General features: G+C 44.1%; 1 protein-coding gene and 1 long non-coding RNA gene across 4 annotated transcripts; one reads left to right on the forward strand and one right to left on the reverse strand.

Annotated features, from left to right (window-relative positions):
• Positions 1 to 23,062: 23,062 nt before the first annotated feature.
• On the reverse strand, positions 23,063 to 48,563 carry SP3 (Sp3 transcription factor; the record flags this gene model as incomplete). 2 transcript variants are annotated; one of them, XM_083408267.1, is made up of 7 exons in its annotated part: positions 23,063 to 24,786; positions 25,653 to 25,849; positions 26,177 to 26,369; positions 35,564 to 36,917; positions 47,110 to 47,214; positions 47,454 to 47,620; positions 48,117 to 48,563. In XM_083408267.1, 7 exons carry the CDS (start codon positions 48,121 to 48,123, stop codon positions 24,470 to 24,472), a joined length of 2,340 nt encoding a protein of 779 aa, XP_083264393.1. In that variant the 3' UTR covers positions 23,063 to 24,469. The 2 variants fall into 2 exon arrangements, with proteins under 2 accessions (XP_083264393.1, XP_083264392.1); XM_083408266.1 differs by lacking the exon at positions 48,117 to 48,563 and having other exon boundaries at positions 47,454 to 47,630.
• On the forward strand, positions 47,070 to 55,055 carry LOC310664929. Of its 2 annotated transcripts, none has more exons than XR_014505115.1 (2): positions 47,070 to 47,176; positions 53,754 to 55,055. It is a non-coding gene; the product is annotated as an uncharacterized lncRNA (long non-coding RNA). The 2 variants fall into 2 exon arrangements; XR_014505116.1 differs by lacking the exon at positions 47,070 to 47,176 and adding an exon at positions 47,641 to 48,108.
• The last annotated feature ends 17,034 nt before the right edge of the window (positions 55,056 to 72,089 follow it).

The raw sequence follows: 72,089 nt of genomic DNA on the forward strand, positions 1-72,089 counted from the left end.
ATTTACATTATTTACTGTGGATCACATAATGAAGTCAATGAAGGCACTAGGCATAAATCAATATATTGGATAACCATCTCTTTAAACCTCTCTGGTTATTGTGGTTCCATATACTTGAATCTGTGCATTTCTTACAAGAGCTTGATGCAGCCAGGTGCATGGCAAGATATGCTCATATTATCCGCAACTGTACAATTATTTATGGGACGCGGGTGGCGCTGTGGGTTAAACCACAGAGCCTAGGACTTGCCAATCAGAAGGTCAGCAGTTCAAATCCCCGCAACGGGGTGAGTTCCCGTTGCTCGGTCCCTGCTCCTGCCAACCTAGCCGTTCGAAAGCATGTCAGAGTGCAAGTAGATAAATAGGTACTGCTCTGGCGGGAAGGTAAATAGCATTTCCGTGCACTGCTCTGGTTCGCCAGAAGCGGCTTAGTCATGCTGGCCACATGACCCGGAAGCTGTACACCGGCTCCCTCAGCCAATAAAGCGAGATGAGCGCTGCAACTGGACCTAATGGTCAGGGGTCCCTTTACCTTTACCTTACAATTATTTATAACTTCAGAAATTTGTTTTCTTTGCTCTATGCTACATTCTTCTGGGATTCTTGACTTTTTAGACGATAGCTAGAGATACAAACACTCAGAGATATAAATATATATCAGGGTAGTCATAGATCAGGTGAGGGAAACCTTTGGCTCTCCAGATGTTGCCTTACTCTACAATTCTATGGTTCCATAACTACAACTCCCAGCTGCCCCAGAAAGCATGAGCAGCTGTGAGGGATGGTGGGAGATGCAGTCCAACAGCATCTTTAGGGCATCATTTGGTCAATCTCTGGTCTCCACATACTCACTACCAACTTCAGTTGGTTTGCCAAGCATGACTGCTCCCGAACAAAAATAGCCTTGCCAAAGCGGTCCATACACTGGTAACTTCACAGCGATAGCACCCATCCTCTGGAATGCATCCATCCCACAGGTAATTTGTGAGGCGGAGACAGTAATGGCCTTTCCAGAACCCTTAATTTTTATTTCGCTGTTTTGATCACTGCTGAGTTTTATTTGAAATATATCATTTTTGCTTTGTTCTCCCCACCCCTTATATTTGATTTGTCCCCTATCTTATTTTATGTAAGGGACATAGGTGGTGTTGTGGTCTAAACCACTGAGCCTCTTGGGCTTGCTGATCGAAAGGTAAGCAGTTTGAATCTGCATGACAAGGTGAGCTCCCGTTGCTCTTTTCCAGCTCCTGCCAACCTAGAAGTTCGAAAGCACATCAGTGCAAGTAGGTAAATAGGTACCGCTGAGGTGGGAAGGTAAACGGCGTTTCCGTGCGCTCTGGCACTTGTCACGGTGTCCCATTGCGCCAGAAGCAGTTTAGTCATTCTGGCCACATGACCCGGAAAGCTGTCTGTGGACAAACATTGGCTGCCTCAGCCTGAAAGCGAGGTGAGTGCCACACCCCATAGTCGCCACAACTGTCCAGGGGTCCTTTACTTTTACATTTTTTAACCCCCCCCCCCCATTTTATGTCATTTTTAGGAAATTTTACTCAATGTTATTATTGCGTTCTTAATGTTATTATGTAAGCCTAGAGATTTGTTTCTATTAAGTGGTATAAACCCAGTCAGTTGGGCAGCATATAAATTAATAAATTGATAATAAAATTGTGAGCAGGTATATATACACAGAAGGGACGCAGGTGGCGCTGTGGGTAAAACCTCAGTGCCTAGGACTTGCCGATCGCATAGTCGGCGGTTTGAATCCCCGCGCCGGGGTGCGCTCCCGTTGTTCAGTCCCAGGGCCTGCCAACCTAGCAGTTTGAAAGCACCCCCGGGTGCAAGTAGATAAATAGGGACCGCTTACCAGCGGGAAGGTAAACGGCGTTCCGTGTGCTGTGCTGGCTCACCAGAGATGCAGCTTGTCACGCTGGCCACGTGACCCGGAAGTGTCTGCGGACAGCACTGGCTCCCGGCCTATAGAGTGAGATGAGCGCACAACCCTAGAGTCTGGCAAGACTGGCCCGTACGGGCAGGGGTACCTTTACCTTTTTTATATATATATACACAGAGGGAGTGAGAAAAGGATGTCATACGAGATGCACCTTTGTCTTGATCCCTTCTTATTTTTCAGTAAAAAATATACGATACACACAGATACACACACCCCAAACTGTGTATATGGATGCATACTCTGCGGTCTCTCTGCATTAAGCAAAGTGAAAAGATCTACCATATTTTTTGCTCTATAAGACTCACTTTTTCCCTCCTAATAAGTTTGGGGAAATGTGTGTGCGTCTTATGGAGCGAATGCAGGCTGCGCAGCTATCACAGAAGCCAGAACAGCAAGAGGGATTGCTGCTTTCACCGTACAGCGATCCCTCTTGCTGTTCTGGCTTCTGAGATTCAGAATATTTTTTTGTTTTTGTTTTCCTCCTCCAAAAACTAGGTGCGTCTTGTGGTCTGGTGCGTCTTATAGAGCGAAAAATACAGTATTTGTTGGTGAAGGCTGTGTGTACTCTCACAGACTATAGGGAGGGCAGTGGGTGCAGACCTCCATTCCCATCAGAATATGCATGCAAACAGTTCAATAGCTTGGCTGTCCAGTTCAATGACTAACACTGTCCACATTGGCTGCATGTATGGGAGCCACACACATATTTTCCCCCCTAAAGCACAGCAGGAGAAGAGATCTAATAATAGAAAACCCAAAAGACTACTTATAACCTAGAGTGAGAGAATGGCACTCAACTTTCAAACTCCAATTTTGTAATGTAAAATTGGTATTCCAAAAAGAGCAGAGGTTAAATATATTGGCTTTTGCTCATTGCAGGCAGTTGGCTAGTTGACTTGCTAGGACCCTATTGGATTTTATCCATCAAAGTTACCCAAAATCATTTGTCACACTTGAAAATCTTGATCGTAAATCTCTCTATGGAGTTTAACATTTTTACACCTGTGCATTTATCTTGTTATTTATCTTTTATTATCATGAACTTCTTTTTTTAAAAAAAAAGCAAGTCAGATTACTAGATTCCCAACCACCTGTGCCGCAAGAATAGACAAGCTACTTTAATGAAAGCATTCCAATACTAAACGCTCAAAAGTGATATATTGGCAGGCGATACAAGCATTCTTTTAAAAAAGCAATGTTGGCTTTTCAGCGAGGCAAAGCACAACTTGGACCAGCAAAGAGAATATGATTAAATAGTTTGTGCACACTAACTGGGACCCATAAAGTGCAACTTAATATGGCAGATGTCAGTATTTAAATCCTTTATCAAAGAAACATATAACTTGCTAACTGAAACGTGTAAAGTACATTTTCCTTACCCTGTCAATTAGAAGATTGCAAAACTCCTGTAGCAGGACAACAATTCTGTTGGCGAAGCAGTAGTATTTGGAATGGGTCCAGATCAGACAGATGGTATGGAAAAGGGGAGCAATGAGACGTTCAATATTGGAAAAGCTGGATTCTTCCAAGTAGGCAATATAGCATTTCAAAGGGCCCAGATACAGGCAAATATCTTCAGCTTCAGAAACCGCTGAAAATAGTTTAAAATACTTTCAACATCATCGTCGTCATTTTATAGCCACTTATCATCAACAGTTTACATTTCAAGACATCATCCAGGTACATAAATATAGAATAAACACAATTTTAACCATTTTTAAAGAGAAAAGAAAACTCAAGAACATAGATACACAATACTACACAGTATCAACAGATGTAACAATAATAATCACAATATACAATTCTAAGGCAGGCATAGGCAAACTCGGCCCTCCAGATGTTTTGGAATTACAACTCCCATCATCCCTAGCTAACAGGACCAGTGGTCAGGGATGATGGGAATTGTAGTCTCAAAAGATCTGGAGGGCCAAGTTTGCCTATGCCTATTCTAAAGTATAGAGCATGGGTAGGCAAACTAAGGCCTGGGGGCAGGATTCGGCCCAATCGACTTCTAAATCCGGCCCGCAGACGGTTACAAGAGTAGAATGTGCCATTTTATTTAAAATGCATCTCCGCGTTATTTGTGGGGCATAGGAATTCGTTCATTTTTTTCCTTCAAAATATAGTCCGGCCCCCCACAAGGTCTGAGGGACAGTGGACCGGCCCCCTACTGAAAAAGTTTGCTGACCCCTGGATTAGAGAGATTGGGATGGGGGAGATACAGAAACCCTGAGGTACACACACCTTAATAGACATAAATCAAGTTCCTAAAAAACTTACACCCTCCAGGCAACTATTTTAACAGTCTTTCACTTTCATCCACCACCCACACAACCGTTACAGCTTCAGCAGGGTTTACTTGTGCTCCTTACACACAACAGCCAGTGATCATCAAACACACCAATTGCAAGAACAGCAGTCAACAACCAATAATAATCAAACTCACCGCACTCCAATACACCCAGTCCACCCCTCCTGAACAGGTCTCTCCTACCACTTCTCCCCTGCTCTCTTCTCTCCCCTCAGGATCACAGGTGAAGCAAGTTCCTATCATCTACTTCCAGCAGTAAGTTTGTCCAGGGAATGGGGAGAATCACTTCCACCTGTGTGAACCTTCACTAGATCTTAAGCTCTTCTACAAAGCGAAGCTTGCCAGATCCAACCCAAGTCTGTGTGCACTATGCTTGTCATCAGCCTGTTACTGTTTGAGGCAGTGTGTTAAACTAAACACATTTATTGCCTGATTAATCAAAGCAAAATTAATAGTAATATTCCCATCAGATGTCAAGGAGATAAGTAACTTAAGAAGACATCTGAAGGCAGTTTCTACTGTTTTATTATGTTTTTCTAAATGCTGGAAGCCACCCAGAGTGGCTGGGGCAACCCATTCAATGTGCAGGGTAGAAATGATGGTGATGTAGTAACCTCGGTGGCTCAGAGTACTTTTGACCAGCTTTGACTGGTAAGATGGCTATGGCCATTTCTGGACTGGGATAACCGGACAACTGTTGTCCACGAGCCAGCAGCAGTGGAGTACAGTGGTACCTCGGGTTACATATGCTTCAGGTTACATACGCTTCAGGTTACAGACTCCGCTAACCCAGAAATAGTGCTTCAGGTTGAGAACTTTGCTTCAGGATGAGAACAGAAATTGTGCTCCGGGGGTGCAGCAGCAGCAGGAAGCCCCATTAGCTAAAGTGGTGCTTCAGGTTAAGAACAGTTTCAGGTTAAGAATGGACCTCCGGAACGAATTATGGTAAGTACTTAACCTGAGGTACCACTGTAAGCTGATCGGGCGCCTGGGGCAGTGCACGTGCCCAGCACCAGCCACCCGTGGGGCAGGGCCAGCTAGGGCAGGCCGCTCCGTGGGCCTCCGAGAAGTCAGCCTGCCTCCTCCCTCTCAGCCGCCCTACAGCTGAGGGGGAGGCAGTGGGCAGGCTGTTTGGGCAACGCGGAGCCTGCGCGCACCCAAGCCACTGTGTCTCTCCCAGGAGAGACATGTGGCTCGGGCATGCTGCAGGCCCCACGGTGAGTGCTGCCCGCCATTTTGTCACCCCCCTCAGAGGTGACACCCGGGGCTGCCCGCACCACTGCACCCCCCTTCCTCTGTCCCTGCAAGCTAGTAAACCTCCAGATGGGATAACTGCACTGCATTCTTTGTCCTTGAGAGGCTGTCCTTGAGAAGATGCAGCTGGTATAAATGTAGAGGCTCAACTGCTCTCTAGAGCAGCGTACCACCAATATGTTAGTCCACTCACTGTTAAAAGAATTGCACTTGCTGCCAATTTGCTAACAAGCTAAGTTCAAAGTGCCGGTTTTCATGTTCAGTTGTTGCTGTTGTTGTTGTTGTTGTTGTTGTTGTTGTTATATCCCAACAACGTTTGACTAGGTTACCTGGAAGATTGCCTCATGCCTTAGGTAAGGTAAGGGTAAAGGACCCCTGGACTGTTAAGTCCAGTCAAAGGCGACTCATCTTGCTTTCAGGCCGAGGGAGCCGGCGTTTGTCCACAGACAGCTTTCCAGTTCATGTGGCCAGCAGGACTAAACCACTTCTCGCACAACAGAACAGCATGGCGGAAGCCAGAGCGCATGGAAACACCATTTACCTTTCTGCCACAGCGGTACCTATTTATCTGCTTGCACTGGCGTGCTTTCAAACTGCTAGGTTCGCAGGAGCTGGGACAGAGCAACGGGAGCTCATCCCATCACAGGGATTTGAACCGCCAACCTCCTGATCAGCAAGCCCAAGAGGCTCAGTGGTTTGGACTACAGCACCACCTGCATCCCAGGTGGTCTGCAGGCAGATACCATCTTATTAGGGATCCAGTACTTATGCACATTCAGCTGCCTAACAGCGCCCAGATCACCAAGGACATCACAGCTGCAGAGATAGGAAAAGAAGAGTCTCCAGCTGATACTCCTATAGTGTGTGGGATAGGTGCCCTAATAAGATGGTATCTGCATTCTTTGTCCTTGAGAGGCTGTCCTTGAGAAGATGCAGCTGCTATAAATGTGGCGGCTCAATATTTGTTGTAACTACAGTTTATTTGTTCTTATTCTTCTCAAGGACAGCCTCTCAAGGACAAAGAATGCAGATACCATCTTATTAGGGCACCCATCCCACACACTATAGGAGTTGGGCCTTAAGTGTTGTGGCTCCCACCCTTTGGAATTCCCTCCCCTTTAATTTTTAAGGTTCCCTCCGAGTACCGTAGGTTAGAAATATTTAAGAGATTTACATGCATATAAAGCCTCATACCTTCTTCAACTTTTAAGGTGAGCTGCTTAAAGCCAGGATAATAGCTGCTTCTTTTCCTGTTTAGAATCTCCGTTACTTTGTGAACCTTTGGGTTTTGCAGCTGCAAAGAGACAGCAGATAACACTCAATATAGATCCTGACTCCTCTGCTTAATTCTTTTCATAAGGAACATCTGGATATTTCAGAACCATAGAATGCAGCTGCTTCAAGTTCCTCTCTGAAGATTCCCTGGCTCAACACTGTGTTGAAGTTACTTTAATTCTCAGAGCAAGTACTGGCTGAAGTGATGGCTGTCCAGTTTCAGATCACTTTTTTTATGAAGGGTTGCTGAGAAGCTGGACCCATAGCAGCTGGGATCTTCCTTTTTATAAGAGGAAGGTCCAAGCAGGGTGAGATCCAGTTTTGATGTAATGAACCACTTGGGATGGGTGAAATTAAAGAGTCCTCCTGATAACCATTTGTCTCTTTATACCAGGGTTTCCCAAACTTGGGTCTCCTGCTGCTTTTGGACTACAGCTCCCATCATCCCTGACCATTGGTCCTGCTAGCTAGGGATGATGGGAGTTGTAGTCCAAAAACAGCTGGAGACTCTTCTTTTCCTATCTCTGCGGCTGTGATGTCCTTGGTGATCTGGGCGCTGTTAGGCAGCTGAATGTGCATAAGTACTGGATCCATTTCCCTCTCTTGCACCAACCCCCTCCATGTGGCCCCGGGCACTGGCAACCTACACTATGTCACTGAGAGGAGACAACACCTGAGCAGTCTGACTTGGTCAACGGCAGCTTCCTACTTACCATACCATGCACATGCCTGAAGTTACCGATTGGTTTCAGTGTTTTAACATCTCCTGCTACATCTGTCTTACCTGCTCATAAATTCCCAGCAGATTTTCCTTTTGCTGCTGCCAAAATTGAATTTCTGCAGAAGGCCCGGGGTTTTCTCCCTGTAAAATCAGCTGAGCTGAATCCAACCTTAGCACATCAGATATGAGATGGGTCCACTGAACTACCATGGTTTCAACTGTATACAGCAAAGCTGTTTCTGTGTAATGTGTCCTACGGTTTAAAAAAGAAAGAAAGAAAGGGAAAGAAGAAATAGAAATTCAACACTGATCTTGGAAACGTGTAGCCGTTTAATTTTATCTTCTATTATTTATACTTGGTGACAGTTCAGATTTCATTCCTCCGGTTACACGGGCATGAAAGTGAGACTTTGTATTAACCATTAACAGGGTAAATGCACACAATAGCAAATAATAAATTAGATAGATAGAGCCTCAATCTTATATCCACTAACCAATTAAACTTAATAGGACTTATGAGTGGGCATGTATAGCCAGCAAGCAAGACATGTATAGGATTGCTCTATAAACTGCACTTCTCACTTATTGCATCTTGAAAGTGTGCTATTATAGTTTGAATTGCTCAAAGCAAGCCAAAGCCTAGGGCTGGGTGTAGCATTGGAATGCAACTGTCATCCACCCACGCTGCAATAATTTCAAAGGCTTGAGCATAAAGGCATGCATGCATTTGAATGCAGTTGTTCATTTACATTTGGCCCAACCACTCGTGCCTAAGTACAAACATGAATTGGGACCAATGTTGTGCCATTCTGAGGCTCCTTTTTTTAATGGCTCACTGCTGAAGGACACAAATTGGACTAATAAAACCCAATAACAGCCCATCAATAGAAGCTGGAATAATATGAGTAAGTAATCTGTCCTTGGCTGCAAGACAGAGTTGATAGCTATGTACAGAAATAGTACAGGGTTCACATGAAAGCAACAACAGTGCATTGAAAGCATGTGTGGGGAGATTGTGGGGCTATACCTCAGCCCAGTATACCTGAAGGAGTGTCTCCACCCCCCTTGTTCAGCCCGGACACTGAGGCCCGCTCTGAGGGCCTTCTGGCGGCTCCCTCACTGTGAGAAGTGAGGTTACAGGAAACCAGGCAGAGGGCCTTCTCAGTATTGGCACCTGCCCTGTGGCACGCCCTCCCATCAGGTGTCAAGGAAATAAACAACCATCTGGCTTTTAGAAGACATCTGAAGGCAGCCCTGTTTAGGAAAGTTTTTTAATGTTTTAATGTTTTATCACTTTATTGTGGCTTTTTCGGCCGTGGCTCTGATCTGGTGGAACACTCTGTCACAAGAGACCAGGGCCCTGCGGGACTTGACATCTTTCCGCAGGGCCTGCAAGACAGAGTTGTTCCACCAGGCCTTTGGCCAGGGCACAGCCTGACTCCCTCCCTCAGCAATCTTCGCGGAGCTCTGGCCCAATGGTTGCCAGTGGCTTGAATTAATTAATTTTATAATGAATGATTTTAGAGTGTTGTTTGTGCTGTACTTTTGTACTGTTTTATTGTTGTTAGCCGCCCTGAGCCCGGCTTCAGCTGGGGAGGGTGGGATATAAATAAAAATTATTATTTATTTTTATTATTATTATTATTATTGATGATATGTTGGGAGCCACCCAGAGCGGTTGGGGTATAAATAATAAGTTGTTGTCCTTGTTGCTGTTGTTGTTGTTGCTGTTGTTGTTATATCCCAGCAACAACCCAGATGCTGACCATTCTCACAGGTAGCAACCATGTAAAGATTCTCCCTCACTAGGGGAACATAGGTACATAGGTACCTCTATAGATCACTTCACACAGCTGCCCAAGGTCCAGCTGTTGGGGAGACATGACTAAAATGTGTATTACTGATATGGTTGCAGAGCTAGCCACCATGACCCCACAACCCCCTCAACATGTGCTTTCAATATATGAAGACTATGGCAGTGTACATGAGTTTGACCAAACTGCGGGAGGCAGTGGAAGACAAGAGTGCCTGGCGTGCTCTGGTCCATGGGGTCACGAAGAGTCGGACACGACTAAACAACAACAACATGGCAGTGGACACACTATACCTTTTAAAGCACATTCTTTCCCTCAAAGAATTCTGGGCACTTGTAGTTTATCCCTCACAGAGTTACAATGCCCAGCGACCCTTAACACAACTACAGCACCCAGAATTCTTTGAGGGATGCGCTTTGAAAGTATGTTAAGGATACATACGCTTCCTAAATGTGAACCCAACGCAAATACTTACATTGCCACGTCATCAAAATTTTCTGTCAGTGTGGGGAGGGGTAGGTATGTCCTCCTTGCCACGTGCCCTTGCAGAACGTACACCGTGTTTTTGAGCATCTCAACATGCTTCCTTGCATCCTCCAGCACTACTCTGGGCCAGCCGCAGAAATTTTCCGGGTTGGAAAGAATGACCAACAGAACCTGTCATCAAGCATAGAAGTAAATATGTCTGAGGTGTGGTCAGGGCCGGATTTAGGTTTGATGAGGCCCTAAGCTATGGAAGGTAATGGGGCCCTTTATATGTCCAGCTGTCCTTTGTCAACAACAAATTGTCACTGTTTTTTTGCATTGAATATATGCTATATGATAATTTATGGACCTAATAGGTATCCAAAGCCATTTGCACATGACAAAATATGTAGGCTAGCAGGCCTCCATTACTTACATCAGGGGTAGGCAACCTAAGGCCCAGGGATCGGATGCAGCCCAATCGCTTTCTCAATCTGGCCCGTGGACGGTCCGGGAATCAGCGTGTTTTTACATGAGTAGAATGTGTGCTTTTATTTAAAATGCATCTCTGGGTTATTTGTGGGGCATAGGGATTCGTTCAATCCCCCCCCCCAAAAAAATATAGTCCATTCCACTACATGGTCTGAGGGACGGTGGACCGGCCCACGGCTGAAAAAGGTTGCTGACCCCTGACTTACATCATAGGAGCCTACACAACACAAAACACTGTTGCTGTATATAGGCTTTATTTTATTTGTTTTTTATATTTTATTTTGGAAATGTACATCCTGGGAGTTTTTTCCCCTTTTATTTTTTTTTGGGGGGGGGGGCCAAGAGAGTGGGGCCCTAAGCTATAGCTTGTTTAGCTTATAAATCTGGCACTGGGTGTGGTCAGAAACCTGAAACCTGAGAGAGATGTTTTCATTGATGCGAAGTCCTACCAAATAATGTGCTGCTGCGGTTTTTGTTTTTCCGTAAGAGAAAGATAACTGCAAACCATTTCCCCCTTCAGCTTTCTTTCTTTTTGCAAATAAGCATTAAATTTGCTGAGCCACTTAATCAAACAAATCTCATTTTAACTATTCAGCAAAATATTTGCTAGCTGATGACCTATATTTGCAGGTATAGCTAATTTTGGCAAGGTAGCCAGAAAGATAAGATGGCCCTCTCAGCATTCTTTATAATGAGCTCCTCTTAGTTCACCAAAGACACCTCGAAAGAATTTAAGGAGCATTAAGTAGATAATGTAAGTTTCAGTGGACCCAATAGTTAGCCACTCACCTTCCAAGCCTGCTACCCAATTAAATGCAGGTATGTGGAATATGGAAACACAGGGAAACAAAAGCCATGTTGAAATTTTTGAATATAATCAGTGGCATGCAGTCACATCTTTTAGATTACCTGGCTGATGAGAATGGGAACTTGGTCAAGAAGTCGAGAGGAGACCTCTCCCAATTCTATCTCCTGCTTGTAGCCAAACTGGGATACTTTGGTTACTGTCCTTTTCCGCAAAACATAGAGAAGCTTTGTTTTCCAAGAAATCGGTGTCTGGGGGACAAATAAAACAAGAAATACCAGCCCTTAAAACAATTTAAAACATTCTGTACACATTTAAGAAAGCTGCACTGTTAAGTCTGCCCTTGTTGTCATAATCATGAGAAAGTGGAGCAATCTATACAAAGCTGGGAAAACCCAGATTATTATTGTTGTTGTTGTTGTTGTTTTAGATTTCCCAGAGTTGTGCAGAGTATCAGATGAATTATGGGGATCTTACTGCAGCAGGATAATAACAGAAACACAAACACTAACTTGACTTAATAACCCTCCAACAAACAGCAGAAATAATGTGTATGCATTGTTCATGCACAACAATTTGGTATAAGAAAGTAGGAATACACAAATGGACATTTCCCAGTCCCCAGTTTTGCTGTATTTAGTTGGTGGATTAATACATACATTTGTCAAAAGCTGCTGTATATATCAGTCTCATCAGCTTTTTTATGTCAGCGTATTTTCTTGACACCCAACTCATATAGGACCTATATGACCACCATAGTCTTTCAGATCAATGGAACAGGAATGTGTTTGCTTGCTCAGACATGTGCATAGGCAGAGGGCCTTCTTGGTAGTGGCGCCCACCCTGTGGAACACCCTCCCACCAGGTGTCAAGGAGATAACTAACTATACAACTTTCAGAAGATATCTGAAAAGGGAAGTTTTTAATGTTTGCTGTCTTACTATGCCTATATATTTGTTGGAAGCTGCCCTGAGTGGCTGGGGTAACCAAGTAAGATGGTCGGGGGGTATTATTATTATTATTATTATTATTATTATTATTATTATTATTAGATACACACCCTTTATGTATAGCAGCATAGTGAAGGAAACTATTTACCTTCCTGCTGAGATATGAAAAATGTTATAAAATAGCAGAACAATCCTAACCATGTCTACTCAGAAGTAATTCAATGGGAGTTACTCCTCAGTAAATGGAGTTAGGACTTTATAGGGCCCAAATTCATTTTTTCAGTATTTGCCACCATGCCATTCACCTTTTTGTAGTTCAGTTAGGGCATCAGAATCACACACACACAAATAAAGGTTTGGAAAGGAATCTTCATAATATTTCTCCTCTATATCCTGGTCAACATTTCAGCAAAAAGCTCACTTTATTCTTGAGAGCTGCCTCCTCATAACCACCACATACCACAAAGTGGTATAAATTATTCCTATCCTCCTCTCTGAGCTTCGCACATCTGGAAACAACAGCACCACCAAGTCCTTTAATAATTGACTCCTAAAGTGAATGACCTGTCCTTAGCTCCCCAAACCCACAGCTCTTTCCACTTCTGAACACGCCAACACTTTATGTATTTTGCTCCTACCTGCCCATCACCTGCATACAGATTGCCCCCAGGGCCGGTGAAAAGGACCAGCGAAGGATGTTGACCTTCATCCAAGAAATCCAATAAAAGTCTTTGGTTCTCCTCTGTCGAGACGAAGCGATTCCACTTTTCAGCCTTCAGCTTAAAGGACTTGAAAGCCTGCTCCTTGATGAGATCGATGCGCTCATCTTTGGTCAAAGTAGAATTCAAGTTGAGGGGAAGGTTTAGGGCAGTGTTGGGGAAGGAATCAGAGCTGCTGTGGGCTGCCGATCCCAACATGCTGGATCTTTCTAGCCGACGGCTGTGGCTCAGGGGAGAAGGAAACATTGTACAATGGCGGCGCAGCGAGGAGCTGTTCTCTCTCTGCAGGACAAATCCCAAAAGCCGGCACGTCAGTAGCTTCCATGACAAGGTCTACTGGTAGGGGTTATAAATGCCATGCTGTTCTCAGAGGCTTCCAGACAGCAAAAGCAAGCAAATGGGTAGAATAGCTTTCAAACTCCTAAAAAACCAAGTACGATCCTCCTTTGCCCACCTATGCAGTGTCACCTACTCCAAGAAAGGCACAGCAGTAAATGGATCTTCCTTGTGCGTGAGAGAGTGACAGCTGAAATGCGAAAGGCCTTTTGGTAACTGCAACCTGAGCAAAACAGCCGCCTTGGGTTGCACTGTTTCTTTTATAAGTATGGGGTCATTTGTTCATGAACACAATGGAGAGGCCTTCTGCTCGACGGTGGGTAATTATTGCAGGATCCTCCTGCAAACAGAAAGCCAGGACCACGCTGAACCCATTGCTCAGAGAGCTCAATAAAAGTTTGAAAAACCGTCCTGTAATTAGGTGAATCGGATGCACAATGCGGCAGCTAGACTGGTGACTGGGAGCGGCTGCCGAGACCACATAACAGCGGTCCTGAAAGACCTACATTGGCTCCCAGTACATTTCCGAGCACATTTGAAAGTGTTGGTGCTGACCTTTAAAGACCTAAATGGCCTCAGCCCAGTATACCTGAAGGAGCGTCTCCACCCCCATTGTTCAGCCCAGACACTGAGGTCCAGTAGCAAGGGCCTTCTGGCAGTTCCCTCACTGAGAGAAGTGAGGTTACAGTGAACTAGGCAGAGGGCCTTCTTGGTAGTGGCGCCCGTCCTGTGGGACACCCTCTCTTGAGATGTCAAAGAGATAAACAACTATCTGATTTTTAGAAGACATCTGAAGACAGCCCTGTTTCGGGATGTTTTTTATGTTTGATGTTATATCGCACTTTCAATATTCTGTTGGGAGCTGCCCAGAGTGGCTAGGGAAACCCAGCCAGATGGGCAGGGTATAAGTAATAAATTATTATTATTATTATTATTATTATTATTATTATTACACATTTAAAATGGGGTGGAGAAAGGTTTGGGGGGCAAACAGGGCTCTGCTAATGAGGGATGCATGCAGCTCAGGTCAAAATGTACGCTCTTAATCTTGGCTATTAAGCCATCAAGCATAACTGCTGGAAACCAACACAGACATGAATATTTGCACAGGGGGCAGAAATTTCAGGACCCATTTCAAAACCATTATTTGTCACATGCGTATCAGTCTTTGCATTTTCATGAGCAAAAATGCCTTTCATCAGCAAGAACTCACACATGTCCAACAGAAAAATATGCATCCCCATTCAATAGTCAAGTTACAGATCCCAGAACAAATTTAGGCTGCGATCCTATATCACTTCCCTGAGAGTAAGCCCCACTAAACTCAACAATACTTCCTTTTGAACTGACTTGCACCATAAACCAGGCATTGTTCTCTTTTCAGTATATTGTTCTCTTCTTCTCAGCCCTGGCCTGAATGCTTTTCCTGAACCTACAACCCGAGTGCTTTCTCTTTTGAAATTTCACACAAAATTCCAGAATTAGGTGTTTTGTGTCAAATTATAGGTTCCTCAGCAAACACCTTACCTCTTTTTTTAAAAAAAAGCCAATTAATTTTTATTAGTTTTCCAAATTTTAAACAAATTAACAATTTGAGTTGAACACCAGTTTAAAAATTGACTTCCCGCCCTGCCTCAAAAAATGCTTTTTTCCCCCTCCCTCCTTTGCTGCTCACAGTAAAATACCTTTTCTTAATTTCGAATACTTTTCCATCCATTCCTGTTTCCATCGACTGTGCATGTTCAATTCCTGTTGAAACGTTTACCTGACCATTTCCTCAATTAATCAAATAGAATTAATCTTCCTTCATTGATCCATCTAAATCATTATTCATAATTTTAAATCATATATCCTCTAGTACAGCTTAAGTAACTTGATTAAGCAAGTGTCTTATCTCAATGGTTGCAATCATGTGAATACAATTGTCACAGAACAGGTGTACATGATTGTATAAAGGTAAAAGTGCTCCCTGCACTTAAACGCTTATTCCTACTTAGTAAGGCACAGACCTTTGGGAAAGATACTTACATTGGGTAACATCTTGGGGATCCTTCAAACTAGTATTTTGTGTGAGGGGGTATATTCTGTAACATGTCCTTAAAAAAAGAAATTAATTGATTTTTCAAATATTATCATATATTAAATGTATGCCACATTTATGCCACAGCAACTCAAAACTTAACAATATTTTAAGCAAAAACCAACCATTTAACAATAACAAATAACCTTTGTTGGTTTTCAGATTTTAGAAAAGAAAATGAAAAAACTTGTAAAATACAAAACATAATGTAATGAAACAAGAGGAGGTCATAAGCATATTGTACACCTTTCATATTTTTCAAGGGCACCAGTAAACACCAAATAAATAATATTGTTCCCAAATGTTATTTGTTTGTTGTTGTTTTTTACATCAGAACCATATATTCCAAATGTCCAACAAAGATTGTTGTAATTGTTCCAAAGTGGTCTATGAAATAAAGTCTCACCATGTTGCTTGAAATTAAACTGCTTTTGCTGTATCACATAAGAGTTTGAAGAAGAAGAAGAGTTTGGATTTGATATCCCGCTTTATCACTACCCGAAGGAGCCTCAAAGCGGCTAACATTCTCCTTTCCCTTCCCACCCCACAACAAACACTCTGTGAGGTGAGTGGGGCTGAGAGACTTCAAAGAAGTGTGACTAGCCCAAGGTCACCCAGCAGCTGCATGTGGAGGAGCGGAGACGCGAACCCGGTTCCCCAGATTACGAGTCTACCGATCTTAACCACTACACCACACTGGCTCCACATAAGGCTCTCGCATGCGGTGTTACTTTTTCTAGTGTCCTGAACTGCTGGCCTACATGGCAAATAGTCAGTATGTCAGTCCAGTATGCCAGTTCAGTCAGTCCAGGGTCAATCCATGTTTCCAAAGCCCAAGCAGAACCACAGTCCCACAGAGATGCTGGAAAATCCAAGCTGAGGCCTATCAACATGGGCAGTTGAGGAGACACAGCCCTCAGCTCTGCTTCCCTGTTGGACTTTGCAGGCTGATTGCAGCACCTGGGCCTGATGAGGCAGGTGACCCTCACCTGCTCCAAGGGAGGAAACACACCCCTCCTGCCAGAGCTAGTGAGCCCCAACTGGCCAGCTAGGGAGATGGGCTGTGAGCCCTTGCCTGCCTCAGCCTCTTGGAGCACCCCTCCCACTGCTCCCCCACTGTTCTCATCCTGATGCAAAGTTCTTAACCTGGAGCACTATTTCTGGGTTACCGGAGTCTGTAACCTGAAGCGTATGTAACCTGAAGCGTATGTAACTTGAGGTACCACTGTATTTTGGAACTGTACTTCCAGTTTTTCTCCCCTTTAATTTTTTTGGGGGCCCCCAAGGGAGTGGGGTCTTAAGCTATAGCTTGTTTAGCTTATATGTAAATCCGGCACTGTACTGTTTAACTGAAATGGATCCCGAATTGGTTTTGTTGCATGGGATAGAATCCAGTCATCCCCTAACCCTGCACAAAGCCCTGTTGCGCTGTTTATTTCTGAGAGCTTGGCAAGCAGCTGGAAGCAACAGGAAACTCTGAGTCACAAAGAAAGGATGTCTGAAGTATGAGATGCTATGATCATGCACAAAGTGACCTGCCATGTCTGTGACGCTAAAATTCAGAGAGGAACTACTCTTTTCTAGAATCCTTGTACTGATTATTGGGGATGATTCCCTAAGGTTGTTTGATTGCAAATCCATGTAATATTTTGCCTTTTCTTTCTCCATATTTCTGTCAATTATAATTTTTTTTTTGCCTTCTGGGATCTTTATTAAGCTGAATATTTTGTGAGTTGATCTAATTACCAGCCTGATTACCAAACTGCTGAATTTCAGTGTGTATATTTATTGTCCCTATTTATCTGAGTCACTAACTTGCTGCAGAAAATTGGAACAACGATAATTTTAACAGTTTGCCTTATAACAATACAGTATCTGTCCAACAAGTTTTTCCACTTCAGCTCAGCATTTTGAACTTATGTACGTTTCTGGGTCAGTCTGCATGTTCCCCACTCAAAAACAAACCTAATAGAAAAAGAGTTAAATTTGCTGCAAAACAATGCTCAGAACTGGAAAACTTAGTTGGAAGAAAATGTCTAACATATTCCATTCTGAAGCCATCTTCGGGGCAAGGAGATCTTACTTATTGTGGTGGCTTTCAATCAAAGCATGTTGTTTGTTTGGTTTTAAAAAAACCAGAATGGGGGACTGGCATTGCAAAAGGTTCAAAACAGATACGGGGCTTTACATTATTATACATAGTTCAATCCAACAACAATAACAAAAACTAAAGAGAGGAAAAGAAAAATTATGCATGTTAATCTTCAGAGTTCTTTTTCAGCTGTTTCATCTTTTTCACAAGGTTCAGAAACTGTTTCAAGGGGAGATGGACCAATATATAGTGACTGTAAGCCTGTGTTCTCTGGAAATCACTCGTTCACAGGCCTAGCAGTCTGCCAGAGCATTCATTTTGCACAACCGATCAACTTCCTGTCCAAAGTGTTGCATAATAATATGAAAAAGCAGCGCATGTTGATCTGTTCCCTTTGCACAGCTGCCACTAGGTCTTCACCCTGCTGATGACACAATATGTTTGGTGAATTCCCCAGAGACACAGGCAATTTTATCCTAGCTTTTAAAAAAACAAAACAATCAGGGGCGCTTTTTTCTTCTTCTGTTTTCCATTATTCTGTGTCCCAAAAGCATTTTCTGAAAATGGCCGTATAATAAGTAATACTATATGTAATATGTTGTATGAGATCTCCTGCAAATATCACATTCCCACAGTAATACAGAAGCAGCACTCCAGTGTGCAAATCCGTCTTAAATCGCCATATTGATGTTTGCAAGTGTAAACATCAGCTATTCTGCCACTTAGGAAACTCACGACTTGCAGAGTGCATAGCTATTTGGCTGGGTATTGCAGACTCCATGAATAGCCAATGTTTACACAGTACTTAACAGTGCATAAAAAACAGCCATGCACCAAGACCCGTGACCTACCCTCTTCAAATAATTTCTCCTTTTATAAACATATGGCTCAGCCCAATGCCACATCAGAATGTGTATTGCAAGCTACCTCTGTGACTTCTACATTACATTTGCTCGGCATCTTCTAAACTTGGCTCAGAACTTATTTCAAAAGGTTAGCTTAATTCTCAAGGGTGATGTTGCAAAATGGCAGCCCAACCTCCTTTCAAAGCTTCTCACAGTTATCAGCAACTCTTTACAAGGAATTAGCACGGTATGGTGTTGTAGACTAAAAACTAGCCCAAATAAACCAAACTCAGAGCTGCATAGGGAATTAGCCTTCCGATCAGTAGATCTGATAGGCTGTCGAAATCGCACTATGTTTGTTTTTAAATCAGCGAACGTTACAATCAAAAGAGGCCTTGAAGGGCATCTCGTCAAACCCTCTTGTCAATGCAGGATCTCCAACGGATGATGAAAATACAGCATCCCTCATGGGTGGCCTCCCAGTTCCTGCTGAATTGCTCCCAGCGAAAGAGAGCGCACTGCTGAACAGCTCTTATCATTTGGATGTTTCTCCTAAGGCGGAGATGAGGAAACTGTGGTCCTTCGGGTGCTATGGGACTTTCTATCAGCCTCAGGCAGCATCAGTGATGGCCGGGGTAATAGAAACTCTGGAGGGCCACAGATTCTCCACCGCTGCATCAGGTTTTGCGTCTGCATCCGGGTGTCCGCTGCTAACCATTCTTACTGTACCATTTCCAGGAGTTCAAAACTGAGTGCAAAATAAAATAATAAAAAAAGGAAAAGCCAGCTCCCCTAGTGCAAGTTATTGATTGAATGGCTCTGAGATTTTAACATTTTAAATTAAACCTATATAATAATGTCATGGACTCAGTCTGAGTAAGTACATAATAACGTGGCTAATTAAAAAATTAGAATTAATTAACCTTTTCAAAAAAAAGTAGCCCATTTCAGTGCCCCAGGTAAATATTCAACTAATTAAAGTAAAAATAGGGCCAGAAACAAAGCTATTATTTGCAAATGCATGTTTTGTGCAACGGGGGCTCCTTCAGCGCCATTCCAAGCTGTTAAATAATTATATATTTAGGACACACTGCCTACATCAAAATTGGTATGAAAACATATGGAAAATCTGACAACGTACCACAGTGCAGTTAATTATTAATCACAGCACCTCAGCTATTTCACTCCTTTACCTTTTTTCAAAAAAGGAGGAAGGGAAAGAACAATCGTATTAAGGACTAATCATCAGCCCTGTTTTTCTTCGTTTTTTGTGGAAACCAGGATCACATTAACACATTTTAAAATTGTTAGCACCATTCAGCGACGCAAATTCCACACCCCTGGGGCTGTCACAAGTCCCCAGTTCCTCTCTCGAGATCACAGGCTGCTCAGCAGTCTAAGTACTATAGAATCCTAATGCACAACATGACAGAGAGGGATTGTACACCAAAGGGACAAAATGTACCTTCCCTTTGCACTGTGTGTTTTGTGCTTCCGCCTGACTCACAAAGTTCTGCTTGCCACCAGCGCCGCCATTTTGTCTTCCTGTAGAGCACTCTTATTTATTTCCCCATTGATAGCAACTCACGCACTTTGGTGGCCTTCTGATTTTGGGAGGTGAGAGTCCATTTTGCCTCCTCTCCCCTTGCTGCCTAAAGCTCATTTAAAAAGGTAAAGAGACCTCTGACCATTAGGTCCAGTCGTGGCCGAATCTGGGGTTGCGGTGCTCATCTCGCTTTATTGGCCAAGGGAGCCGTACAGCTTCTAGGTCACGTGGCCAGCATGACTAAGCCGCTTCTGGTGAACCAGAGCAGCGCACAGAAACGCAGTTTACCTTCCCACCAGAGCGGTACCTATTTATCTACTTGCACTTTGACATGCTTTCGAACTGCTAGGTTGGCAGGAGAAGGGGCCGAGCAACGGGAGCTCACCCCGTCACGGGGATTCGAACCGCTGACTTTCTGATCAGCAAGTCCTAGGCTCTGTGGTTTAACCCACAGCGCCACCCGAATCCAAAGCTCATTTACTTCATCTTATAAAACTTGATGGGAGATTTTAACAACTGTATCTGCTCCCAATTGCACAGTCGGCTTTGATTTCTTTATCCCATTAGACTACGAGGCAGGAGTGTGACCTACGTGGAGCTAAAGAACAAATCTTATTATGGCGGATGGTTGGGTGCATGGAAGTAGGACAGACATTATCTGCTCACATGCATACTTCCCAACCTTCTGGGATGCCTGTTGGCCGACACTATTCCATCTATGGTTGGGAGTGTTGTCTGTTGCCCCTGTAAGCACTTTTAACAGCAATACACTGGTTCATGTTCTTACACAGAGCCTAATTTTTTTACTGTATGCACCTCAGGACTGGTAGTGATTTGTGCTTCAATATAACAACCTCCTGAGCATTTCAGCTTCCAATCAGGCATAGAACCTGGACAAACGATGCAGATACCTTGATGAAATTGAGGGTTCAGATCTGGCCAGTGCATCAATATGAGGCCACCTGAGAGAAGGTGGCATAATAATAATAAGCAGAGACATCACCTTGCCAACAAAGGTCCATAAAGCTACAGTTTTCCCAGTAGTGATGTATAGAAATGAGAGCTGGACCATAAAGAAGGCTGATCACCTAAGAATTGATGCTTTTGAATTATGGTGCTGGAGGAGACTCTTGAGAGTCCCATAGACTGCAAGAAGATCAAACCTATCCATTCTGAAGGAAATCAGCCCAGAGTGCTCTCTGGAAGGACAGATCCTGAAGCTGAGGCTCCAATACTTTGGCCACCTCATGAGAAGAGAAGACTCCCTGGAAAAGACCCTGATGTTGGGAAAGATGGAGGGCACAAGGAGAAGGGGACGACAGAGGACGAGATGGTTGGACAGTGTTCTCGAAGCTACCAGCATGAGTTTGACTAAACTGCGGGAGGCAGTGGATGACAGGAGTGCCTGGCATGCTCTGGTCCATGGGGTCACGAAGAGTTGGACACGACTAAACAACTAAAAAACAACAATAATAATCTCAAATTATTTTAACTTCCTAGAGATTTATTGCTCAACAACCAACTTGGCTTGGGAAATTGTGGAGTCATCCTGTGATTGCACAGGCCGAAGTGAAAAAGGTCCTAGATCAGAATGTAGACACAATCAATGGAGATAATGTGCAACACCCTGGAGAAAGCAGCCAACTAGAAAACCTACCTTAAGTGTATCTCAAAAGGTTTTCAACCTATTTGTGTCCACGGCTCCCTTGACCAACTACATTCTTTCTGTGGCACCCATGGGGCTCTGGAGCCCAGTTATGCCACCCCTTGCCTGCAGAGCTGGCAACTTCTCACCCTTTTCCAAACACCCACCCTTGTGATGTGTTCCCTCAGCCTCCTCTCCTCTCTCATTGGGAGTCCTCAGGGCAGCCGCAGCTGTCACCTCTGGTCTCTGAGCTGTCCCACAGGGTCTTGGGAAGCACCCCATCGTCAGCCCACGGGTACCATTCGCCTCGGGGAGTTTGAAGCCAGGGCTGTTGCAACAGACAGCTGTGCAACCCTTGGGGAGGCAGAAGGCATCAGAGAAGCGAGGGAAAGAGGGAAAGAGGCCAGTGTTGCCCACGGCAACCCTGACCATCATTCAAGGCACCCCAGGGTGCCACACGGCACACTGGTTGAAAACCACTGGTGTATCTCATTAGTGTTTTTGGCTTGCGTAAAAAGGTAAAGGGAACCCTGACCACTAGGTTCAGTCATGGCCGACTCTGGGGTTGCGGCGCTCATCTCGCTTTATTGGCCGAGGGAGCCGGCATACAGCTTCCGGGTCCTGTGGCCAGCATGACTAAGTCGCTTCTGGCGAACCACAGCAGTGCACGGAAACGCCGTTTACCTTCCCGCCGGAGCGGTACCTATTTATCTACTTGCACTTTGACGTGCTTTTGAACTGCTAGGTTGGCAGGAGCAGAGATTGAACAAAGGGAGCTCACCCCGTCGCGGGGATTCGAACCGCCGACTTTCTCATCAGCAAGTTCTAGGCTCTGTGGTTTAACCCACAGCGCCACCCGCGTCCCTTGAAATACCTTTTCAATTAAGATACGCTGCTTTAAAAACATTCAACACACCTATCAGGAGTGAACATAGACCAATGACACCAAAAGGTATGGGAAACTGCCCTACTAGAAAAGTTAAACAAACTTAAATGAGCATGGGGACAAGCAAAGGAGGATACAGTGGTACCTCGGGTTACAGGCGCTTCAGATTACAGACTCTGCTAACCCAAAAATAGCACCTCGGGTTAAGAACTTTGCTTCAGGATGAGAACAGAAATCATGCTCCGGTGGCGCAGCGGCAGCAGGAGGCCCCATTAGCTAAAGTGGTACCTCAGGTTAAGAACAGTTTCAGGTTAAGAACGGACCTCCAGAACGAATTAAGTTCTTAACCCGAGATACCACTGTATAAGCAAAGGTTATATCCAGACCTACTGCCTCCCTTTGCAGATAGGTCACAGATTCTGGTAAATATCATTACTGGCTCAAAGTCAAGCTATTTCACCAAGCATTTTTATTTTTATTTTGCCCAGAATGTATGTATCATGGCATGTCAGAGACCGTGTGGCGGTGCCAGTTGTATGTACTGGTGCCCCCAGAGTGATCCCTAAAGAGAGGCTAAAGAGGTGATCACCTTAGGGCCACCAAATTTCTGAAAAGGTTTCAATATTTTGTGGTGAAAGGCCCATTGAAAACATGAGTAAAGAGTTCATTCCAAAGCAAAGTATATAACAAGAGTCTGTATGGCTACATTTGGCAACACTGCTTAATTCTCCAAGTGAATAAGGTGTGAGGGAAGAATTGTGTGGGTCTGTTGTCATTTCAGGGATTAGTTCCGTTGGAAAACTGCAAACACACATACCGCAACAGGTCATTTTTCATTCTTACGGAAAAGGCCAAGAAAAACCAGAAATCCCAAGTCAAAAGGAAAAAAAAATAGTGTTTTATTAACTACCACACTGTTATAATACATTTTAAACGTACAATAAGGTAGCCTTTAAATTTGAGGTGGTTTGAACAAATAAACAGATTCCCAAATGTTTGTAAATAGTGAATAGGTGTTAATTATTGTTCTTTTCCTTGTAAAATGGGCAGCGCACTTACAGACTGGCTATGCAAATTATGTGTGTACATTTTTTTTCTATTATTGAAAATATAAACAGTAATTAAAAAATAAAAAAGAATTCAGCGTAATAAAAAACATATATGTTTATCACTTAAATGTACTGGATACATACAATTTAAGGAAGAAGCATAAAGGAAAGATGTGGACATTTAAATGTAGAGCTAACCAAAAGCTTGGCAGAAGAAAGCGTTGTAAAAACCCTTATTTCACTATTGACTAATATTAATATAGTTTGGAGTACTGTCCCTGTAGGATTGATTTCTATTATTTGCATATGTTTGTTCTTTAACTGGAAATTTACATGATGGCTTTTAAGGCCCTGGCAGACAGATTTTTTTAGAGACAAGATTAGATAAAAACCAATGTTGAAACGGACACCCCTTAGTTTTTGGTCCTCCAATATTCAAGAAAAGGGCACCTTTAATTTTTGCTTCACCACCCAAAATGCTGCAACCTATTTTCTTTTAAGCCTTTGAATAATTTTAAATATTGGTTATATTGTCCAAATTAGTTACTGAAAGAATATTAACAATACATTATTTTGGCAAAATTAAACCTTTAAACATGGCTTTTCAACAGGATTTAAAAGGTAACTATCCCTAGAGTTCCATGTTAAAATGTACTTCTCAAAATCTTACGAGAGTTATGCTTAAAATATTGTACATAGTTAACCTAATTAAAATAATTAGCTTCAAAATGACAACTTGATGAGCTAAGTAAAGCCTATACAATGAAACATTTGCTTGGAAACTTGATTTGTCAGTTATGCATAATAAAAATTCCAGTCATCAAGAAAATTACAAAATTTCTTTCTTTATCATAACATGATTTCTTTCACCAATCAACTTTTATCTTACAATAGATAAATACCAACATGTTCTCATTTTTACACTAAACCACAAAGGATTGATGCATTTGATTAGACTACCATTTCCATCGTTAAATTTTTTTTTTATACAAGTTGGTAAAATTTAATCTCTTCTAGATTCCAAAAGTACCTACAAAACCCATGCAATTTTACCATTTTAATATACTATGGAATATCATACAAAGTAAGGCATTTCAGTGTCATGTATAACCAAGTTACTGTCAATCCAAAAATTTTTGCACATCAATAAAAAGATATCTAAGAACTTAGGAACAATATTCTTCTCACTACTGTATAAAAATAACCACAATTAATAGGTATCTTGTGTAATATTTATTCCATTGTCTCGTTTCCAGAAACAGTAACAAGCTGTAAAGGTATTTCAGCGTTGGTAAGAATATCTTGATTGCTGGTGCCAGAAGTGTTAACAGTCCCTATCCCTGAAACAGAACCTTGTTGAATATTAGCAAGGATAAGCGTTGTTCCGCCCGCAGTAATCAAAGTATCCTCCGGCGTTGCTTCTACCGAGGCCAGCACTGTACTGCTAGCGTGAATAGCCTTTTTATTTTGATGCGTTTTAATATGTTTGGCAAGATGGTCACTTCTCATGAAGCGCTTTGAACATTCTGGGCAGACGAACTTCTTTTCACCTGTTGAAAACATAAAAGTCAGAAGCATTCACACAAAATACCGTCGGGCACATTGTAGCCAAAAGCTTCAGCTTATCTCAGATTTGCTTCTTGGGTTGAAAACTGTGCACTGATTTAAATGCACCGTTGCGAAAAGGAAGCGACAGTAGGCTAAATTTTGACAGGCAGTCAGATGTTAGCAGCAGTGCTTACAAGCCATATTTTAATCTGGATTGGTGTTTTGCTCTCCCTCCCCATCCCTGCTGACAGGTGCGAGTCACACAGAGTAAGTGAAGCAAACTCTTTATTAGAAAAACAGGATCTGCACAGGGCTGCCAGGTCTTGCCCCATGAGGCAGTTGCGTAGACTGGAGGTCCCTGCCTTCTCACAGCTGCCTAAATTCCCTCTTCTCCAGGGTTTTCCCTAAGCAATCTGAGATGGTGCTTGCATGACGCTAATTTATCCTCCGCCCTCTTCATGCCTCTCCTGGTTCTGGGCCACTAGCAGGGACAGGAGCTTGTCACAGCCGCAGGAGGAAGCACCTGTGCCTCTTCACCAGCCAGACTCATGTCTCTTGGCCTTCCTCATCCCACTTTCCTGTTTCAGCTTCTGCCTCTGATTCCGGACTGCTCTCTGCCACAGACTCCCCCTGCTCACTAAGCCCTGTTACCACTCCAGCTTCTGATACCTCCTCCTCCCAGACTTCTCCATCTGACCACTCATGGGCATCCCACCACCAATTCCCTGGGGCTCTGAGCTGTCTTGCCATGGGGGTTCCCCAAAGGGTTCCTCCACACCATTCCTCTGCATCCAACCAGTCCACGATATCCGCGCCCTCAAAAGGAGCGCGCAAACAAACAATTGTAAAGACGCCAAACGTTGGTAACCTGTATGTGTCCTCCTGTGCCGCTGTAGCTCATCACTGCGGGTGAACCTTTTGCCACAGAACATCCAAGTACAAATGAACGGACGCTCTCCAGAATGCCAGCGGAGGTGAGCTCTCAGGTGCGATGTCTTCCCGTACACTTTCCCGCAACCAGGTATGTGACAGATGTGCTGTTTCTTCTTCCCCAGATTGGTGCCTCTGTTAAAATACGAACCGACACAAAGGTTCCTCAGCACAGGCAGACACATAGGGACAGTTTGCTGAACTGTAAAGAGGAGCATTCCAAACATCTTGGTACACACATTTACAGGGATCAATGGCTCAGAAGCCGCAGGGGCTGTCGCCGCTGAAACTGAGAATCGTAACACAAGCCACACCCCTCAGTCAGTCATTTGTCTGCTCGCACCGACAAGTACCAGAAGCAACATTCCCCACAGCTACAGGTGCTGAAATTAATGAGCTCCCTCACTTTTGCCTCATTTATTTTAAAGACATTTACCACGCGGGAAGTCAAGAAGTGCGTACCTTCCACCCCCTTCTTTACAATTAGGACAGGTGCAAGCGACTCTTCGCAATCTTTTCCCTTCTTGATGTGGCTGGTCCCCTTCCTCGTCCACCACCTGCACTCTCAAATGTGTCAGATCATTGGTATTCAGTGTAGAATCACCACCAAGCTGCCATTCTTCTGGATCAGGCTCCTCTTCTTTAATCCTGATATCTAAGGAGAAGAAACACAGGGATTAGTTATCTGGCCTATTAAAAACCCAAGGAAGCAACACATAATGATCTCATCCTTTAACGTACTTAGCACTATGTGCATGCCAGTTAAAAAGTCAGGTGCTTTTACTACCTGCCATTGTTATGGCTATCTACGCCCCTGTTGCCCATTCTGCATTTAAGAGTCACGATGATGAGCCACAGGTTTCAGATCACCAATATGGAGAAGTTTCACAACACCATTAAAAGTTCTTTCTGAGGGGGGGAGGAAATACATGCTATATATGCACACCGTATTTGACTTGCTATAAAGGTTATTAAGCCACCCAATATGAAATTATCAGGGGGGAAACTGTTAATTATTTGCACGTAAATGCCTTTTGTTGAAAGCAGAATGGAAATTCAAAAAGGCCGAAAGAAAGTTTCAAGAATGCTTGTTTAAAACAACCCTGCAAATTGCGCTTTGCAACATCTATGGGATGTGAACACAACTGAAGTGGGACTGTCTCTGCCCAAACAGCTGTTTTATACAACACGGCATTTCAAAAGTACACGATTTCAAATTGGCTGACGTATGCAAGCAAAATCACATACTGCAGGTATCTTGAAATTAGATCGAAGAAGTCGTCTTGAACCAGTACTTGCAGCAACAAGGATTTCTGGGTTCCAGGGAGCAGGGTTGGAAACTCAGATATATAAGCTAGGTGCCAAATGGCTCCTTAAACCAAGGTTGCAGTCACCAAAACAGTATGTCTAGTTAACATTTTTGGGCAAGACGGCAAATACTTTTCAATGACTGTGATTGGTTATCAGTTAAACATCTGGCTAGTTCAGATGACAACCTTGAGCTAGCTTAAGAATTTTGAGAACTTAAAGAAGAAAAGTCACTTGATCCAGGGACAGTCCACATATATATTGGCCTATTCCCATCTCTTTTTCTTAATGGTGACACGGACCATACATAATGTAAGAATATTCACAACTGTGAGCAGGGCAGGGGGGAGAAGTGAAGACAAGCTACAACAATTAACTATAACACTCACTGCTCCTGCTCAGGCTGCACAGAAAAAGCATTTTGGTTCCTGAAATTCATTCCAATTGTGCAGATAAAATACAACTGATAGAATTCTACAGGATGGGGTATTAGTGTGTGAAAACAAGTCAAGATCCAATGAACCCCCCAGGCATGCACCTCCAGTTGGTGGTGCCCAGGCATCTTCACTTGGTTGCAAGTGGCAGACAGTCAGATGCAAAATGCTCCTGGCGCCTGGCTAATTTCTAACACTGCTAGGGAGAGCAAGGAAATGCCAGAAGCCAAGCTAGCTGAATATGAAATCGCTACTTCCTGGGAAGATACGGCCAAAGCAAAGCTGCCTCTATGGTTGTGGCACTCGCACTCGTAAAAGAAAGGGCAACTTGCATACATGCAAAGTTTGCTCCTTGCTTCCTATATACTTCTTGTGCCTGGTATTTTCTGTTTAGCACCTGTTCAATTCTTCCCTGCTAACTGAAGATTCAGAACGATGTTAAACCCCAGCTTAAGGCTTTATCAGTGATGACTGTGGGGTTGAGCTCTACTTCTTTCATGACTCTGCACCGTGGAGTTGGGGAAGAAGTGAAGATTAAACCAATGCTCATCCAATCCACGACAAAGCCAAACATGGGGAAGTTATGCTGTTGTTACTCCTAACGAAGAACAATAATGTAGATGCCAGTAGCAGGTTTTCGGTTGTGACAATGCCTAGATTTTTCAACCCAAAAGGCTTTTTAAAATCTCACTGACAAACCCAGGCTGTTCCCCTTACTTGCATTTATAAGCAGTAAGATAGCCATGAGACTATTTTTTGTCTATTACCAATCATATTTACCACTAGCCTCAGATGCAGCTTCCTTGATAATGCACTCTCTGCCATTAAATGTCAGTTGCTTAGTAAGTTACTTTCTGCAACTCAAAGCTGCTGAAAGTTTGAAAAGCACTCAGAAATAAAAATCATTCTAAGAGTACTGCTAATTTATGGTACCATTTGCTAGCAAATGGCCCGCAAATGGAAGAAAAATTACAAACTGACAAGAAACCAAGTCCAAGAAATATAGCAGCAATAATTTTGGGGAGGGGCGAGGGATAATATAATTGTTACAGGCATTTGTTTGGTTAACATATGGCAAACGGGTCCACCTCAATCTCTTACCTAGAGAGGCAACCAGTGCTAATAATCTTCCTGCTTGTATGTTTGGTTTTGAAATGAAAACGTCCAGAGATGGTTCAAAAATCAGATACTCGGGCTGTTTCTTCTGCAGTGCAATTCTATATACTGAGAAGGAAGTTCCATTTTATTCAATGGGGCTTAACTACCAGAGAAGGGTGCACTAAATTGCAGTCTTAGATGTGTCAACAGAAGTCCTCATGTAGGCACCTAAAGTGTGCTAGTTTCTGATTTTCTCTTTGTGGGACAGTTCCTCACATTTCGAACATGGCCAAAGAAAGCAAAGAACTGTTGCTCTATCTCCTGAATTTGCCTTAACGCCAGGTACAAACTACTGATATATGGCCGCCACCCCATAACCCCGTAAATAAAGGGAAAGACGTAATGTGTCTTGTTCCATTTATTGTTTGAAATATAAGAGTGGTTCAGATAAGCCATAGCCCAATAAAAGTTAAAAGTATTGATCAGGGGAATAGATAAAGCAGGTTTCAAACTAGAGCAATTAGGTAAAATTAACATTTGCTCCTATGCAAGTGGGTGCAGAAATACTATTCTAGAGGCAAAAATTCACTTTCCTTCCTCAAATTGTTAAATATTATTAAGAAAATTCTGGAGATGCACTATTGGTGCGGGCAAACAGCTGGGACCCAAAATATAGCAATCCTAGGCACACACCAGGCTTCTGAAACTTATCTTCTGACTGCAGCTGTTTTGTTTGTGCTGATTCAAATAACGAGAAGGAAGACCTGAAGTTTCAGGGGTGGTTTTTCAGATGCCACGGAAGTGTAAAGAGAGGCTCATCCTGTGTGGCTCGAAATCCGCTTGCACAACAAACATCTGTACATTTATCACATACTACGGCCACGCTCATTTATTTCGCAGTTTATACCTTGGGGGTCAAGGCAAATCCAGGAGATAAGAGCAGCCATTCTTTAAAACTTCATTGCTTTATTTGGCCAGGGTCCCAAATTATTGCATGCACTGAAGTTTCCCATGGGACCAGAACAGAATGTAGCATGTTGGGAGGGGCTATAGAGGCAAGGGGAAAACCAGCAACTACTGTGGAAGCATCTTGGAGGCATATATGAACCTTGCCATTTATTTCACCTTCTGGGCTGTCTATTTGTCTGTCTGTCTGTCTGTCTGTTTATAAAAAGGCTAGATCTTTCAATCACTAGTAAAAGCTGTGCTTCTCAGAAGGTACACCTTGCAAGGGACATAGACGGAAACAGGCAACGCGAAGTCTAGTGCCGCTCCTCGTGCCTATGAAGCTGTTTTCTTGCTCGGCCAGCCTGCGCAGACTTCTGAGTCGCCCCTTTGCTTTACAGGCAATTCTTCTGGTAAAATTTAGCCTTACTGCTGTTATCTCGTGGCCTTATGATGTCCAGGCTCAGATTTTTCAAAAGATTAAACTGAAAGGAGAATTTCACTAGGTGTTGCTTATTTTCATCGTGCTGCAGAGATCCTGTCAAACGATTCCCTCCATACCTTATTCTTAAAGGTACTGGTACTCTCTTTAGATTTGGACCCGGCAATGCTACACATCTTGGGCTCCCTGTTCATGTTGCTCCCTTGCCTATGCACTACCTAGAAATAGCTCAAAGCCACAGCAGTACCTAGGCCCCGTATAAGCCCAACTTTGAATATAGCCTTTTTTTCCCCTAGCCCTATGTCTCTACTAATTATTGTAGCCCTTTAGCACCATTTTTTTAAATAATTAAAACAGGCCCCCAAATAATAATCACTTCCCACCATGCTAAATAGGGACGCGGGTGGCGCTGTGGGTAAAAGCCTTAGCGCCTAGGGCTTGCCGATCGAAAGGTCGGCAGTTCGAATCCCCGCGGCGGGGTGCGCTCCCGTCGTTCGGTCCCAGCGCCTGCCAACCTAGCAGTTCGAAAGCACTCCCGGGTGCAAGTAGATAAATAGGGACCGCTTACTAGCGGGAAGGTAAACGGCGTTTCCATGTGCGGCTCTGGCTTGCCAGAGCAGCGATGTCACGCTGACCACGTGACCCGGAAGTGTCTCCGGACAGCACTGGCCCCCGGCCTCTTAAGTGAGATGGGCGCACAACCCTAGAGTCTGTCAAAACTGGCCTGTACGGGCAGGGGTACCTTTACCTTTACTTTACCATGCCAAATGGGCTCTTCACATTTTGCTTTCTGCATTTGAGGGCAACTACTAAGGAATTTAGAGCTGTATTCACTTACAAACCCTAAATAGATGTAAGACAGAGGAGTTTAGTGAATAGTTGGGTGCAGCAGGTTCAGACCTATAGGTACATCTATAGCATAACCGATAGAATTGTGTTTGTCTTGAGACAATAAAGACAATTTGAAATTAAACAAAACACTGTATATTTTTAAACAGTCCCTATTCCGTGGAAGTAGCATCCATACTTGTGAGGTTCTGAATCACAGAAATTTCCAAATCCAGAACTGGGAAACAGATAGCAAATCAGGGAAACCTATGCAAAGGTCCATGCAAGTGACTACTGCTTTGAATTAAGTATTCTAAGCATTGAACTGAACATTTATACCTTTCCAGGGTTAGTTTGGTCAACAACTGAGCAAGTACTTTAGATAATTAACTATGATTGTATGACCCTTAACTGGGCAGGATGGGAGGGAAGGAAGGAAGCTACGGTTGGTGACAATGTTTACCCTCGTCAATGGAAGTTGTGTAAAGCTGAACCAAGACTTGACAATCATGGCTGATTTAAGCTAGGCTGATCACAAGACCACCAACAATTTAGTACAGTAATACTTCCTTTGATTGGCTAAAGGCATCCAAGAACTCTTTCCTATCAATTATATAGTGTCTCCTGATAGCCCGTTATCTCAGCTCATTTCTGGAAAAAGTCTTCACACCAATAGCTTATGGTGTTTGATCCAAGACTGGCACAGAAGCACCTATAGTTGCTACTGGAGGAGCTGTTAGCATAAGGGGAGAAAAGTGCCCCACTTATGCTAGTGTTAGGGGCTGCACAGTATTACAGTCTTGATCAAAGGATTGATTTCAATGAGTCTGATCTGCTACAGAGGATTTTTGACTATCCCCCCACCCGTGCAGCCTAAAGGGATGGAGGACTCTCCAGAGCAACATGGGAGGTGATGCTCAGGGCTGCAGGAGGAATCAATGAAAATTATTTCCTCCAACTTCCTCAAGTGTGAGCCTACTCTCGATGGAGATCCTTCTGCGACTGGAATAAGGCCTTCGGTTTTTTTCGAAAGGGCACATCTGGATCCAACCCAATGTGCACATTTCATTCTTAAGATAGATCAAAGAATGAGACAGTTTGCAATTCTTTCCACTTGTTGTTTTTACCCTGATTAGAGTTCTTGTTAGAGGGACGCGGGTGGCGCTGTGGGTTAAACCACAGAGCCTAGGACTTGCCGATCAGAAGATCAGCGGTTCAAATCCCCGCAATGGGGTGAGCTCCTGTTGCTCGGTCCCTGCTCCTGCCAATCTAGCAGTTCGAAAGCACGTCAAAGTGCAAGTAGATAAATAGGTACCGCTCCGGCGGGAAGGTAAACGGCGTTTCCGTGTGCTGCTCTGGTTCGCCAGAAGTGGCTTAGTCATGCTGGCCACATGACCCAGAAGCTGTATGCCGGCTCCCTTGGCCAGTAAAGCGAGATGAGCGCTGCATCCCCAGAGTCGGCCACGACTGGACCTAATGGTCAGGGGTCCCTTTAACTTTACCTAGAGTTCTCGTTTCAATTTTCCACCCAGAAACAGCTCTATTATTGCCTGCTATTGCTCCAGGAATGCATACTTACACAGGACAATAATCAAGCAAACAGCAACGTGCAAAGGGTAGGGAAGAGATTAACATTTCATTTGTAGAAAAATTATTTACACCACTAATAAGTTTGGGTTGGCTTAGTTCTTGTCTCTATACTAGTGCTGGGGGACACCAACATGGCACGGGGGGGGGGGGGGGGGCACACTAACCAAGGCCTTTCCTTGTGCCCACAGCATCCCTTTCTTGTGCCCCTTCAAATCTCCTGGCTTAGTCACAGGTAAGCTTTTGCTCCTCACCTGTGATGTCCCCTCCCCTCCAAAACACCCCTTATGCCAAAATACAATTAGGTTTGAAAAGAGCCTTCTTTCCCTAGCTTTCTCTTGCACACACCTCTGTCCAAAAAGCCCCCCATGCCAAACATTTCACTTGAAGTAAGCATTTTTATTGGTTGCAGTGGGCTTTATAAAAACCTAATTGTTGCAGTGGGGCATCTTCCTGGAGTTTGCAAAGTCCTGCAAGTTGCACTCTGCAGGACATTCACTTCCCATTAGGCCTGAAAAAAGCCAAAATACTTTGTTCAAATCTAGCTGCCAGGAGTTTGGGGGGGGGGAGAGAAAGAGCATGCGGCGTGCAAGCAAGCATAGTTGCAGGGTGAGCATGTCTGTGCCGCTGCAGTCTGTATGCATGTTTGGTGCCCACGGCATTTTCTTAGGTTTCCTGCTACATCGCACCAGGGAGATCGTCCTTATTCTTTATTTTGAACTTCGTTTTCAAAGCAGTTAATGCAATATGGAAAGAAATGACCACATTTCCCAACTACCACTTAATGAGGCTCTTTGTTTTCCACTATCCAAAATAAGAGGTGGCTCTGACATAAAACACTACTAAATCTAGTACAGTTGTTAAAGAAAACACTATGGACTATCCTCGTAACTGCAGCTGGTTTATACGGCAAAGGGATATCTAACATTAACTCAGCACTGAACTTCCATCCGTAAATGATCTAAGTGTTTTGCCGATATATGTTTGCTAGGCACCTGCAGAGAATTCCAAATTCTACCTATCTGTGCATATCCAGGCCAATAGCTATACTGTTAGGAGGCATTCAGAAGAAACGGCTTTAACTGAAGTGCATGCAAGGGCTGGAATATGCCCAGTGGTTAGCTTGTTTTAACTTTCTTTATATAAATGAATGGCTTTGTAATATTCTGCAGAGTTTCTAAAGTGGTTTGCCATTTGGCATTGGGGGTGGGCAGGGGCTGCTAATCTAGAAACAGAAGCCTGGGTTCCACCGGACATGTCTTTCTCTAGCTACTATTTACATATGCAAAGTAAAACAAGAGCCACAAATCAACTAGGGGTTCATTTCTTCATATTTAACGATCTTCAGCCTCTAACTGAATTCTCAAGGGGGGTGTGGGTTATGTAAGCCGTGCAACTCAGTTCATAAGGTGACTGAGAATTTGTACAGTATTAATTTCTCTGGGTTGTATCTAATTGTGGAAGGAGTAAGCGTCTTTGACCTAGCAGAGACCCCAGTGAACAGAAGGGGGTGGCAAACTACAGTGGTACCTCGGGTTACATACGGTTCAGGTTACATACGCTTCAGGTTACAGACTCCGCTAACCCAGAAATAGTGCTTCAGGTTAAGAACTTTCGTGCTCCGGCGGCAGCAGGAGGCCCCATTAGCTAAAGTGGTGCTTCAGGTTAAGAACAGTTTCAGGTTAAGTACGGACCTCTGGAACGAATTAAGTACTTAACCTGAGGTACCACTGTATACCAATATCTCCTTCAGTCTTCCAAATCACCTTCCTCTAATCCCCCCCCAAAGCAAATTTGGGGGAGGGCAGAGAAGCTGAAGGGAAGAGGAAAAGAGAACTGGTAAATGATTCCCCTCCTTCTATTAGCACAGGGCTTCTCAAACTTGGGTCTGCAGCTGCTTTTGGACTACAACTCCCAGCATCCCTAGCTAGTGGAACCAGCGGTCAGGGATGACGGGAGTTGTAGTCCAACAACAGCTTCAGACCCAAGTCTGAGAAACACGGCAATTAGCAAAAACATTCACTGGATGGAGAGGAACGAATAGATTCCACTCTTCAACTGCAAGAGAATTGTCTCTCTGCTTATCAAATTGGAATGTCTGTGGCCCTGGCAAGAGTACGTAATTGATTTGCTCCCACTCTTAACCCAAATTATTTTGCCGCTGTACTGAAAGCCAAGAAACTGAATTGTACTTTTGCCAAAACTCAAGCCTTTGATCAGTAAATGAACCCATTAACCACCAGTGTTTCCTTCTGGATTTAACACCTTCTTCCTTGTACAATATTGCACATTCTTTGGATTCAAAATTTACACTACAATTTGCACTGCACTTGCTTAATGTAGTACTGCCGACGGAAAAAAACTGCAGTCTGAACCCATGCTTCAAAATTTGCATATAGGCTCTGGTACAAGTTTTGGCCTAAGTGTTCTGTAAAAGCCAGCAACAAGTATTGCGAAGTTTGAGTCTCAGCAACTCTTCTGATATCAGGCTCATTTTCAAAACACGCTGAAGCTGCTTCGTAAATCAGTAGAGCAGCTAAGTTATATGGCAGATCCTAAACTGGATTCAAAATAGCATCATTTGTATTGTTTAGCCCAATTGATCTTCATCCGTCAAAACTTGTCCAAGGTTTTTTGAAACATGGCCTCTGTACTACAAGCCAATGAACAACTAACCTTATCCCGTGTTGTCTTGCCATTGTTATAGATCTATTAAAAAAAGTACTTCATACAATTAGATTTATAAAGTAAGTTACTAAACCATGGGAGACATTCAATTATATTCACTGGTGGGAAAAATGGTACTTGCAGTTTCTCTTAGTCCCCCCCCTCCAGCCCCCATTGGTACCCCATAACATCTTATAGAGGGTCCCTCCACTCCTCTGGAGAAACCATCAGCAGAAGCCCACTCACGCTTATGTTGCATCTCATCTCTGACATTTATAATCCTTTGAAACATAAAGTTCAGAAAAATGAATTTCAGACATCGCGGACAGTGATATAGCCAGTTTAAGGAGGACAAACTAGAACTTAACATTTCAGAAAGTGAACTATTCCCAGCTGTTGCAAAAGTATTTCTTGGGAAAATAAGCAGCACAAAGTCTTGTACACTTCCATGAACCCCCCCAAAATATTGTGAACCTTTATCAATGTTAAAAGCATTAAAGGGACTAGTTTCGCAAAGACGCGTGATAATGATATAAATACCTGCAGGACTGTCGGCATTTTCTCCTGAGTGCAGCTGAATGCCACCAGAATCTATGGAATTTATTGTAACTGTCTGTAGATTTGGCAACTGAGCAGTACTTAGGCTAACAGGAGTCGATGTCAAGCCCCCGCTTGCTGCAACTTGGCCCAGAGTGAGCGTCTGCACAGGGGTCAATGTTATTTGCTGGCCAGGGGCATTCTGCAGCTGCAAGTTCTGCAGGTTCTGCACTCCTTGCACTTGAAACGTCTGCCAGGTTATCTGGCCGGATGGGGTCACTGTCTGCGCCTGGATTAAAAACGTCCCAGGGTTCAACTGAAGCTGAAGATTCTGCAGAGCCTGTTGCGATATACCTTGGCCAGCTTGCACCCCATGGATTGTCTGCTGCGCAATACCTTGTACAATTTGGGCTTGACTGGTTGTTTGCTGAGACTCCTGAAGCTGTATGTGCTGCACAATAGGCTGTGCTGTGGAGACCTGAATATTCTGAGCCTGTGTCTCTTCCGAGACAGATGTTTGGATATAATTTCCCTGAAGATCAGAACTGTGTACTTGCCCAGTATTAGTAGACAGGCTGTTTGCATTCTGCTCCAATATACTGGTACTGTCTATAGTTACAGGCAGTTGTGATGAAGAAGATGTTGGCACAAATAAGTCTGTATCGGTGGTGGTTTCCGTCATTTCAGGAGAAACCTGTTCAGCAGTCCTATCAGAAGTGTCCGAACTATCCATCGCCTGCGAAGTACTTATCAAATGCCCGTCGGCGTTAATGCCTGCAGTCATGGTTTGAGAACCACTTAGTCCCAGAGAATCTAGATCAACACTATTGATGGGAACAAAAGCAATATTTCCCGGCAGTCCAAGAGGAACGTTAGCAACTACCTGTGCTTGCCCAGGGAAAGACGAACTGCCAATGGTAACCCCTTGGACTTGGCCAGTCTGTGATAATATATTCTGAATATTACTAGAAGATGATCCAGAGGCAATGATGGTTTGATTGGAGCCAGGAATGATTTGAATTTGACCGGTTTCTTGATTTACACTACCGTTGTCAGAAGAGGCTGCAAAACCAAGCTGGACTTGCTGGCCATCAGCTGTCTGAATCTGGGGTATTACTTGATACTGGACATTGGGCACTGCGCCGTTTGACGAATCCGATCCAGATGCAACAGAAAATATCTGTTGATTCTGCAAACTCTGTAGGGGAAGAACATATTGCCCACTTGAAGTTACTGTGGCGGTCCCCGGGATCTGTACTATATTGCCAGCTTCATCTTTGATAGTTGTTGGCGTAGCAGACAGCACCTCCCATCTATTTGGAGTTCCTGCTAATTGTACAGATGACAAATCCCCTGCCTGAACAGAAGCAAAAAGAACAGAAAATCAATACATGTAGATTTTACATGTTAGATTACATACAAACTGTACATCAATACATTGCAAACATACATGTGATTTACAACTTCCATGCAACCTGGACTCAAATGCACTTAGAACTAATTTGCCTCAGTAGGCCTGAACACACGCAGCTCTGTGCTGCATTGTGGCCTTTAACTACCATTTCAACACACTGTTACACTAGTCTAGTACACTGAAGGTTAATCACCGGACAATCAACGGTTGAAGAACATCAAGAAACTCACGTCAAGTATTTTATCTTTTCGACACCGGATCTTCCAATGCTAATTCATTGTGCTGATCTTTGATAAAACCATTCTAACAATTTAAGTCCCCGCCGTACTCCAGTAAATGTGTCATACATGAATTTTAGGTTGGTTGCTATGAGTTACATGAATATACATACATACACACAGAGAGAGAATTCAGTTCTCATGGTCAAAAGCATATTTTGCATGTATAAAATATTTCCCCTTTTCTGTCCTCCAGCCCCACCTCTTTGAACTGAGCTGGATGCCCCTCTACACAGCCTTTAGAGTCAAGGGCTACACAAAAAAGAACTAATGTACAGTGGTGCCCCGCAAGAGGAATGCCTCGCAAGACGGAAAACCCGCAAGACGAAAGGGTTTTCCGTCTGCAGAGGCGCTTCGCAAGACGAATTTCCCTATGGGCTTGCTTCGCAAGACGAAAAATGACGAAAAAAATTGAATTTTTTTTTGCTCCAAAACCCCTTATTCTGAATCACTAAGCTGCTAAAAGCATTTTAGCAGCAAAACCGCTAATCCCCCACCCCTTAAAAAGCCGTTTTTAGCCTTTAAAATGTCAATAGCGCTAATAGTGCTACTCCGTCAATGGGCTTGCTTCGCAAGGCGAAAAAACCGCAAGACAAAAAGACTCCCGGAACGGATTCTTTTCGTCTTGCGAGGCACCACTGTATATATAATTGACCCAAATATACTCGAATAAGAAACAAGAAGTGTTGAAATTTTGATATAGAACCTTATTTTCACATTGTTAACGCCTGCTAATTCCTAGATGCTTTACGGGAGCAATTCTATCCACTGTGGCAGAGTGGTTGAGGGGCCGTTGCATCCCATGGTCTTCCCTTTCCACGAGGGCCTCCTTGTCGCAGTGGCAGAAAGCTCAGCTGCCATTGTTCCTCTGCCAGCTGTACTGTGACTGCAGTTAGGGAGCTGGGGAAGATTCATGTCAGGGACACTATAGATTGACAGGCCTGCCCATTTCCAAGAGGTTGATTAGAGAAGAAAACCTATATACCATTTACTGTACAGTCGGACCTTGGAAGTCGAATGGAATCCGTTCGACTTCCAAATGTTCGGAAACCAAGGAAGCTCCTGCAGCCAATCAGAACCCGCGTCGGACATTCAGGTTCCAAAGAAAGTTCGCAAACCGGAACACTCACTTCCGGATTTGCGGCATTCGGGAGCCAAGGCGTTCGACTTCCGAGGTACGACTGTATACGTTTACAATTTACCATATACATTTCTGGATGAAATGTAGTTCTATTTTTAGAAAGCAAAATGCGGCGCCTTCTGTGCCCTGGCTGGCCCAAGCCCAGCAAGGCTTAGGAAGCGGCAGTTTTTCTGTCAGACACCCAACCACACCACTCACCAGGATTGCTCTGCCCAATGTTTCATGGAGAACATGTGCTGATCAGCACTAGAAGGTGGTAATAATTCATTTTGGAGATTATGGAAAAGGAGTACCAAATTAATTCGTGACAGACAGAAAGCATTTACCACGTGCTATCATTTCGGCTTGAAAGATACTTAACCTTCTCTACTTAAACAGCAGCAGTGAGACTACAACATAACACTTTTCCAAGTATCCCCGCGGCATTGTGGAATGTTGTCCTGACTTGGATCCTAGCTGATCAGATGTCTTAAATCATCTTAGCCGCTTTTCTTGTCTTCCCAATGCGCGCTTTAGAAGTTAAGGAGGTTTGAGATAATACAATCAAACTGTTTGATTGCAAAATCAAAGAAAGCTTAGGCAAAGTAATAGCGAAGGAAAAAACAAACAAGTTTAGCACAATAGATCTAAAGCTTAGTTACATTGCTACAGCATCCTAATAAATAGCTGCTGTATTCATTAGAATGCTAAGTACTCCAAGAACAGATTCTGAAGCAGCAGCAGCAGCTGCAGCTCAACCACTGAAGTGCTTCGAAGGACAGGGTGTTTTTTTCGGTTGCAGCACCTACCCTAAACCCTTGCAGAGTGAGGTCCATCAGGCCCTATTGTGGCACTGCTCCAAAAGGAGAATGAAGACCTGACATGTTTTAAAGGCCTCTGGTTAATTGTGAAATTTTTGACGGCTCAGTTATTTTTGTGCTGTTAAGATCCCTTAAATTAGTTTGCACATTGTTAATATTAATTTCAGTGAATAAGGAAGGGAGGTTAGGTTTCATTCTGTTTTTACTGGAGAAGTAGGTGAGATAGAATTGTTTAAAAGGATGTCGTAGAAAACAGACGACGCTCAATTTTCAAAGGCCCAAGTCTCCACTGTTATGAACTATTAAAGTTCACATTACAAACGATCCATTTCAGATCATTTTCCGAAAAGGATTGGCAATGGACAAGACTGGAAATAATAACAAACCATTTCTGGTCTTAGCCATCTGCCACATACTTATTTCTTTAATTTCAGTATGCTTCTCTTTCTCAGCCCCCAGTCAGAAGGCGGGCCTCTCCTTTATAAGGGCCCCTTCCTGCACATTATTAGGTTGTCCTTTTTTTATACTTCATGCACCGACAACAAAAGTCAAGAAAAGGACATGTGCTTGAACAGGGAATCTGCTCTCTCTCTCTCTCTTGTGCTCCTTACAAGATTTCAAACATCCCAGGGACACCCTGTGCTCCAAGGAGCAGAATGACACTTCCTTGCGCTGAGCAGCAGCCATAACGCAATGGTTTCATCATAGCTAAGCAGAATAAAGCAAAGCTGTAGAGTGCTGTGATATCAGAACACTCCAGCTAGTCACACACCTTCCAAGACTTCTTGGATCTTCTCAAGTGTCTTTAGTGCTACATCAAACATCGGATATGGCTACCAACCCACTGTATCTTAAAAGTATGAAATGGCTCAATATTTTTCAGCAGATGAATAAACAATGAATCAGTTCTCACACAGGTGAGATACAAGTCCCAAGGACTTCCTGTCACAAAGGATCTGCTCGCATGCCTCTTAACCAGGCATAGGCAAACTCGGCCCTCCAGATGTTTTGGGACTACAACTCCCACCATCCCTAGCTAACAGGAGCAGTGGTCAGGGATGATGGGAATTGTAGTCCCAAAACATCTGGAGGGCCGAGTTTGCCTATGCCTGCTCTTACTAATCTCAACGTTCTGATGAATTGTTTTCCAAAAGTCAAGTATAAAATAATGGAAAAGAACCAGTCAGTCAGGGACAGGTATCTTATACAGCAAAGCATTTTGTTGCCACTTCTGAACACAAGGAATTGTCCTTCGTTCCAACTACAGTTAAACAAACTAGGATGAATCCTTGGAAATAATCCTGGTTTTCTTTCAACTAACTAGTCCTCAAAGATCGGACCCTGCTGCAGTCAAAGGTGAATCTGAAAACTTTCATTCTTCGCCTCTTCTCATGTGAAGGAAGACAGAGGCGTGTGTGAACCTGGGAGTCACCATAGCATGTTCAAGCAAACATCTGAACCAGGCCAGTAAAAGAAATTTATGTTAAGCTCAGTTAATTTGGAGTGTAACTGGACTTTGTTCGTGCATCTTTTTAAGCGGTGGAGCGCTAAGAAAAAATAACTTCAAAAAGAAAAGTGAGAAGCCATTCTTTTTGGAAATTAAGTTTTGAAAACTTTTTGCACAGGGGTTACGTTCCGGATCCCAGCATGCATCAGGAGGGCCTGCATAAAGTGTTCCTTTCTGTCCCTTTAGGGACGTTTTAGTGATATTTTCAGGTCAATTCCGGGTTCAGTGCTGTGCGCGCATGATCACGTGTAAACAGGTTGTTGCCTGTACTCAGATTTCTGATTCTTAAGTCTACCAGAGATACCAGCAGTCAGATTTAAGTTACCTACAGCTCCTTATGACAATACGTAATTTACAAAATGCCTACATATTGCCACTATACAATTGGGTTGTGTACAAAGTATTGCATTATTACAGTGCGCTGTAAACATCGTTAGATTTAACCTCAATACTGAATATATTTAATTAGAAGTAAATCCCACCAAGTTAAACAGAACTTAACTTCCCGGTTAAGTGTTCTTCAAAGCACAAGCACAGGGAGCTATTTATATAAACACATTAGTTTCTCTTATAGTTATGGTATACAAATGCTACACCAGTACACTTATAATATTTCCAGTTCATAAAAATATTGTCTTTCCCCCTATCATCAACAAGTCCTACTTCTGAAGATCATTCAGTTTCAGAAACAAAGTACTGATTTCTAAAACTTCGCGATGTTATTATTGCTACCGTCGCTCAGGCTTTTGCTTACATTTTCAGTGGAACATTATCTATTCAAACAAACAGGAGGGCAGCCTACGCAATTGCAGCAAAAAGCTTATCGCGGGTTTCAAGAAAGGCTATGCACCTATGTAAAAGTTGGCATTTATTACACAGTGAAGCGGTTCTGTATCAATATAAGATCCGTATTAAATCTTCTATAATTTGGGATCCTGCAAGGCATTTCGAGAATCAATTATTGGGAAATCCCCTGCTCCCGATTGTACAATAGCACAAGTCAGTTGGCTCCAGGGCAGCAGGAATACTCTCGTGCAAAACCTCATACAGCATTATCACTGACGCTCAGGGCCAAGTGAGCAGGAGGCACAATGCTCATCAAGTCTTGAAACACGAGCAAAAAGTGCCCTCCCTTCGCCACATGAGCTTTTTTCTACCTCATTCCAGATACTTCAAGCCGCAGAGCTTTCCTCCTTGTTAACCCACCCACCCCGACACAAGATAATCCTTTTAGCTTATTGCATCCTAGGAGACGGGGGAAGTGAAGCTGCAAGATTCACACCTCACCATTTTTCTTTTGGGAAGTCCCCCCAGAGCATGTAGAAACTCTTACCTTGTCTCTTTATGGATCCTTCTCCTGTACCCTACTTGGTGCCCTGGGGCACCCAGTCTTCTCTTAGAAGGAATAAGGTGGGGCCGAGATGATGAATTTGGAAATCCCCTTTCAGCTTTCATCTAGCCTTGCAGTTTACCAGCACAGTACAATGCAATTTTTCTATTGAACTGACTGCTGAAGCTCAGGGTTAGGTGAGCGGGAAACTATGCTGCATGGCAAATACATGCCATGAGGAACATGTTCCCTGTCCCCAACTGCCTCCTCCAGTTAATTTTTTTTTTTAATGTTTGATGTCTTACTGTGTTTTAATTTGTCGAAAGCTGCCAAGAGTGGCTTGGGTAACCCAGTCAGATGCACGGCCCATACATTTATTATTATTTATTTGTTCTAGATACAGGTAGGCAGCCTGCTGGTCTGACGCAGTCGAAATATATTTTTAAAAAATTAAAAAATTGTCCAACAGCACCTTAGAGACCAACTAAGTTTGTTCTCGGTATAAGCTTTCATGTGCATGCACTATTCTTCAGATACCGAGAACAAACTTAGTTGGTCTCTAAGGTGCTACTGGACATAATATATATATATATATATATATATATACACACACACACACACACACATATATATATATATATGTTGTTGTTGTTACACTATTATATGTTAGTAGCTCAAACAGGCCAGTTCTGTCCCCTCCTTCCTATCACCCCCACCCCAATTCAGCGGACACCCACAGCACAATTTTAGCCCTGGTTATTTAAATGTACAAAATCATTTGGTTCAGCAGATCTGGAAAGTCCTGCAAATATACACAAGCCAGAACACTGTTTGTGGATGTTGCCATTTCACTGCCAATCTGATAGGAATGGGACCACTAAGTTCACCATTTTAAAAAAAAAAAAAGTAGAACTACAGTCAGGGACACCTAACAGTGCTGTTTGGTGATCAGTTCTGTTATTTACGCACCTTCTGAAAGCTCCTCTTGCTGTGTTATGTACTACTCAGGAACAAGGATGGCTGTCAGCCCCAGCCTCTTAAAACGGGAGGTGAGTTGGTTTCTGGAGAAAGACTCATTTCTTCCTCACTCAATGCTATGTCTCCACGTAGCACAGAAGGAACATTTACGACATAGGGCACATACTCCCCAGCCGTTATCCCTATGCCCTTCTGAGATGCTATATGTTGTTCCAGACTCATATAGCTTCTGTTCTCCCAGTTACCACCCTCAGCATGGCCAACCATGTTTTGGGGGGTTTATTTACAACCTTGTATTGCTGTGAATAGCCAAGGGAACCCCTAAGCATGCAGAAACCCCCACTATGCGTGTGAATTGCTGCCAAATATTTAGATGCAGGGCCACAAAGTTCAGTATTTGGAAGAATGGTAGTGATGCAATTCCAGGGGAATCAGTAGAGACCCTGGAAGTTCAAAAAGGTTGTACTCTTTTGCAGAACTGGCAGAGAGACCTACGTGGAGATAATGTTTAGAATGGGGCGATAATTTGGGCTTGCTATATTCAGCACAAACTTCCAATTTGCTATTGTTTGACCAATTCAGATACACCAACTGGCCTTGTTCGCATGCCACATTAAACCACCACTTAAAACAAAGTGTAGTTAATAGCAATACTCTCTCATTCCTGATGTCATGCCAGAGATAAGCCAGTCGTAGGCTGACATGTCATCTAAAAACCACTAGAAACAAACAAGGTTTGTCCTTGGTTCTAGGAAAACAAACCATAAAAGAAATTTCAGATGATGCAACAAATCAGACTTGGCTTGTTTTGTCTGTGGTGGATATTCAGCACTGGGAAAGAAATACCATGAGAACTTTTGAGTAGCAGGCACCAACACATTTCCCTTTCACATCAAATCATAACTCGTTTTCAACTATTGTGATGTGTTAACTAGGAATCAGAAGTGGTCACATGAGGAGAGAGAACCATTTCAAATCCTGTTCACAATGGCCGAACTGCTGTGATACCTGAACTAGACTTTAGTGTAAAGCACACTCTACAAAATTAGTCCTAATTAAATGGCAAGGAAATATTAGCATTATATCTGCGGCAAAATTCTAAATTCCGGAAGACAATTCTCATAATTGAACTTCCTGTTAAATATCTGAAGCATGGCTAGACTATAGTAGTCTAATCCAGAAATCAACTTTGCAAGTTACTAGGGTGAAGTCTAAAGTAAACTGAATTTGGGGATGCAAATATTGTGACTTGATCCTCGCTGCATTGGAAAGTTTGATAAGAAGTTGGACATGCATAATTTAAATCTTAAAAGGCTTGGGGGGAACCCAGTTCCTTTTTCCAATTATTATAAATGCTGACAATTACTTTTAGCGACATCTCGTTGTGGATGAGAAATTTGTGGTAGGTGGCTTGCTTTCTTATCTGAGTGTGTAAGAATGTGTTTGCAATTTCCCTTCCCATTCACAGGAGAATTCATTGATACCAGAGATGAGACACAAAGATGAGATCGTTTTGTTGCTATTTAGTTAGCACTTTCACTTGCAATGATTCATTTCGTTAAGGAACATTCCATTAAATGCCATTAAGGAAGTATCTACTCTAGAAGATTCCTTTCAGGAAAATTCACGCCAATGCTTCTCTTCTCCAACTATTTTCATCTACTGCCATTATTTATATATTTGATATGTAGAAATACCATCAGAGGTCTCAGAATTACTAGTATTACGAAAAGCACAAGAGAACGCCATGTGTGATCAGCTACATCCTGGATTAGTTATAGTTGGAGAAAGGCACACTGAGAGAAATGGTTAGAAAAAGGGGTGGGAACCATAATTCTAGTCTGGATCCGAGGCCTCTCCTCTTTGGCCCTGCCTACCCTCAGATGGAAATTAGGCTAAGAAAAAAGCTCCTATTGGTGCCAAACTACCATTCAGAGAGGAGCTATTGAGTAAAAAGAGGTATTCCTTACCCATTTTTTGCTTTGGCCATGACATACAGTCAATAAAAGGTACCAAACCAATTACCACCAAGGGAATGTGGCTGTCAACATAAAAAGGACGCCCACCACTTGATTTAAACCATTTATCCAAACATATAAATATTTGCAGGGAACCATAACATTTTGTGGAAAGGTCTTTTTCATTTGTGCTCTTTTTCACTCTCCTTTTTTTCTGTCTCCGTCTCACATGCCTGCTTCTTGCCTGCCCACATTTCCTGTAGCCAATTCCCAATTACCTTTTAAAAGCTCATCCCATTTATAAGGCTAAACCATTATCAAAATAAGTGTTTTAACGTTACCTGAGTGCCATTTTAGATACTGTTTTAATAAATTTATTGTAGGATGGAGAATGTGAAAACCTTGCTTCAGGCTCTCTGAGAACCAGAGACTACATTGCTGCATTATTTTTCCTTTGCGTCACACATTTGGAAGGACACAGATGAGCAAGTTAAAATTTGGCTCTATTCCAGGCTCTGACACTAACTCACTGAGGCTGTGGACAAGTGATTAGCTTCAACTACATCTTAGCTTCCTGGTGCGCAATGAAGATAATAAATACTTTTCGTTCTGCTGTGTGAGGCTACATTCCTTAATCCACTCACATGGCTTTTAAATGCCACGGAAATTGACAGGGCTCATAAGCACTCAAAGGGGCCACAGAAGCATACATTAAAACTAAGAAGGGACCATCAGATGCCAAATAACCTGGTTCAAGTTATCTAAGATGACACTGGAACAGTGTATGACTATTGAGTGTTTACTCAATAGTCCTGCTGAATTCAAAGGGATTTATGCACATGTATGCAAAGGACTGAATTCAAACAGTCACTGAAGCTAATGAAGGTTCTCCCATGCTATCCACATACAGCTTACCTAATCATTCTATTCCCCTCCGCCGCAATACTCATTCCTATTCACACCATAAACACTATCTAGAGAACAACCAGGAAGCCACAGAAAAGATGAAGATTTTCATTAGGCATCGAACATACAATTCCCTATATCACCCACGTACAGACGCGTTCGAAAATTAAAGAGAGTATCCATTTCTGGCAAACCCATGGAATCAAATCTGAAAGGTTAACGTAAAATGCCAAATCATCCCACCACTTAAAACTTGCATTTCAATTAACCGCCCCCCCCACACACACACTTCAAACCTGCTCCTTTTTAACAGCAAAGCACTGACATGTTGTTTTCCGTCAAATCCTATTCCTAGCAGGCACCTCTAAAAACTAGTCAGGGTATTAACCGGGCAGATAACACACAAGGAAAGAAAGCAAAGTGGTGGTGGTTTGAGTGTCAAAACTTCCCTTTTTTACACACACACACACACACACACACACACACACACACACACTGATCTGCAGTGTACTGTTAACTGCGCCCAGAAACAGCGTTCAAAATAGCTTGCTTCCGCTAGGGAGTACAGGCTGCCTTTTCTTTTCTCCTTTCCCCCCCTTCCCTCCAACCAGCCATTTTGCCCTTAAAGTGTCTTCTCGCTTCCTCCTCTCCTTCAACCCAGCCTACATTTTGTGCTGCTGCGGGGTTCCGGGGTGACAGCTGACATTCAGGAGCAGGAAGGGGGGTGGGGTGGATGATGGTTCACTTTTTTGAAAGGTGGGGTGGGGGTGGAAAGCCCAGATAGACCTCCCTTTGCCTTGGGGTGGGGAGGAGGAGGGGTGAGCGGGAGAAACCAAAGCTTCCCGCCTCTCTGCCTGCCTCCCCCCCCCACCTCCCCAAACCTGCGCCGCCGCCCCGTCAAGCCCCGTTTGAAGATGCAACGAGAGGCGCCGCGGCATTCAGAGGCTCGAGGGGATGTCCCGGTGCCGCCGCCTCCTCCTCCTCCTCTCTCCCCCCACCCACCCCAGGGAGCCCGCCCGCCCGCCCGGCTCCTCCCGGAGACGCAGGGGAGCTCGGGGACCCCCTCTCCCCGGCAGGTCGGCCTTGCGATCGTCCCTCCCCCGGGCGGGCGGGCAGTGCTCTGCGGTGTCTCTCCGCGTCCCTCCCCCCGGGCGGGCGGTCGGTCTGCGGCGTCTCTGCCTCTCTCCCCCCCCCCTTCTCCGGCAGGCCGTGCGAGCGCGGCGGGGCGGGCACTTACCGCTCCGGCAGGCGGAGAAGCGTCGTCGTCGTCGTCCTCCGGCGACGGCGGCCCGATCTTGCTGCAGGTAGCCGCCAAGAGCGCCAGCGGCGACGGCTGGGTGTCCTGGGGTGGGGTGAAGGGGGGGGGAGCGGGAGACAGGCGGCGGGAGAGGTGGGTTAGCGCGGGGCGCGTCTCCGTCGGTCCCCTTCCCTCCGCCCGCGCAGCAGCAGCAGCAGCGGCGCCGCCGCAGCCACCGAAACCCCGCGCTCGCGACGTGTCACCGCCGGGGGGTGGGGAGGAGGGGGAAAGAGAAGGGCTCCGGGCCCGAAGCCTGCTGCTTCACCCGCCCTCCCGCCTCTCACCTGCGGGGTGCCCGACTCGTCCGAGGCGTCGGCCGAAGCCGCTGCAGAGCCGCCGTTCCCGTGCTGCAGATATTCGCCGTGGGGGCCGCCGCCGCTGTTGCTGCCGCCGCCGCTGCTGTCCACGTCCAAGGCAGCCATTTCCTCTTGTTTCACGGGCTTCTCCGGAGCTGCGCGCATAACGGGGGGGGGGAGTAGTTGGAGAAGGGGGGGGTTAGAAAAAAAAAGATAGGCCGGGTTGTTTGGTGGTGCGGGGGGGGGGTTGGAAGGAGAAGTTGGGCGGTGGGGGGGGGGCGGAAAGAATCGGTCGGAGGGGGGAGGGGAGGAGAGTCACTGGCGGGCGCGCTCGCCCCCTCCCTTCCCCATCACCCCGGCGCTTGCTCGCTCGCTGGCTCGCTCCCTCCCGCGCAAGGCGAGCCCGCCCTGCTTTCCCTCTGCTCCCCTCCCTCTGTTCCCTCCTCCTCCTCCTCCTCCCTCCCTCCCTCCGCGCCGCTGCCGCCGTCCCTGCTGCCCCTGCCCCTCTTTTCTCCCTCCTCCCCCTGGCTCTGCTCCTCCTGCTCAGCCAGTGCCGCTCCAGCCACACTCGCAGGCAGACACGCGCGGCGGCGGCGGCGGACGAGCAGCAACCGAGGCGGCGGTTCCCCAACAACAAGGCCCCGTACGTACCGGTCATGGCGGGAGGACGAGCGAGCGACTTGGCAGGCGAGGAGGGAAGGGAGGAAGGAAGGAAAAGCGCTGGCTTGAACCCCGCTGGTCTCTGGCGCGCAGGCCCCGCTGGCGCCCGCTGCCGCTGCTACGGCTAGGCAGCCGCCGCTGCTGCTGCTGCTGCTGTCGCCACCGCCGGGGACATGCTTATTGTGCGCGCGGGGTTGAAGCGGCGGCGGCGGAGGTGGTTCTGCTGGTGGTGGTGGAGGAGGAGGAGGCGGCGGCGGCCTGGCTCCCACTCCGGGGTCCCCCCCCCCCACTTGTTTTGATTGACGGTGCGAGGAAGCCGAAAGGTGGAGCTTGGAGCAAAAGGGAAGAGGGGGCCCGGCCGACACCGCCAGCACCACCACTACTACCGCCGCCTTGCGCGCGCGCGCCCGCCCGCCCTGAGAGCTGGCCCGGAACTCCCGCCTCCCCCCCTCCACTTTGCTCTCGCGGCGTTCCAGGCAGCTCATTGGCTGCGGCGCCGCGCGGCCCGCGCTCTCACTGGCCCTCGCCTCCTGTCGCTCAGCCCGCTTGCGGGAGCGGCCCCCGCTCCCCTCCTCCCCCCTCCCTTGCCGAGGTGGCTTCCTGTTTGCCAGGGTTTGTGTGAGAGACAATGAGCGAGGCCTTGCTCGGGTGGGCTCGGGCTGAGGTGGGGGGGGGGGAGAGCCAGGCCGCGACGGCTGCCTAAACCTCCGGTTGAAAGGGGGAGAGAGGCCCTGAGGCAGCCGCGTCAGGGCTGTTGGCCTTTTCCCTCATGAGAAAGCTTTATAAAGCGCTTGAGGCCTGCTTCCCTCAGAGCGGTTCTCTCCTCGGGCCCTTCTCGATTTCCGTGGGAGACTCGGCGGGGTTTGAATTCTCCCTCGTTCCGGCTGCCACTCAGCGTTTTGTGACAGCGGCTCTAGGGAGGTGGAGGGAAAGTTGGAGGCTGCGCTTATGGACCGAAAACAAAACCACCCCCTCCCCCAAAAAATAATAAAAAATTCTCCAGTTAAAATGTCGGCGCGCTGCGGGCCAATCAGGCCTCGCTTGCGAATGTTTTGAAGGCCCTGAAGTGCCAGACTCGGGCCTTGTGCCTACGTGTTAATTTCATCTGTTAACTTTTTTCCCAGAAGCGGGTTTCTTTTTTAAAAATATTGCAGGCCTTAGTTCCCACGAGCTAAAAGGACATTGACTTCCAGTCTTTAGTCTCCGGTTAAGAGAGTTTTGAATATGAATGGGGCTTCGTCTTGGCGAATGATGAGCTTAGTAAAACACTTGAGTTTTAAAATTATAAACAGTTGAGCATCTCTAATTTCTCTCTCCATGGTTTTAAATAATAAGCTTTTACATTGCTCACTGTGAGTTCATAGAGCAACATATATATATATATATATATAAAATACATACCACTTAAAGCACAAAAGCAGTAATCCACATTTCTCAGTGGCAAAACTGCCATGATTATAGTGAAATTCCTTCCAGTAGCACCTTAGAGACCAACTAAGTTTGTTTTTGGTATGAGCTTTTGTGTGCATGCACGCTTCTTCAGATACCTTTTTTCTTATTTTGTTTCGACTGGCAGACCAACACAGCTACCTACCTGTAACTGTGATTATAATGGTTCTGAATTGTTCCCGAAGAAAGCAATTCCATCTCCCACTGAGATCAATGGAGAAATATCCATTGATTTAATTCTAATGGATCAGGCACTAATCCTCAAGCATTTCTTGAATTAGGATCTGTATAAATTTGTCAAAATTACATGGATGGGTTTTTTTAGATGTGTATTGGATTTTTGTTACTGATATGTGTCACACCAAAATGCACTTCAACTATAAATAGCATAGGGATTGTTTTATATATTTTTGTATAGATCCCTTGTGGAGTTTGAGGTTGGCTTGAAGGCAGTGTTGAACTCTTGAAGACATGCGTTCTTATACTGTCCATGTTTGCTAAGAACTAACTGATATTGTTAAGTGGTGCTAACATTCTAGTAAGTGTACTCACAGGATACCAGCAGCTATTTTACTATGGGGTGGGGGACTTCAGCATACAATCTGTGGTTAGTTCAGGACTTTTTGACATCTTAGTGAAAAGCATTTAGTGAGCATAATAACTGACACAGCACATGACGGGAATAAGTTGGATGCTATATGTTATGAAATACAGTCTGTTCATCAGGCGTTGAAATTGCCAGGATTTGGTCATTATGTTCTAAGTGCAGGTACAATAGACCAATATACACGAGACTTCCTCCTTTTCTATGTCTATTTGTGGCTGGCCAAGAATGGATGGTGTTCATGTTATCAGATGGTGTGCAGTTATAAAACTGATCAAAGCAGAATCATTTTTCTGTTTCAGTTTTGGATTACTTTCAGTTAAGGCAAGGGAATAGTCATGAATTCATCCATATTTAAAATATTGCATATTTTTATTTTAAAGCACAAGCGAGTTTCCCCCTTATTTTGGTTGTGGGCGCAAGAAAGCTGAAAGGAGGCTTGCAGCAGAAGAGGGAGATCTGGCTTGACAGCACCATCACCACAACTACCTCCACCTTGCCTATCAGCTCAGACTCCCCCCCCCCCCCCCAGTGCTCCTAGCGACTCATTGGCTGCAGTGCTCTGTGGCCTAGACACTTTCTGCCTCAAGCCAACAGGAAACCATGTAAATGAATAATGTGAGGTTTTTTGTACCCCTGAACATATTGCATTAACCCATGATCCTGACTTAATAATAATGTAAGCATGAAAATTAATACTGATTTATGAGACATTTTGGGCAGCTAATGTGAAAGTAGCTGTTGGGCACTGTTCATTGAACCCCAGTTCATCAGTGAAAGGGAACCGTGGACACACACAGCTTCAGAGGTTAGATGTAGTAACTACTCTCAGCAGAGGGAATACAGAAATCAAAAGCTTGCAACCAATTCAAAACACTGAAAATCTTTCCTAAAAAGGGTTGTCTTGGTAATATGGCGAACTGCCATTAGGGAAGAAGCAAGGCCGGCCTTGGGAGGGATCAGTTCAGGCCGCAGTAGCGAGAAAGGCCTTTTCTCTTATCCCAACCAGATGTATTTTCAGGAGACGGAAGAGGGCTTCCATTGATCTTAATATGTGGGAAAGGTTGTGTGGGAGAAGATGGTCCTTCAGATAGCATGTTCACAAACAGTAACGGTTAATGGATGTTTTTTACAATCTTTGAAACTGCCAAGAAAAATATTGTCCCTGGAATATATAAATAACTGTAAGCAAACAGTGTCATGTTTGCCCCAGTTTGTTCTTTTAGATAGAACTTCTTCAAGTTTGATAAAAGGTCATGGATTCAGTTTTAATGAAGAGTGAGAGTAGATTTGAATGTGTCTCTTTGTATTATGTTTTCTAGGGGACACAATATATATATATATACAGTGGACCCTCTGGATACGAATTAAATTTGTTCTGGAGGTCCGTACTTAACCTGAAAAGTCTGTAACTGGAGGCACCACTTCTGCGCACACACGCGGCATGATGAGCGCTTCTGCGCGCACGGTGAAACCCAGAAGTATACACTTCCAGGTTTGCCACGTTCGCAACCCAAAAGTTACATATCCAGAGCATTATGTAACTGTGTGTGTGTGTGTGTGTGTGTGGTGTTGTTTAGTCATGTCCAACTCTTCGTGACCCCATGGACCAGAGCACGCCAGGCACTCCTGTCTTCCACTGCCTCCCACGGTTTGGTCAAACTCATGTTAGTAGCTTCGAGAACACTGTCCAACCATCTCGTCCTCTGTCGTTCCCTTCTCCTTGTGCCCTCAATCTTTCCCAACATCAGGGTCTTTTCCAGGGAGTCTTCTCTTCTCATGAGGTGGCCAAAATATTGGAGCCTCAGCTTCAGGATCTGTCTTTCCAGTGAGCACTCAGGGCTGATTTCCTTAAGAAATATTATATTATATATTATTATATTATATATTATTACATTATATTATGTGTCCCCCAGAAAACATAATACGTACAAAGAGACATATTCAAATATATATACACACACATGCTCAAAATATCTGATTATGTGGAAAATGGCTTTAATTTTTTTTTTATTGCCTTTCATCTATCCTGTTAAAGTTTTAGTATAGTGCCTGTCTGACTGCAAATCTGTCTACGCTACTGTGCAATGGTATTGTGTTACACACCACATAGATAAAGCTGTCAAACTTGTGTTTTGAATAAATTTTCAGGATTTGATGAGTAGGGCTTTTCAAATGGGGTTGAGACTCTGCATGTCTGGTGCATGCATACTCTTTCAACACAGGAGCAACAGTTTTCAAAGGTTGCTTATAGTGATACACACTCTATACATGTATAATGTTGAGAACCACAGTCATTTGCAGATATCAAACAAACACCAAAGAACAAATTAAACTCCAGATCAGAGAAAAGGTCCAACAATGACATGAAAGCGGAGTTCAATTTTTATTTAACCAACTGAACCCTAGGCCTAGCCTGTGCTGTGGTATAGAATAATATGGAGCCATTAAAACACTTGAGCTTTGAGAGCAGCTTTCAGTACAGTGATAGATGTCACTGGCAATTCATGGTATCTGTTTCATATGTATTTTTACAGCCATCCCTATAGTAAAGTTTCATTGTGGTTTACATGAAAAGAGCCTGCTACATCAGGCCCATGGCTCACTTAGTCCAGCATCCTGTTTTCACAGTGGCAAACCAAATGCATGTGGAAAGCATGCAAGCAGGGCATGAACACAGCAGCACTCTGCCCACTTGTGACTAAAGGCAATGAGTATTCAGAAGTGGAACACAGCTATTGTGATTACTAGCCAATGATGAGCTTTATCCTCCATGAATTTGTCTGATCCTCTTTTAAAGCCATCCAAGTTGGTGGCTCCCCATTTATAGAAGGTTCTCCCCAGGGAAATTCTGCTAGTGCCTTTATTATACACATTTAGGTGCCAGGCTATAACATTCCTCTTCAGCCTGGCTGATTAATACCCAATGCCCTTCTAAATGTGTTTGGGGAGGGGAGGGGCGTTCATTGGTTTGTGTCTTTAATGTTCTTGCTTTTCTTATGTATTTCGTATTTTTCTGTCGTGAACCGTCCTGAGATGAAGGCGGGTATACAGATTTAATAAATGAAATAAAAATAACTGCTTTGGTAGTATTTGTAAATCTATATAAAGATTGTATGTTTATGTCAATTGTGGCAGAATAACAAAAGAATTTGGTTTTTTTAAGATAGGAATGGTTTGGTAGTATGTTAGGTGACAATGAAAGCTGAATAGTAAAGCCATGCCACCAGTTAAATGGGACAAAGGTCTGAAACCTAGTCCTTAGAGTGGAAAATTCATCAGCCATGATGAAACTCCCTTTGCCCCGAAAAAAATAATAAGGAAAATTAGCTAGTTGGAAAATGTAAGATAGCAGACATTACCACATTTTCCCTTATCAAAGGCCCAGTAAGGTGTTTTTGATACATTAAGTAGAAGTAATTGTGATAAAGGAACCCATATTGTTTGACATTAAACATAAGTTGGCACTGTTAGATCCCCCAACATATTTTTTAAAAAAAGCTTTTATGGGTTATTGTGAATATATTTTATTTGAAACATTTGTAATTTTTTACTTTTTTACTTTTTTTTTACAGTGGCACGCGTAATGTACGCAAATCTCCCAGCAGCCAAACAATGCCAGCCCCTGTACTGAAAGTAGTTCCAGGGGCTCAGCCAGAAAGAGGAGACGGGAAGACTTGATGCATGGCCTGTGTATATTAGTTGATGAAAAGTATAAGGATACCAGAAGTGCCTTTCACATAGACTTGTGGAATAAAATGAATGAAGAGTCAAGCACTGGAGCGCACTGTATAAATACGGAATTTGTATGAGAACGTGGATTGGGATAGTAGTCCGGAAGGTAATGTATTTTCACAAAATACACAAGGCTACCTTTGCATCTAGAAGGAAGCTGCGGCAAGCTGTACGTAGGAACAAAAAAGAAGACAAAATGGTAGTGCCGTGTGCTGAGCGATGCAACAAAATTGTCATAGTCCATCACCACTGACTCTGTATCAAGAACCAGATGTGATGCCCTTCATAATAAAAATGTATGTGTATTTAAGGTGCAAGGAACCCCAAGTCATGGCAGTATTGTCTATATATCACCAAGTGATTAACTCCAGATGACAGCAATTCCAGAGGTTCCACAAATGTTTTTCAAGCATATTCATTATGGTGCATTTGGTTGAAAGACCCAATAATATTAGAGGGCTTTCTAAAATACTCTCAGGTTTCTTACAGGCTTTATTCATGGAACAAAATTAGCCACAATAAGGGAGGTGTTTCCAAACAAGCAACAAGTGGACAGTGATAAACAGTTATTCAACAGAGTTGCCATGTGTTTGCATGCTATTCCATTTACTGAAGCTGGGTTGATGTGACAAACACACTGAAGCACAAAATAATTCAAAAGAACCCAAGGGCCTATGCAAACATATAACATAGCTCAGAAATACTGCTGTTAAAGGCTTTTGAAATGACTGTGATGACCCAAACAGATTATACCATGGACATCACTGGTGTTTTCCATCATTACTGGGAAGCAAATGTCATTTCAGGCTCAAGTTTAAAACACTATTTTAGAGGTCTGGTGAGAATGTTGTTATCTTGACAGCAATGGATTAGTTGACTCAGATACCCCTATGTTGAGAGATCAGAAATAGCAAAGGAAAGGATATTTTTCACCTAGCAAAAATTTTGAGGTGAGTCATCTTGGCCCAATATACTCTCCACCCATTTAAGGTACTAAAACAACCTTCAAAAACGCCTTTTCCTTTTGCTCAAAACAAGTACAAGCTGAAAGCTGTTTCAATGCACATGTTGGAGATCCTTACCACTTTGTATTGATACTACTGATGATACATTCTACTCAATAAAATTATATTTTTATACTTGCACATTGTTTTCGCTGTAATATGCTTACCTGTTTCCATTCCTCTGCTTATTAGTTCATGGCCTAGATCAGTGTTTCCCAACCTTTTTCTGATTGTGGCCCCCTTCCAACCTTGTTTCCTTCCTGTGGTCCCCCCCCCATGGGCGTAGCCAAATAAGTAAAAATCAATACAAATCTGAGCTTCTGTCCCCACCCCTAACAAAAATCCTGGCTATGCCCATGGCCCCTCCCCCCGTCTTACTGGTAGAAAGGTAGCTATTTAAAAGTTTTGTTTGTAAATGGCACACGTTTTCTTTGTAATTCATACAAAGTACAATCACATAAAATGATAGGAACATAATGAAACATTGAAGCAGAAAACCATAGAATCATGGAAGGGACCCCATAGGTCATCTTTCCTAGTGCATGAGGGCGATCCATCTTCCATGTATTAAAAAAAGTAAACAACACTTGCTTGACTCCACTTATTTGACACACATGGGAAAATCTACAGATACATTCCAAAAGGTGCACAGGGAGTTCTGTATATATGGGAGAATTTTAAAAAGCAAGTGGTCCTCACTGATCTACTGCAAAAATATCTTGCCATCCGGAGGAGCCCTGGCTGCCTAGATATAGCCCCACACACCCTTACTTGGGAGTAAGTCCCACTGAAAGTGTGGCTTCTGAGTAGACAGCTATTTACTAGATGCACGTCAGCAGCACCAGACTTGGCTAGGCGCTGGGGTGAATTTCGCCCCACGCCTTGCAGAGCCAGGCTGACAGTGCTGATGGGCCCTTTGCCCCTCTGCAACATCCAAAGGCCCTGATCCACTAAGCACGGGTGGATGGCGCCCTGCGCCTTGCAGTCACGCCCAGGCTGCCACTGGGCCCAGCACTAGTGGGAGCAACAAGCAGCTCTGGCTTGCCCAACCCTACCCATACCCCAGCACCGAACTTACCTGACCTGGGGGCTCTGGATTGTGGGATGCACTGGTCATAACGGGAGCCTCAGTGATGGCCCTCTCCCACTGGAAACAAACCAGGACTGCTCCAAGAAAATGCACGTGGCAAAAAGGAGCACCACACCCTGGTGCCCCCCTCCCTTACCCACTTATGATTGACCAAGCGGAGAGCCAGGACTTTTTAAAAAATATTTTTTTGTGTGTGTGTATTTTTCACCTGTGGCCCTGACTTCCTCTTCTAGAAGGAGGTAGGGCGATTCCAAGATGGCGATGGCATAGCAAGCGGGCTTCGGATCTCTGCTGATAACAGGACTGTAATTAGTGCTATTTGCTACCCAGGGAGGTAATTTTTCCTCTTTTTTTACTTCTCTACTTTTAAACTTGCGGAACACAGGTGGCGCTGTGGGTTAAACCACAGAGCCTAGGACTTGCCGATCAGAAGGTCGGCGGTATTTGAATCCCTGCAACGGGGTGAGCTCCCATTGCTCAGTCCCTGCTCCTACCAACCTAGCAGTTCGGAAGCATGTCAAAGTTCAAGTAGATAAATAGGTACCGCTCCGGCGGGAAGGTAAAGGGCGTTTCCGTGCGCTGCTCTGGTTCGCCAGAAGCGGTTTAGTCATGTTGGCCACAGGACCCGGAAGCTGTACGCCAGCTCCCTCGGCCAATAAAACGAGATGAGCACCACAACCCCAGAGTCGGCCACGACTGGACCTAACGGTCAGGGGTTCCTTTAGCTTTACCTTTACTTTTAAACTTACCAACCTACTGAGATTCTATCAGCACCTTCTTATCTATGCTATGAGGAACACCTTGGGCAAGTTCTGTGAAGCATCCTGGGCAGCCTGCCAGCTATTAACCGCCAGCTCCCTTTTATACTTTGTTCCTGGAACTCCTGGCAGTCACCCCTCTTGAAATATCCTGGGGACCGCAAGGAGGCCACATGGCCTCCGGTTGGGAAATGAGTGCTCTAGATCCTTTGTCATGGAGTATTCCTTGGATGGCCATTTCGTCACTTAAAATAGCCTTCTGGCAAACCAAACCGCCACTCCCCTTCATCTGGAATGAGAAGGTGGGACGCAGCAATTAAGGAGAAATACGAGTTTTGCAGCCCAGTCTTCCTTCTGGCGTGACTTCCCTGAAAGAAGGTGAGAGGGAGAATAATTGGAGCGCACCAGTTAAAACGAGAAGTCCTCCTCTTGCTCACAGACTCAGATCTATGTCTTCCTCCTTTTGAGCTGTTTCACGGCTCAGATAGGAAGGAGAAAAGAGATAGGGGCTGGACAATGCTGCTTTGAAGACTGGATCCAATCTGAGGGCTACCAGTTGCCAATCTCTTCTTTACATTCACGTTTTTTCATCAGGGAGGGCGACGATATGCTATGGGAGACGAAAGGCAATGAAAACCTAGAGTTGAAATAGGCGTCAACGTGAGCTAAGAAGCTATAATTGGTGTAGGGTTGTAAGGATGCCGCAATGGGCAAGGAGGAAATCGCTTATTTGAACTTCATTTCTTAGTTTCAAAAACAACCAACTTCAACTTTAAAAAAAGATCCCCTATAAGCGGAATAGGACTGTTGCCGTTCCCTCTGGCCTGACCAATTTAGAAATCGGGGCGATACAAAGATGTCTAATTTCCAATGAATGTAATGGACTGATTTCAAGTTCGGTTCTCATTATACTCTTACCTTGGGAAAGAAATATAGAAAAAGAAATCTGTTTCTAAAACATCTCGTGTGCTTATCTGCTGCTTCAACAGCACCAAAAAACAAACAAAGCATAATATAAAGGGGTGCCACATAAAACTTGCCCCAAATTTACTGCCTTTAAAAATAAAAAGTTTTGTTTTAATCTTTCACTGGTTGGATTATAATAATGATCAGCTCTGTAAGAGGAATCGCCAAATCTCACAGCAGTGAAATGAAACTACAACCTTCCCAAGCAGTTACATTTTGCAATTTTATGAGCGAATAAATACCCTCTTTCGGCACATTATGATTGTCATTCCTTGTTTGTCTTTCCTTTTTTAAAAAACTGAAATAAATCGGAAAAGAATATATTCTACTCCCCAATACTATAGTTGCAGCTTCAGTAAATGATTGCATTTGATCTCAACATCAGTGATTTAATTAAACAAGTACATTTTTATCCCATTTTAAAGGAGCAAGTACAGTAGCTTAAAGCCTTTACAGGTGTAGCACTGAGAATTTTCTTTTTAAGAGAACAATGATATTTTAAAGTAAAAAAAAAAAAAGTATTATAACTTTTCAGGGCATCTCTGCCCTGAATTATGTTGTTAACACGACACCATAAAGTATCGATTTATAGGGCAATTAATCAATAAAGAACGTTCTATCCAGAAGGGAACATGTATTTTGCTAAGTACTGTACTTCGGCCTTGCAAATGGCTATGGACAAATGTTATTTCTGTTTTAAGTACTTCATTTTAAGTTCTGAGTTAAAGAGTTTTATTTAATCATGATTGGGCAACTTGGTGTTATGGATGGCCCACTACAGCAGCTTGTACAGGATCTAATAATAATAATACAGTGGTGCCCCGCAAGACGAATGCCTCGCAAGACGGAAAACCCGCTAGACGAAAGGGTTTTCCGTTTTCAGAGGTGCTTTGCAGGACGAATTTCTCTATGGGCTTGCTTCGCAAGACGAAAATGTCTTGCGATTCCTGGGGTTTTTTTTCGCTCCCCACCCCCTTTTTCTAAGGCGCTAAGCTGCTAATAGCCTTTTAGCAGCTAATCCGCTAATCCCTTAAGCCTTTAATAGCCGCAAATAGCCGCTAATAGCCGCTAAACTGCTAATAGTGCTAATCCGCTAATAGGGTTGCTTCGCAAGATGAAAAAACCGCTAGACGAAGAGACTCGCAGAACGGATTAATTTCGTCTTGCGAGGCACCACTGTAATAATAATAATAATAATAATAATAATAATAATAATAATAATAATATTTACACCCCACCCATCCGCCTGGGTTGTCCCAGCCACTCTGGGTGGCTTCCAGCAAATACAAAAGCAAAATAAAACATCAAGCATTTTTTAAAAAATCCCTATACAGGGCTGCCTTCAGAAGTCTAAAAGTTGTATAGCCACCAGGTGCATGCAACAGACTCGCTATATTTGCTTTGTGTAGCGGCTCATATTGGTCCATGAAATAGGGAAACCTTTTGGCTCACTAAGGGGAAAAAATGTATATTCTAAATAATGATGTTACAGCACTCTACGCAGTGTTCACTAGTTGCTGAAAAGAAAGGTGTAAGGAAAGGAAAACAAGGGATAACATACCCTCCAACATTTGTCTGATGAACATTGGAGGAAGGCAGAGGGCCTTCCTGGTAGTGGCACCCGCCCTGTGGAACGCCCTCCCATCAGATGTCAAGGAAATAAACAACTATCTGACTATTAGAAGACATCTGAAGGCAGCCCTGTTTAGGGAAGTTTTAAATGTTTGATGTTTTGTTGCTTTTTAATTATTATTATTAATATTCTGTTGGGAGCCTCCCAGTGTGGCTGGAGAAACCAAGCCAGATGGGCGGGGTATAATTTGTTGTTGTTGTTGTTATACGTCCTAAGAAAAAGCAGGGCATTTCAGGATCACATCAGAAACCAAGACGGCTTCTGTAAATCTGGGACTGTCCTTGCAAAATAGGGGCACTTGGTGGTCCTGGTATAAGCAGTGGCGTAGCGTGGGGGGTGCAGGGGGGGGCCGGCCGCACCAGGCGCAACATCTGGGGGGCGCTCGCACTCGCAGCTCTCTGCCCCCTGCTAAAATCCACGGGTTAGGGGGCGCAAATTACTTGCCTTGCCCCGGGTGCTGACAACCCACTCTACGCCACTGGGTATAAGGTAGGGTAATTGTTTCTCAAGAAACTTCACTATTCACATTTAGTAGGCACAAGTTATCAGGCTTCTCAAGACTGTCCGGCAGTTTATCCTTTTGAGCCTTGCAGCTCTTTAAGTCACAATCAGGAATTTCAAGGTCCCCTTCACGGAATTTGTAACTCTTTCTTTCTGGGAGTAGCGCTTTGCTCGCAAATCACCTTCCTGCAGTTTCAATGCTAGCCGCCCATCTAAGTTCTTTCTCTCACCTTTTCCTTCCTTCCTCTTCAAGAGACAGAAGAGGGCATGTGGAAGGGTTTGCATTGTGCAGAATCTCAAATTGATCCATCACAGCAAAAGGGCAGCACATCTCAGGGGCAGAACACAACTGTGTTTGTTAAGGTGCCTTGTAAGCCAGGGGCATGCTGTTGGAAACATTTCCTTTGCACGTGCACACTCACAACCAGACATATTCCTGACTCATAATTACTAAATATAGAACTGGCGCTTTCAAAAGCATTTCATGACCCCCATCTGAAACTGTCAGGAAGAATGGTGACGAAACAGTCTTCTTCCTTGGCGATCACTCGTAGCCGAGTAAGATCGTCTTCCTCGATCTTAGTCCTAGGCTCTGTGGTTTAACCCACAGCGCCACCCGCGTCCCTTAATATATCACTTAACCTATGACAAATCATAAAGACGGTTGCCCCATTAAGAAATTCATCTGTGGTTGAAACTGAGAGAACTCTCACCTTTCTTGGTCTACTTGTTACAATCATGCTACTATAAACTGTTTACACCTATGGTGCTTGAAACGTCTTTCTCATTTTTTGCTGCTGACTCACATGCAGCACATGCAGAGCATCAAGCTACATTCTGTTGCTCTCTCCTCCTAGTCCAGGCATAAGCAAACTCAGCCCTCCAGATGTTTTGGGACTACAACTCCCATCATCCCTAGCTAACAGGACTAGTGGTCAGGGATGATGGGAACTGTAGTCCCAAAACAGCTGGAGGGCCGAGTTTGCCTATGCCTGTCCTAGTCTATAGGTGTCACTGAGGTTCTGAAATACTGGGTGCAGTTTTGGTTGGCTGCCCTTCCAATGGGAAGGGCCATAAGTGGTACAGCCTCTGGTTCTCAAAGAGGTCTTCAGACTCTGCAGCATCTCTGGGTAGGGCTAGGAGAGACCCCTGCCTGGAACCCTGGACAGCCTCTGCCGGTCAGTGTAGACTACATTGATCTAGATAGACCAATGCTCTGACTCAGTATGTCAGTTTTCCATGTTCCTAACTTTAACAGCAACACGCACCCTGCGCAGAGGAGATTCATGGTCCGCTGTTTTTATCAAAAAGAAACATTCGTCATCCAAATCTCAGAATGGAGAGCTAAAATCACAGCTAAAGCATTCCTTCTGTGCAGCAAAGCCCTGCTAGTTAGAAATTTCATGGAAGCATGTTTTTTCCCCAGCTCTCCCCCAGGAACCGTTCATTCAACACGCACAATAACGATTGTTCCCTTTACTAAGGCTGAACACAATAACCAGATCTTTATAGAGGATAATTAACAGCCAGCAGTAAGTCTTAGCATTAATTCAGTTGAGTATGAATGACTTATGAAAATTCTCTTTGCTGTCGAAATAATAGGCTATCATACCATTCACATATGTTTGGCTCTTGTGCAATATTGTATTTAATGGATTTCATAATTCAATATGAGGAATTAAATGGGCAATGATATGATTTTATGTACATTCGTATTTATAGAACTATTGATGAATATGTTTCTCCTGCTGTCTGTTCTTAATTAAATCTATCATTCATTTGTACTTGTCAGATAACTCTTTCCTGTCTTGCAATCTTTTAGCAAAGGTTTTTGCACAAGGAGAATTGAGTTACAGTGAACCAGGAGATGTTCAGGGAATATTCTGGATATTGTGGAGGTGCTGGAGCTAGGCAGGTGTAGACCTGGGGGCATGGTCTGGAGGAAAGACTTCCTTGGTCCCCTCCCTTGTAGGGCCAGATCATCAACAAGTATTTTGTTGTCCTCATTTTTAAGCAAACAGACATATATTCGCACCTCCTGGGCTACAACACGAACCAGAAAGTAATCATCAGATATTGCACTTCTCTGCATTTTGCAATTTTTATTATGTTTTTGTATGTTTTGGAAGCCACCCAGATGGGTGGGGTAGTAGTAGTAGTAGTAGTAATAATAATAATAATAATAATAATAATAATAATAATGTTCTTATCTCTTTAAAAACCCCATATTTTAGGATAACATAGGCTCAGACATACACACACTTAGAAAAAACATATGCGGTAAATTTTGTGATAAACCTAAGTGCATGTTTAAATACACATTGTTGGAGTTTTCCTTTCTTTAAAAACATGCACACACATAAAAAGGTAAAGGTAAAGGTACCCCTGCCCGTACGGGCCAGTCTTGACAGACTCTAGGGTTGTGCGCTCATCTCACTCTATAGGCCGGGAGCCAGCGCTGTCCGCAGACACTTCCGGGTCACGTGGCCAGCGTGACAAGCTGCATCTGGCGAGCCAGAGCCGCACACGGAAACGCCGTTTACCTTCCCGCTAGTAAGCGGTCCCTATTTATCTACTTGCACCCGGGGGTGCTTTCGAACTGCTAGGTTGGCAGGCGCTGGGACCGAACGATGGGAGCGCACTCCGCCGCGGGGATTCGAACCGCCGACCATGCGATCGGCAAGTCCTAGGCACTGAGGTTTTACACACATGCTTATTATTTATTGAATTTATATACCACCCTATACCTGGAGGTCTCACGGCAGTTCACAAAAAGGTCACACTATATGAAATAAAAATGAAAACAGTAATCCAATAACACTCCACCCCCCCAAAAAAGAGCCACATTTTAAAGGGTATAGGATGTTGATCGGGTCTGCCCAAGGCCTGGTTAAAGAGGAATGTTTTTGCCTGGCGCTTAAAGGTGTATAATGAAGGAGCCAGGCGAACTTCCCTGGGGAGAGCATTCCACAAAAGGGGAGCCACTGCAGAGAAGGCCTGTTCTCGTGTTGCCACCCTCCAGACCTCTCAAGGAGGAGCCTCTCAAGGGCTTATGAATGAGCATGTGTGAAATTGCAATGGACCAGAAACAGACAGATCTGTCTACTCCTCCTGTCCTGTGTTTGACATGGCTCGCATGCATAGTTTCTACACAGGCTCACCCCAAGCCTTATCCTGCCTCCCACTGCTACTGCTTTGTTGCAGCAGATGTAGGGGAAGTGGAGGTATCTCGCTGAAAAGGAACAAAGTGCAGGTCAGTGCTGCATGCTATTGTGCCCCCTTCCTTCACCAGGCAGTTGGCAAACCTCACAATCCTCTGACAGATTGCAGCTGTGACCTGACCACGCTGTGAAGCACAGTTGCAGCAAGAACGGACACAATTGGAGGAGCTAGGTAGCATCTGCCTGCAAAAGCACTGCCATTTGAAGGTAAAGGTAAAGGGACCCCTGACCACTAGGTCCAGTCGTGGACGACTCTGGGGTTGCGGCACTCATCTTGCTTTATTAGCTGAGGGAGCTGGAGTACAGCTTCTGGGTCGTGTGGCCAGCATGACTAAGCCGCTTCTGGCAAACCAGAGCAGCGCACGGAAACGCCGTTTACCTTCCCGCCGGAGCGGTACCTATTTATCTACTTGCACTTTGACGTGCTTTCGACCTGCTAGGTTGGCAGGAGCAGGAACTGAGCAACGGGAGCTCACCCCGTTGCAGGGATTAGAACTGCCGACCTTCTGATCGGCAAGTCCTAGGCTCTGTGGTTTAACCCACAGCGCCACCCGCGGCCATTTGAAAGTAGTCACTAAAAACTGGCCTGTTTTTAACATTAAAAAAACCCTCCCTATACAGTGGTACCTCGGGTTACAGACACTTCAGGTTACATACGCTTCAGGTTACAGACTCTGCTTGCCCAGAAATAGTACCTTGGGTTAAGAACTTTGCTTCAGGATGAGAACAGAAATCGTGCTCCAACGGCGCGGCAGCAGCGGGAGGCCCCATTAGCTAAAGTGGTACCTCAGGTTAAGAACAGTTTCAGGTTAAGAACGGACCTCCAGAATGAATGAAGTTCTTAACCCGAGGTACCGCTGTACAGGGATGCCTTCAGATGTCTTCTAGAGGCTTGCATAACTTACTTATCCCCTTGACTCCATAACTCCATACCCTCCTATGAAAACAGGGACATCCTACCATACTTTCCAACATATCTCCGAAGAAAATAAGGACGTCCTAAGGAAAAGTGGGACATTCTGGGATCAAATCGGAAATCGGGACAGCATCTGTAAAATTGGGACACTGTTTAAATGGGGGGCGGGGAGAAAGGCTCCTCTGAATTCTCTAGCGGGGGGACAATGACACAGGTGCTACCAGGAAAAATCAGGGAGGGTACAGAAGGAGAAAAGTACATTTCTAGGTGGGTGAACTGTATCATACATATTAAGATCTCTGAAGAGTATATGTTAATGATAGGAGTCTAACACTGACTTTTTCTGTCCCCCCTGCCCCCCCCCCTCAGATCAGATCCAGGAATAGATCCTGTGACATTTTCCAGGCCACGAAGACAAGGCAGCTCCAGTCATATAGTTCGTCCCTCAGACAGCTGACTATAGTTACAATTATAGTTAATAATGATAATAGTTAACATTATATAATTATAATAGCAGCTATTACAACTATTTCCCCATAGCAATTAAAATGTTTGTGAACATGCTGTGACATCACAGCAGTTGAGCAAATGCTTCTCCTAGTATTTAATAGGCCAAAGCATTTTCGGGTGTATAAACAATGCATTCTCTTCCTAAAGGATTTGCAATCTAAACACTTATTACATTGACTGCTGTCCCAGTTTGAAACATATGCTCTGTACTTACAACCATGTGCCACTGAATAAAATTGATTTACAGTCTATCTTAACAGTTCATGCAATATACTCTATCTCCTAACCATTTAGAAAAACACAAGGAAGGGGAGACATAAAACGGATAAAGGCAAATGGAATAGCTCTCACAAAGTTAATAAACAGGAAGCAGTGCTTTTTTCTAACTATTCAACGTAGTCACTTCACAAAGCAGAGCACAGCTCCACCAAACTCAATACATTAGTGCTTTAGGCTGCATTCTTGTGCACATTACCTGAGAGCAAGTCCCTTTGAACTCAACAGAGGTTCATTCTGAGAAGAACTGTGTAAGGTTGCCTGTTGCTGGTTCATCATAACCATCACACATTTAAAAATAACGCTTAGTCCTTAAATGGATATGTTTCTATTCTATAATAAGAAAATAAATCGCGATCCAAACATGCCACCATAAACAGCAAACGCCATGCACCATAATATTAAGGAAGTAGCATCAGGACTTTATTTCAGCTGCCCATTTAAGACCAGTCTCTTTACACAGGCCTTTTATGTTGTTTTATGGGTGTGTGATGTCCACCGCCTAAACACTTTGTTTATTGTGCGGTGCATAAGCCTATAAAATGAATGAGTGAAAAAAGGAAGCAGCTATTTTTTGTTACTGCCCTCCTTTCAGCTGACAGATTTGATGTTCAAACTGTGTTTTATTTCTGGGCTGGCTAGGTACTTATTATGGGTGGTTTTATTAATATTGTGGTTATACTGGAATGTTTGTACTGTATTTCATCTCATCACCGTGAATATTTGTGTGTGTGTACAAGCCGGCTTGGGAGACTTCTGTTCGTAAAGATGCCCTATAAATGTGAAATATGCCCAAATCAATAAAAATACCATATATTGTCATATCCTAGTTTTTAAAAACAGGTCAGGACTACTGAAAAATCTGCATCTCTTGACTACATGCAGATTGCCACAGAATAGAAAGACCTATAGCACAATCTTATGCATGTTTTTCCCCACCTTGAAGCTCCATTGACTTCAACAGGGCTGACTTCAAAATACAGTGGTACCTCGGTTTTCAAATGTAATCCATTCCAGAAGACCATTCGAGTTCTGAAACGTTCGAAAACCCAAAACTCAATACAGTGGTACTTCGGGTTAAGAACTTCATTTGTTCTGGAGGTCTGTTCTTAACCTGAAACTGTTCTTAATTTGAGGTACCACTTTAGCTAATGGGGCCTCCTGCTGCTGCCATGCCGCCAGCGCACATTTTCTGTTCTCATCCTGAAGCAAAGTTCTTAACCCGAGGTAATATTTCTGCGTTAGCGGAGTCTGTAACCCGAAGCATCTGTAATCTGAAGTGTCTGTAACCCGAGGTACCACTGTACCCGGTAGCGAGGCCTCAGGATCTTGCACTCAGTGGAAGCCACGTTTCATGTTCGACTTCCAAGGCGTGTTTGAAAACAGAAGCATTTACTTCTGGGTTTACGGCATTCGAAAACCGAAATGTTTGTCAACAGAAATGTTCAGAAACCGAGGTACCACTCTATGTGTGTTTAGCTGTAGGTTCCATTTATAAAAGACTCCATTTTGGACCTAGAAACTGCACACATTATCTAGAAACAAAGCCAGGTGGTTAGGTTGTGTAGATTTATTTTATTTTTTTCCAGAAGGAAGGAGACATTGTTTTGCTCAGTGCATTAGAAGGATCACCTCAACTGTGCGAGTAATTGCTACACAGAAAGCGATACTCACAGATGGTGCTTACAGAAGCTGAAAGAATCCACTTTTTGAGGGGGAAAACTGTGGGAGCTGACTGAGCATCAGTCCTCCTGACAAGAGATGAGGGTAGCATGAGAAACTCTTGCTGTGACAATGACCAATATCACCTAGAACCAAGCACCTATAGCATATAGCAATCTGCGAAGTACTTATAAGACCAGGTAAGATTACCTGGAGCATTACAGGAACCTGCTATCATCAAAAGATGTGTTAAATTACAGGACCCCCCCCCCCAAAAAAAAGCAGTGTGATTGTCTGGTAAGCAGAGAAATGCTGAAAATATGCTACCGTTGTTGTGAGGGAGGAAGTCGCCAAATCAAAGTAATCACAGCCTGGTTCATGAGAACATTTGGATGGATTTGTATTCCAGTCAGATTTGAGAGTCAGATTTCTGAAGTGTTCTGTAATGTTCTTTATAGCGTTCAAGTGTTGCCGCTGAATTTTTATACTGTTAAGTAACAGACCAAAAGGAATGGGGAAAACATCTTTAATATAAGTGTTTTGATTTTGCTCAGCTCAGACTGCAGTAAAACTATTGATTTATCTACACTTTGAGAAGGCTGTTGGCTGCTGTTTGTAAATTCTGTTTGCCATGCGAGAGATGGCACAGGCCAATTCACTTGGAAACACCGCAAATAGGTGCACGTCAGTCTGAACTTTCTCTGTGGCTTATCAGTGCTATTTTTCTAGAAAAAGAGGCAGCAGAACTCACCATGAACGCCTCCCTTGTTCTCTTATAATGGCAACAGCGCCCACCTGAGAGGTACTGGAAGTGAGTTCTGGTGATTTCCAGCTGAAGAAAAAGTCCTGCTGCAGATCATTGCATAAGTGAAAAGGTTGGCATAACTTAATATGACAGGAGGCCCTCCATTTTGAATTTTCCTGACCCTGGTACCAGTCTGATCTCAAAAATTTATCCTGGAAGACATTTAGAAAAATCCTGAGCTCCTCACACCTTATACAGTATAAGGATCGGCACATGTAATTCAAGCTACCATTAAAATCTGCTTAACACCTGAATGGATGCCATCATGATAATGGTGGGATAGCATGGCCAGTTTGGTCATTTTCACTAAAACCATGTTCTTTCCACTGTTAATTAAGCAAGATGAGCAAAGTGAGAAGGAAGCCAGAGACCCTGGGATACAACAGCACAAGGAAACTGTGGAAATTATAGGAACTGCTCATCTCAAAGCCCCCTCCCTTCTCCATTGGAGTGCACTGACTAAAAATAGTACGAAAACTCTAGTTTTTGAATGCTTAGTTACCTCTCAAAGGTCCAACGAGAATTCAAGGAACCCACACCTGCGTCACATTAAGGAAAGGTATACCCACCCACCATTTAAAAACTTTCTATTAGTGTGAGTTCTGTGGCAAAATTGTCCCGCTCACTTCTGTCAGCTTACGAGAATAGTTATAGATGCTCTCACTCTTTAGCTCGAGGCTTGTATGTATTGCAGGATTTTGCTGCCTGCTTGAACTGTAATGTTGCTCTCTGAAGCAGCATTTATCTATTCTGTCACTTTCATGTCCTATAATAAGCCAAACTTACTTTATGCCTTTTGTGTGGGAACTTCTTTTGGCCATAGGATAATGTCGGCAGAGAAACCAACCTCCACGGAAGGTTGCCAGGAACAGACAAGACAAGGAAAAGTCCTTACCATCTGCTTTTATTCAATATTCAACAGCACTACCCCCTCTTACGGTTGCCACTTAGGACCATCTGTCTCCGAGCTCTTTGCTCTCCTACTTTCAAGGCCCGCCAGGTTCTGGGAGATGGTGGGTCTGGAATGCTTTCTAGTGATAATGCGTCAGCCAGTTGCTCCTTCTCTGCCTCCTCCTCCTCTCCTATTATTCCCCAGCTCTCCCCCTCATCTGCCTCTGAGCTGTCGTCTCCCTCAAACCCGCTGTGTGGCTTCTTCACACAGTAAGGAAGGAAATCTTGTATGTCAATTTGTTTGGGGATTGTGAGGTTAACTTGATAAACCTGACCTGTCCACGGTTCAAATTGTGAGGGAGGAAACCCATTTAAGAGATGATGGGTGCTTGCTTAGGAATGGGCTGCCCAGTTAAAATTTTGTTTAATTTTTATCATATCACGTATATATTTTCACTTTGTTTTATTATGTTTTTTATTTTTGTAAACTCAGATAAATTGATAGAAATGTCCATCTTTAAGCCTAAAACTAGCAGTTTCTACATACAACCACCACATATGGGAAAATAAAAATATGTTTAAAAAACAACCACCACTCAGGGACATTAAAAAGGTGGTCGGGGGCAGGGGAGTTCCTGCTACCCAGGTACAGGGAATTACAAACTTCCATAGCAATTACTTTGGGTTGTGCTTGAAAGAATACAACGGTGATACAACGGTGGTTGGTTTAATCACGGCTGGAGAGGGGGAGGCGGCTTATAGGAAGGAAGTTGAGCAGTTGGGGGAGTGGTGCAGGAAAAACAACTTACTCCTTAACTTAAAGAAAACAAAAGAGAAGGTACAGGGTTATAAAGACTAGGACTAGCTGCCTGAGAAACAGTTTCTATTCAAATGCGAATTTGGTTTTAAACACAGTATAAGGTAGTCTCTATGGGAGTATATTGTATTTAATTATGGGGTGTCAGAGTTTTTTAGGGGGCTAACCAGGCTGGGATAGCTGGGATGGCAGGCTTGTTGGTTTCTGAATGTCTGATGTCGACTTTTTCAATTTAGTTGTTCTGTATGGGACAATGACAATAAAGATTCGATTCGTATCATATCGTATTGTATTGTATCGTAAGACATTGCTGCAATAGATTGCATTTTGCCATTTCCCTTCTCTTACTTTACAGCAAGCTGGGACATTTGGTACCTTGATCACTTTGAGAAACTGTCAGCAATTTTACACGGCCACCTAATTGGAGCTGCAAAATAAGTAGTCATTTACTCCTCTTATTATTATTATTTTAAAAAAAAAAAGGCAGCCAAGGTATATTCTTCTGATTTTTTAATAGACACATCATACAACATCATTCAAGAAGTCCACCCCCCCCCCTCAAATCACCAGGCCATTACAAAACTGAGTTTGCTTTGGAGCCTAATATTTAATTGAGTTTTTGCTATTAACATTTGCCGACACTCGAACATAGGAAATGTCAACACGAAGCGGTAATGCCATATAACGTAATGGATGCCTTTTGTCTATATTCTGCTGTAATGGATAGAAGACAGATGACAGCCTTACTTTTCAAATCCCTGCCATGTAATAGTATGATTTCCCCCCCCCCCCTTCCTCCCCGGTCTTGCTTCTTGACAGCCTCTCTTTTAGTTGCTGTAAAGCAGACTCCGTATTTGAGAGACTGTGTGCATCTTTGTAAGTTAAAAATGGTTTCTCTTAAATGGCCTTCAATGGAGCGGAAAGCCAGTAGTCTCCAGCCTCATGTCAAGAATTACTGTCAAGAAAGTGGACCCTGGCGCCAATTACCTTGTCCTACAAATGTTCCATATTCAAATACGAAGGCCGCTTCCCCCGCCAATTCTGCTTTATGATAAATCGAAAGTTCAATAAACTGGCTGAAACAGACTGGTCTCGTCAGAAGAAATGGCACTGCTAGCCCTGCAGCTGTACAGTCATACCTTGGATCCAGAACGCCTTGGTACTTGAACGTTTTGGCTCCCAAACACCGCAAACCCGAAGTGACTGTTCTGGTTTGCGAACATTCTTTGGAACCCGAACATCCAACGGGGCTTCCGATTGGCTGCAGGAGCTTCCTGCAGCCAATCGGAAGCCGCGCTTTGTTTTCTGAATGTTTTGGAAGTCGAACGGACTTCTGGAACGGATTCCATTTGACTTCCAAGGTACACCTGTACTTCTTAAGGGGCATTGATGAACCTGCATTAGGGTGCGGTTAGTGTTTACGAACGTATGAAGCCACCTTATAGTATGGCCAGATCATTGGCCCATCTCAGTGGCCGAGAGTGGATCTCCAGAGTCTCTGGCAGAGGTCTTCTCTATCACTTGCTATCAGTGGCGCGCAGTCAGTTGACTATGGGGACTAGGCTAGTCCCCTAAATGTTCCCGTGGCGCCTCCCTCCCAAGGAAGCTTCTGCCCAGCTCAGGGAGGGAGGCACGGTGCTCCAAAGGCTCCAAAAGTCCTCCCACCACCTTCCCAAAGCCTGCCTGACTTTGGGGAGGAGGCAGCAGATCTCCAGCATCCTTTCAGAGGCCTGTGCCTCCTTCCCAAAGCCCAGGAAGCTTCTGCCCAGCTTAGGGAGAGAGGTGCGATGCTGACACGCATGAGGTCAAACCTCCCATCACCCTTGCAAGCTGGCACCTCTGGCCTTAACTGCTCCCTATGAAAAAATTCACCACACATCACTGCTTGCTTCCTGATCTTGATACGATACGATAATCTTTATTGTCATTGTCCCATACAGAACAACGAAATTGAAAAAGTCTACATCAGACATTCAAAAACCAACAAGCCTGCCATACCAGCTATCCCAGCCTGGTTAGCCCCCTAAAAACTCTGATACCCCATAATTAAATACAATATACTCCCATAGAGACTACCTTAAAGCTAAAGGGACCCCTGATCATTAGGTCCAGTTGTGGCCGACTCTGGGGTTGCGGCGCTCATCTTGCTTTATTGGCCGAGGGAGCCGGCGTACAGCTTCCGGGTCATGTGGCCAGCATGACTAAGCTGCTTCTGGCGAACCAGAGCAGCGCACGGAAACACTGTTTACCTTCCCGCCGGAGCGGTACCTGTTTATCTACTTGCACTTTGACGTGTTTTCGAACTGCTAGGTTGGCAGGAGCAGGGACCAAGCAACGGGAGCTCACCCCGTCGCGGGAATTCAAACCGCCGACCTTCTGATCGGCAAGTCCTAGGCTCTGTGGTTTAACCCACAGCGCCACCTGCATCCCATAGAGACTACCTTACACTGCGTTTAAAACCAAAATCGCATTTGGATAGGAAATGTTTCTCAGGCAGCTAGTCCTAGTCTTTATAACCCTGTACCTTCTTCCAGAATGCAAAAGCTGAAAGAGATCATTTCCGGGGTGCGCACTATCCTGCACTGTCTGTGCAGCTTTCTTATGGCACATGGAAGCGTAGATTTGATCCAAGGTGGGAAGAGTGCGCCCAATTATTCTCTCCGCAGTCTTTACAACCCTGGACAGCATTGTTTTTTCCTTGACCGTGCATCTCGCAAACCACACACATACAGACCTTAAGTTAATACATTCTCAACAGCACCATGGTAAAATGCCATCAACAGGTCCTTTGAGAGATTCCCCCCCTCCCCCCCCGGAGGATTCTCAGAAAATATAACCTCTGCTGTGCTCTCTTCATCAGCTCTTTGCTGTTTTCTCCCCAGGTTAGGTCATCTCTTATCTCCATTCCAGAAATCAAAACACCGAGACCTGTTCCACACACTTCCCCTCAATAATGAGTGGCTGAATATTCAATTTACCATATTTTTTGCTCTATAAGACTCACTTTTTCCCTCCTAAAAAGTAAGGGGAAATGTGTGTGCATCTTATGGAGCGAATGCAGGCTGCGCAGCTATCACAGAAGCCAGAACAGCAAGAGGGATTGCTGCTTTCACTGCGCAGCGATCC

Source organism: Podarcis tiliguerta, assembly GCF_965153285.1.
Source record: "Podarcis tiliguerta genome assembly, chromosome: 1".
NCBI classification, from domain to species: Eukaryota; Metazoa; Chordata; class Lepidosauria; order Squamata; family Lacertidae; genus Podarcis; species Podarcis tiliguerta.